Here is a 71,519-nt window from a genome sequence, read left to right as displayed (position 1 = left end):
TTCTTTTTTCTTTTTAATGATCATCGTATCCTGCTGCATCGGTAGCGCCACGTCGGCGAACCAATCCAGATCGACCCGAAACTCCAATTCTTGTTCTCCACGCCGGCGGCCCTTTTTTTTTTTTCTTTTTTCCTTTTCCTTTTTAATTTCTTTTTTCCTTTTCCTTTTTTTATTTTTATTTTTTCCTTTTTAATTTCTTTTTTCCTTTTTCTTTTCTTTTTTCTTTTTTCTTTTTAATGACCATCGTATCCTGCTGCATCGGTAGCGCCACATCGTCGGCGAACCAATCCAGATCGACCCGAAACCCCAATTATTGTTCTCCACGCTGGCAGCCATTTTTATTTTCCATCACTATTCTTCTTCTTCACTTCTGGTTTTGGTCAACTTGGCCATCAAAAACCATCATTTCAACCAGACCCAAAATCCAAATCACCTGATACGCTAAAAGTAAGCGCGCAATTTAACCCTGCATGTAGGTGTTAGTATAGAATAAGTAGGGATCGTTCTAACCGGGGATTGAGGGTACACCTGTAATTGCAAAAACAATTAATTAATTAGTAAAAGTAAAAAGTATTATTTACAAAAAGAATATATACAAATAACGAAATAAAAGGGGGGTTTAAGAATTAGAGTTTTGAAAATTAAAATAAATAAAAGAAAGAAAATATAAAAACACATATACAAGGGTGGAACGCAAGGAACAAAGATCAAAACCAATTCCTTGTAATCAAATTCGATTCAAACCCTATAATGGATCATCTAAGTCATGAGAAAGGAGTTGATCATGTGAAATATTCGAAAGCAAATAATTTCCCATTTTTTACTTTTCAATGCTAATTAACCTAAGTGAAAGAACAAAGATTAATCCTATCAAACATGTAATCAAGCCCTAGAAAGCTAGTCAATCATGACATGTTTAACGCATGAAACACATAGAAAGGCTATCAACTCAAGTGTGCAACTTAGTATGAAAAAGTCCACCTAATTGCAATCCTCTTTAATTAAATTCGGTTTTTGTCCAAAACCTTTACTACTTCGATTCAAGTTACACAAAACAAAAAGTTGATTTCATGTTCTTAAATCTAGCACCATTCATATCAAAACCCTAAGTGTTTCGAACCACATAAGATTAAAATACAAAAGATATCTATAAAGCAAATTTAATTCAACAAACTCACATAAGCAACTCTCGAATTACAATAATAGAATCTGAAAACTTTATTTAAACATAGAAATTGGGCTTAAACTTCGCCCTAAACGTTAGGTTAACTAGTAACAAATTCCTACGAAATCAAACAAGGAAATCAAAATATTACAAAGAAAAAGAACGAATTACACCGTGAGTGGAGATGGAGATGGAGAGTTTGATGGTTGGATCTTGAATCTTGGAAGCAAGCCTTCAAGGTGGATGATGGAGGATATGATCTTCACGGCTCCTTCTTCTTCTTCCTCTCCTTGCTTGAAAACGCAGAACTTTGCAACTAGAGAATGGAGAGAGAGAGAGAGCTTATGACGTTATGGAGGATTTTCTGAATGAAAGTGTTTGTTAAACGTCTAGCATAGGGGGGTTTATATAGGGGAAGGCAAGGCTTCATGAATTTAATTTCCAAGGAATTTTCTGGTTGCACCACACAGCTCCAACCAATGAATTAATGCCACGTCAGCTCTGCTATGTCATTCAACCAATCAGGAAGCTCCAAAATCAATCCCTAATCTTTCCAAATATATTATTGCTGATTTTCCCAAGATTTTATCTGATTTTTCTCTTAATTTTCAGCCAAATATCTAGGCATGAACCTAGACAATGTATCCGGACTCATTTTGGACCTTTTCTCCCTTAAATCTCTCCATGGCTTTATCCTTAACATCCTCCCCTTGATTTTCTCCTGATTTTCACATTAAAATTGCAGATTTTATTCTCTAATTTCAGCCAACATATCTTGAGGGAATTAAGGAACGAATCTGGACTTGTTTTGAGCCTTTTCTTGTTGCACAATCCCTTGAAACTCTCCCTTGATTTTCTCAACGTAATCTCCTTGATTTCCACATTATCTCCATCATTTCCCATGCAAAAATCAGATTTAATCTCCCATAATATCTTCAAGCCATGTAGTCTCCTAATGCCTTCAGGTTTCCTAGCCTCATCAGGATTCCTGCGTTGACTAGGATTCCTAGTTGGACCAGGAAAACTCCATTTCTTCATTTCAGCTCATTTCCTTGTCATTTATTCCAATGTACCTAGAAAATAGAAACTTTTATTAAAATTACTAAAAATAGAAACTTTCCTAATCAAGAAGGATTTATTTAAGGAAATAACTAAGTAAATATGAGGTAATAACAGTTAAAACGTCGCATTAAAATGCTCCTATCATCACCATTTTGAGCAAGACCCAAAAACCTTAGGGTCTGAAAAAATGGTAGTTTTTAGTGAAAAGTTTCCAAATTGAGGCTTGATGTGGAGAGAGAAAGTGAGATTTGAGTGGGAGAGAGAGAAGTAGGCTGTGAAAACAAGAAGGAAGTGGTTTAGCGGCGAATTGCCGAGCTGATTGGGATTTTTTTGTGTTTGGGAGATGGCGTCGGCGACGATGGAGGCGAGGGCGGATCCCAACAGAGGGAGATGGCTTCAGAGAAGGTGAAGAAGTGATCAATCAGCTCCTAGCCTCTTGCTTTTGCTCGATGTCCATCTCTGCACCGCCAAGCTAGGTCTTTGCTGGGTTTGGTTTTAATTTGGGGAGAGAAACAGATGGGTTGTGGAGTTTGATCGGAATGGGATTGGTGGGTTGAGGAAGGAGAAAGTAGGCAAAACGAAAAGAAAAAAAAAGAAAAAAAAAATTAAAAAGGAACAAAAAAAAAGAAGAAAAAGCAAAAAAGAAATTAAAAAGGAAAAAAAATTAAAAAGGAACAAGAAAAAAAGAAGAAAAAGCAAAAAAGAAATTAAAAAGAAAAAAGAAAAAAAGAAATTAAAAAGGAAAAAGAAAAAAAAAGGAGAAAAAGAAATTAAAAAGGAAAAAGAAATAACATAGGGGTATATTAGACATTTCACCTAAGGCCAACTCCTAATTTGACGCGGGAGGGACCAATCAGACGGAAATTTTGACGTTAGGGACTTTTCAGATTAATTGAGAATGTCAGGGACTGAAACGAAAAAATGGTCATAGTACAGGGACTAAACATAATTTAATCCTATATATATATATATAGCAACTACCTTTGTGTCCCACTAGTCAAACTTGACCATCAATATAACATAACACACATTCATTGCATCAACACATCCATTCATGCACCTTTCTATTCGTAAATAAAAAAATAAACTAAACTATCATCCGTGTTGTTGAGGAGGAAATTTATAGTTGATGAAGCCATATCATGTCGAGCATGCAATATTTTGTCAAGAAACGAAATATGTTGTCGACGAGGAAATATAATGTCAACGAGAAATAATCGGATTCCATCATAGACGCTGTTTTAGCCATATCCGCTGCGCTCGTCCTTCCTTCCTAGATGCTGAAATCAATTATCTGCGACCCTATTTCTTGTTTAGGCCCAATGCACTATCTTGTCGAGGAGGCCATATTCGTCGAAGGAGCCCGTATCTGATTTCGGAAGATATTTCCTCCAGGAGAACCCATCTATTGTCCAATATGCTGAAATGATGAGAGCGTTACATTTCAATAAATATATGATTCATTCCATATTAGCTTAAGTAACAATTTCGCCGGGTACAGTTCATGCTTGTTCAATTCCTCCAGATATTCTTATAGGAATGCATAGTTGGGACGAGTATTTACACCATCACATATCTTTGCTTTAACAGATTTCTTGTTCCATCATCATCCATGTCCATTCTTCAAATACAGCAAAGTTAGATGACAAGTTTGTGGTCAAATGAAACTTCCAATGGATGTAAACTTGTAGGGGCCTGATCAGCACTTGCCTATACCTCACATGGCCTCCACTTGTTTCCTATTAAATTTTATATATGTGTAGCAATTGATCTCATAATCTCACATGGATCTCATATTTTTTTTTTCTCCTAGCTACCCGACGGGTGTGTTTTCAACCATCCAACTATTGGATGTGTTTTCAACCATCTTGATACCAGCAAAAGGCAGTCCAACTTGCTCACCATGGAATGGTTTCTTGTCAACCTCTGTACTTGCACAGATGATAATCTGGAAAACTGGTAGCTTTGATAGGCAACCCCTACTTGGATTCTTTGCTCCTCAATATAAAATTTAAAGTGAGATTCCTTTGTTTGCTTTGTCAATGGCATATGGCCATCTTGATGAGGACAAAACATTGCAGAGCTCCTAAGCTACTAAATCCATTGCAGGCCGAATATTTACTGTTTTGGAGCCACTCTCTTCTCAATTCATTTTGTAAAGGTCTCACGTTAGAGAGCAGTATATTACAAATATTGCCACTGTTCACCCAATCTATTGCCACCTCATCAACTCCATAATTAACCTAACGAGATTACCTTCCCTGTATCTGGATTAAATACCGTTGTTTTTCTTATGCCACCTATCTGCAGCTTTTATCATCCCCATCTCCATTACATATTCCTTGCAAATCCACCAAGCCAAAATGCAAGTCCCTTTCTCCCGTATTTTCTTCTGAAGTTTGTTGTTGCTACTACTGTCGCGTAGCATCACCCCTTATTTACCTGAATCTCAGACTCTTTGAACAACGACTCTATCTGTTTCTATTTATATATGCAATGTGATTGATTTGCCGCTTACATGGCATTGCTCTTCTTCCATATTTCGTATTTTATTTTTGGCCTGCATATTATCGCCCATACTTCTGAATGACAATTATTTCCCATCTTCAGCGTTTTACAATCGTCCATTGGAGTCAATTACAATTTTTCTTTATAAATTTCCTTCATCATTTGCTTTTAGGATGTTCTTTTCATATTTAATGTCGCATCAATTTGCTTAACTGACAAATTTTTTTCCAGTTTACGATGGCCGACCTACGCGCATTTAATGAGTTGCACTTCACTTATGTTGAAGCTTACCTCGAGGTAGGACACTATCAGGTCAACGTTATAGATCAACATGGAAACAAATGGCCAGTCAGTGCGGTTCCTTCAAACACCAATCTGAAGCTCTGTGGTGGGTAGCCAGCGATAATCAACAGTGGGGTTCTGAAGGTAGGAGACCGCGTTCAGATTGTTTATGTGGGTGCGAAGACCTTGAAAATATTCAAACTGAGATCTTGAAAATACAAAGAGTCGAAGTTGAAGATGTTGAAAACCCTTCCTTACTTGTTTTCCGTTGCATTAGTAGTTTATTAAGCTGTGTCCACTTCAAATTTTATTTTGGCTATGGCATTAGTCACGTACTCATGGATTTTCCAATTAGGAGGTTGCGGGATATATGGCAACTGCTGTTATTAACCATGCAATCCTCCTTCCTGGTGTACGTACGACGCATTGGGTTTGAAAATTGTTGTCACTAGAACTAATTCTGTGTTACTGCATGTCGCAAGGCATGTAATGGTATGCTTGTTTAGTGGACATGGCATACAAATAATCCCCAGTTACCATCCCAACTTAAGGAGGACGTAACCATCTACTAGAAAAGAACATCACTATATTAAAAACATATAAATTTCAGCAATAACAAATTGAAGAAATACTCAGTACGAAATGAAAACTAACCGATCTGCATAAGATATCCCTAATATGTTACAAACACATATTACATCTGTATTAAAAGAAGGGATATTCGTAATTTAATAATAAAGCCTAAATAGATAATTGTCATGCATGAGATATATTCATCACTACCCACCATTCCCATCTAGACATAACACAAAAGCCGTTACTTAAGTTAATCAGTGGGGTGGAAAATGAAATGATCTGGCCCGACAAGATACATGAACATTCTCTGATCGGGATCAATGTCAAATACCCTCAAGAACTTCATGTACCATGTTGTCAGATGTAGTGTCTTGCCGACTTTCTTGAAAAATACCTTCATGGCGGTTCCCTCCATGGATTGTAGTATGTACCAGTTCGCCTTTAGTTTTTCTTTAAGGACAAACTGCTGGGGTGATACGCTCAAAGCAAGCATATAATTTAACCCTGAAAATGTCATCGTTAGTATATGGTAAATAGGGATCGTTCTATTCCGGGGATTGAGGGTACACCTGTCATCAAAACCAATTCCATAATCAAATTTGATTCAACCCTACAATTGTTCTTCCAAGTTATGAGAAAGAAGTTGATCATGTGACACATTCGAAGCAAATGATTTCCCATATTTTACTTTCCTTTACTAATTAACCTAAGTGAAAGCACCTAGATCAATCCTATCAAACATGCAATCAAAGTCTAGAAAGCTAGCTAATCAAAACATATTCAACGCAATACACATAAAGAAAGGCTATCAACTCAAGTGAACAACTTAGTATGAAAAAGTTCATCTAATTGCAATCATTTTCAATTAAATTCGGTTCTTGTCCAAAACCTTTACTACTTTTGATTCAAGTTCACAAAACTATTAGGTGAATCATAAACATGAACCTAGCACCAATTATACATAAACCCTAAAAGTTTCGAACCAATTAGAATAAACATATAAAAGATATCAATCAAGCAAATTTAATTGAACAATCTCACATAAGAAACTATGGAATCACAAACATAGGAATCGAAAATATCATTCAATCATAAGAATTCGGATTTAAACTTTGTTCAAATATTATTGTCAACTAGAAACAATTCCAACTAAATCAACAAGGTTACAAAGAAAGAGGGCGAATTACACTGTGAGATGGAGATGGGGATGGAGGTGTTGACGTTGGGTTCTTGAATCTTGAAAGCAAGTCTTCAAGGTGGATGGTGGATGTTGATACTCACGGCTCCTTCTTCTCTTCTTCTTCCTTGCTTGAAACGTTGAAAGTGAACTAGAGGATGGAGAGAGTCTTGACATTATGGAGAGAAATTTCTGAATTATGAGGTAGTGTCAAACGTCAAGCCTAGAGGGGAGTATATATAGGGGACGTTGGCCTTGGTCTCCAAGTCTTCATGAATCTTCTATTATTTTCCAAGGAATTATCAGAAAATGCCACATAACTTCAACCAATCACAAATTGCCATGTAAGCCCTGGTGTGTCATCCAACCAATCATAAGCCTTCAAAATAAGTCCCAAATATATTATTGCCGAATATCCATGAATTAATTATGATTTTCTTCTTTATTTTCGGCCAAAATTCCTTTAGGAATTGTAGGAATGAATCTGGACTTGTTTTTGAACCTTTTTTTTCCTTAAATCTCTCCATGGACTACCTTTAACGCCATCCCCATGATTTTCTCTTGATTTTCATGGAAAAAATCTGATTTATTCTCCGAATAATATCTCCAACGTGATCTTCTTATAATTCTCCCTTGAGAATTAACGGCAAAATGCATAAATCTTCCAAAAATATCTCTTTGTGCGTCACAAACCCTAAATCATATGGGCTTTTATCCATGTTGCCAAAAATCCAACTTAACCTAGAAGGTTCATGGGCCATCTTGCGTCATCTTCAAGCCTTGATGCCTCTAATGTCATTTCCCTTTAATATTTCGATCATGCTTCTTGGTTGACGTAAGAGTCATGCTTAGTCAAGGTTTCCTCTTCCGAACAGGATTTCCTGGTTGAAACAGGAAAGCTTCATTTCTTCATTTCTGCTCAGTTATGCAGCCCTTTGTGTCTTGCCTTCACTCCCTTCAACGTTCTCTAGCTCTTCTTTCCACTTGTGAGCTTATTTCAGCTAATTTATTCCAAGGACCTAAAAATAGAAACTATTACTAAAAATAGAAACTTCCTAAAAATAGTAACTTTCCTAAACAAGAAGGATTTATTTAAGGAAATAACTAAGTAAATATGAGGAAATAACACTTAAAATGTCGCATTAAAATGCTCCTATCATGGGGCATTTTCTGCAAAACCGATAGCGGTCCAATTTTAGTGAGATCTTAAGTCAGTTAACTTTAGCAAAAGAATATGTCCACTTAAACCAATATTCAAGAATATTCATATCACAATATAATGCTGTTTGCGCATGTTTCATGATATTGGTGCACATAACAACACAATGACTAACCCCGAAGCTAGAGTACATCACACATGTGCAATTGGGAAAATCTTGTAGGTTTTGGCTCGAAGGAAGTTCTCCAAGCCCTTGCCAAACTTCGTCATCGTTGACGTCCTCATCAATTGCAGCCTCATTACTACTGCAGGCCATGTCTATTGCACGGTGAACCGTGGCCGGGGGTTGCGACAGAAACGCGTTAGCAGGTCCCGCCTCGTCAAAATCTGGCAACTTCACTGCACCAGTGTATGCATTGAACATCAATACGGACATGGTTTCCCCATCTTGATGTAACTTGAAAAGAATACATTGAGAGCCATCCATTCCGATTACATATGCAAATGGTAGCCACCCGTGCTGGAGCCCGATGGTATTGTCCATCTTGTAACCCACTGTAACATTCCAACACATTGATGGGTGGGTTTCAAGCAACATAGTATATGTGGCCGGTAGGCCATTCGCGACCAATTTTTCCACAAATCTACCAATGGGCAAGTCCTACATAAAATATGATCATCCATGTTGTGTTTAAATATACATAAATCTAGATTACAAACATATTGTAAGACAGTGCAGAAGCATTATTCCTCAACCTACGGTTATGCATGCATACTGTAATGTACCTATTGGGCTATTGTCAAACTTGTTCATGATGAATTTTATTTCACACATGTAGACTCTTTGCTTACCATGTGGTCCTCTATTACAAGTGTGTTAACGCATAACCACTCCTCCTTTAGATGTTCCAAACCCTCGTACATGAACGGAGGTCCCTGGTATAAATATACGTTTGGCGGGGATCGCAGCATATGTCCATTACAATCAAATCGTGTCACCGTGAACCGCATGGGACTACCTTCGTAGTTGAAAACTAGATGGATGTGTCTGTTCCCATCACTAACAGCATCTCACAGAACTTAAAAAAGTGTGTACCGAAGAATAAGTCATTCTCAAAACGAACAACTTGACACTCTCAAGCCCACTGAGGGAACCCATTTAGACTTCGCAAAGCTGTCTTCGACTTGTCATGTAACAAGTTTGCCTTCCTGAACTCTCTTGGAATTCTCTGCCAAATATTTTATAGGAATTAATCGTGGAAGTATCTTAATTAAAATAGGGATATGTAAAATAATATTTATCTTCTATACGTCCATTAACTTACTGGGTGTGCAGTGTGATCATTGTTGTCGATGCTGGCATAGAATATAGGCAACTCGTAACTCCTCGCAGGGTTGTTGTTGTTCAATGTCATCTGCCCTGCATAATGATATCCAATGACATTAACTTACGATATACACTTCCATTGTATTAATTTTAAAGACTAAGTACATTAAGAGGATTTCGATAAGGAGGATGTAAGCCAAAGTTCGAACCTGAAACTGATTCAATATTCCTCCTTCAAACCTCTGTTATTGAAGAGTAGAGACGATTGTTTATGGAATGGAGGCAATGGAAGAGTTTAGCAAATTGTTAATGTAATGTGAGGATATTCATAGGCAATGTTACCTTTTGAAGATTCTAATATTGGGGACTTTAGTGGAAACAATCATTTATATATATTGAACCATTGCACCTACTTTATGGATAGGTCACAATGGAGAATGACTGCAATCAAGGGATTGTGTAGAACACGGGTGGGTGTTGGAGAAAATGTAGGGACTTGTCATTCATTATGTAGATTAAGTGAGTGGTCATTCATTCTTTGTCAGCCATCTCTTGTCCTTATTTTGGTCCACTGTTAGCTAACATGGCTACGTATATCAATGTAGGGACACGTCTATTCATTATGATAGATTTAAGTGTAGAATGCCATAAATTATGATATCTCACATAATAAGGTACCGAAAATTTCCTCATACTCCAAAATCCGACCCTAAAATATTCTCGATGTATTGAAAGGATTGTCCTTTGCTGCAATTGCATGCATCTTTGTTTTTAACTACTGACTAATCTGTTGTCTACATTCAACAACCGGCCTTGCAACCCGACCTATGCATTTACGTTTAAGTTTGAAGACCTCACCATTACAATAAATGCATTATCCCCCATTTACGGGAGATCATATACCCTTCCAAGCTCCATTTCAAAGACGAACACTTGGTGTTCTTATGAGAATATCATACAAAAATTCCTCATATCATACAGTATTGTCCAAACAAGACTAAGTTACGTTTCACTGTTGTAACCCTCTTGTGTGTGAATGTAATTGTACGTAAAAGTATTCCCCAATTTCTGCTCTATTAAGCTACGTATTTTCCATTCAGCCAAACCTTATCTGTTTTTAATGAAAAGGCAACTGCCGAACAGACCACTTGAACTTCTGTATGAAAATACAACTTCCACAAGATCATGTATCCTGAAAAGGCAACTTTCGAACATGCAATTTGCACTGCTGAGACTGTGAACTGGAGCTGATTTTAATAAGCCATCCTATACAAAAATTATATATTTTTGGTTGAGCGGATACCCTCTACGCCTAGCAGTTGAATGCGCCAAATCGAACAAGACAGGACATTTGCAATGGTTTCATGTCTCATTGGTCTTGTGAGCAAGAAGATTGCGACTTCTGGGTTGACATCAAATTAGAAGAGATTGAAATGAATCAGATATCATCCGATGACTCAATAGATGAACTTGGAATGCATCATTCAAAATATTCTTCATACCCAGTTTGATATTTGCAGACCTAATAAAATTCTGTCGTCGTGCTTGCATCACCATTTTGGTATGTACAACATTGTGAAAACATATTGGGTCAGAAAACCCAACATGTACGACTCCTTAAAAAAAAACATAAATTTCCACTCATCTGAAAAAAGATCTGTCAAATCTAGAAAATCATGATTCCGATTAAGAATTGCCGAAATAGGGTTGACGAAAAATAAAAACAACAAGAAAAACACCCATATTTTGATATTGCTGTTTACACAGTCAGTAGAAAGTCAAAATATAGCGCTGTGGACATCGATAGTGTCCCAAAGTGGACTTGGCAAATTGCGCTTTGCATAGGCTCTAAACATTTCAAACCCATTGATTACACCCTCATTGTACTTCTGTTGCAACATTTCTTCATGAGGCGGGCAACAATCACCTGAGACGGTCACATGCCTTTTACCCCTTCCAACTGCTGCCTCAAATGGCTTCCGGTGTTTATAACCTCCGGTTGAATTTCGGCGTGAGGGATATGTAACCTTGACTGCGGAGATGGGAACACTGTTGCAATCTTTCGAACGCCGATCTATAGTTGCGGCAACTTTGGCAGATTGTTGTTTGAGTGACCCATTCCCTTTCCAATTGCAGAAGTGCTTGTTTGATTCATCCGTGAAGTCATCGTCATAGTTCGGACACTCCTTCAACATATGAAGATGAGAAGTATTCCCTACACCCCTGACTTTAGTATGTTTAACTAGCTTCAAAGACATAAGTGTTTGCGAAGGGGGTGTTGTTAGAAGCGGACGATCTGCACAAACAACGACAATCCTATTTATGTACGTAGAGGGACTACACGTATGTACGTGTAGGAGGGGATCGACAAATGAAGATGAGATTCCTCTAACTAGCCGTGTAATGTACAGTGCATCCATTATTGAAGATAACTGAGGCTACATAGTCCGTGTATATACAGTGCTGCCATATTTAAATGAGGCATATAAATGATTGTGGTATAGGACAAGTGGATGTACATGAATGCTAGCTTTACTATATTTCTTTTTCCAGTTTTGGCAGGGATGATGACCACGGGCCAAACAGTTTGGGTTAGTGAATATCCATCACAGTGGATGAAGAAGAGTAATGAGAGACACTTGTATGTACGCGTCAGCCTGCCACATTAATAAATGTAGTATATAAGCATCTATACACAACCATGAGACCTGAACAACATTGCATACTACAAGCACATAAAGAATGAGTGGTAAGGAAATTACTCGGACCGGAGGTGACGAGAGTGTCAATGAACCTCCAATGGAGATTGCAGAAGATAAGTCGAAGATAAAAGAAGTTGTTATGAGACTAGTTGCGGAAACTGGAGGAGGGAGTTTGCCTATTTATCCCCATTCCTCCAACCCGCTCATGGACATGGTAGTCCCCGAAAGTGACTCCGACTGTAATGGATCCCCACATAAGCCTATCATTCGCAAAACTCCGCGTCGGGGTCAGAGATCGACAAACAAGGAGGGCGTTTGATAAATGTTTGTAATAAGAAATTGTTAGATAACACCTTCATATATAGTTCGAGTAGGTAAGCATAGTGTGGTTGATACCTAAATGAATGTGATCGTTGTTGTTGTCCGGAATATGCGTTTACGCTATAAAATGTTACGGCGAAGGTAAAATTTAGTATACTTTGAACTTTCGAAGAAAGACCGAAGTTGAAGATGGCCCTCCCATCTGAAATTAATTATAATGAACACGTTTAAGTACATTATTCCTAGCTATGAACTTCACTTCCCCAACAGTATAATTTCGCTGATCGGCTATTTGATATTTCTTCCCCGAGTGGATGTGGCCTATAGAACCTGTATCTATTTCATCCCTCATATACGAAATTACGAGTAAAGGATAAGTCAATATTTCCTGCTTCACAATATATTCCCTCCTTCACAATATATTCTCGATCTCCTGAACAGGAAACCGCATCGTCAAGCTCATATGTCTTCCTCGCCAATATATGACAACCTTGTTCTCCAAGGTAATCTATGGCGTACTTGAATTGATATTTCCTCCTCCGAAGGATACCGCTTTCTAAACGACTATTTCCTCCGTCACAAGATATGGCCTCCTGAACAACAAATTTCCTCATCCAAAGGATACCGCATTCTCAATGTCATATTTCCTCCTTCACAAAATAGGGTGTCCTTGATTTCATATTTCCTCCTCCAAAGGATACCGCTCTGTAAATGACTATGTCATGTCCTTCTGAAGATATGGCTAACTGGACAATATATTTCTTCATCGACAATATATGGCAACCTGAACGTCATATTTCCTCCTCCTCAAGATATGGCTTCCTTGACAAAATAGTAGTTGTTCTCCTAGAATCCTATTCTCAATGTCATATTTCCTCCTTCACAGTCTATGGCGTACTTGAATTGATATTTCCGCCTCCAAACGATACCGCTTTCTAAACGATTATTTCCTCCATCACAAGATATGGCCTCCTTAATTAAAAATTATCTCAACCAAAGGATACCGCATTCTCAATGTCAGATTTCCTCCTTCACAAAATATGGCGTCCTTGACTACATATTTCCTCCTCCAAAGGATACCGCCTTCTAAACGACTATCTGATGTCCTTCACAAGATATCGCCTATTCAGTAACAATATCATAAGATATAGTTATGGCCAAAGTGGGCCATCAAAGCATATGGGCCAATTGTATTTCACAAGTTCAACACCAACGTGGGCTGAATAAACCTATTTCTGTTTTCATATTTTATTAATGCTACTAGGGAAGTGATAATAATAGAAGGGCTAGTTGTCACTCACATACATTGAACGGAAGGGATATAATAATAGAAGGGCTAGTTGTCACCCACATACATTGAACGGAATGGATAAGGAACCGATCAAAGCAGCTTTCTCTTTCATCTTTCATTCACTCACAGCCTATCAATATTCACCCACCTGGTCATCGAGTTGAAAGTTCAGTCACGGGCTCGGCTCGTATGGTGTGAAGAAGATAAGGAAGGCACCGCATCTATTGTAGGCCAAGCCTTGTCGGTAATGGTGGGTTCAATACCTGTATTGTCAGCATCTAAGAAGGTGAGGGTTTGTCTTCAATGACCTTTTTGTGGGTATCTTTTATTCGTTTATTGGCATGCTCAACCATAAAACTCCTTATCAATATTGAATTCTTCTATATTAAAATCTAGTTGTTGATATATATTAAAGACATGGATAAGTTCAGTTGGAATAATATGGGAGTTAAGCAGACAGGAGTTAAGATGAGAGGAGTTAAGAAGAAGTTGACTGTTTTTGGTGTTATCCTATTTATGGCATGCGGTGGTTGTTAACTTTTCCCGCTGTTTTTGGTGTTATCATATTTATGACCTGCGTGTACGTTACATATTAGTTTGCAAGGTCGGCAAGTCTTTTTCCACATAACTGCAAAAGCTGTGCCTTCTTCGTGTGTGCATCCATGTCATACTCAAGTGGTTTGCCACTAACAAGAATTCCAGTTATTGCACTGAAATCTTTGGGCGTCATGGTCATTTCCCCTATGTTGTCAAAATGGAAGGTGTGAGTCGTATCCCACCATCTCTCCGCCAACGCAATCAGCAATTTCCGATCACGTCTTCCGGTTGGTACTAGGCATTTGACAAATTCTCCAAAACTAGCCGCCACAATCTTATCCTTCACATTTTGAGGCAACCTAGCATACCAATGCGCACAAATCCTGTTACTTCCACATCCCTTGACCTCACCAGAAAACTCCTATATCACAATGGACATGTGTTAGGCTAGTGAATACTAACATGCGAAGACAGTTAATAAGTTTAATATATAACAGTTTAAACTATGAATTAGTTGACCAAAAATGATACAAAATGGGAAGCATCGTTAATGACAATAGTAGCCGTATGTGTCAGGACCATCTTAATGACCTTCACCACAGTCACAAAATGAAAGTGAGATAAATTATTTGACTGCGTTGAATAATACAAATTGAACAAACATATTGAACTACATCACCATTCAACCTACAAGGTTTAGTTGCATGTTACACCGTCATGGAATTTCTATGTTCGAGTGAGTTTAAAAAAATGGAGTCGGTACCTTCGATGACAAATGGATATCAGGATCAATGTGCACAATCGGTGCTGAAGGATTCTTGTGCTCTGGCTTTTGAGCTTTGACACCATGACTAAGTGAATCCGCCGGGCGGGTTATTGGTTGTATGATAGGTATGCTTTGGTCTCTTCCAACACGGCTTCCACCTCGGGTGTTTTGACCGGTCGCACCTGACGTGGAACTGCGAATACGATGAGCTGTTTGCTTACATCTCGGCATGACGAAACAGCTTCACTTTGAATACTGAAAAAAAAGGGTGAGCGAGTAGTTAACCAGGATGTACATAACTAATTGATGCATTGAAAACAGGACAAAAAAATGAAATGAATAACTTGATTAACTTCCTATGGCAGCAATCAGGGTGTTTGAGGTTAGTGCAAAGTACTGAAACTATCCTTACTTTACTGTCTCAAAAAACTGAACCTGGAAACAATGTTTCTCCTAAAGCAACTCTAACAATTCAATCATGGAAGCAAAACTAACAAGTGGAACCAAAAGAAAGAAAATAAACAACTTAACCAACATGTGTAAATAATAAATCATAAGTAAAATTTTCACATACAAAGTCACTAACCATTCACAATTGAATGACACCTGCATTTCAAGGTTAACAAGGTAGACATCAACAAAAGAAAATCATAAACAAAACATGTTGAAAGAAAGAACAGACATTCACCTCAAATCGTAAACGATACTAAAACCCAAGAGAGTTCATCAAAACCAAAGTCAAACCTCTACCAAAAACGTGCAATATTCTTTACAAATCCAAACTCTGAAATTTTGAATGGTGAAACACAAGACCATGAGATCAGCAATCAACCATCAAATCCTCATTCAAAAACACAGTTTGGAATTAAAATATCCAGCATACAAATGCAACCAACCGTAACCAAACTTTGGAGATTGAACTTAAAAACAAAACATGGTACCAAAGAGGAAAACAAGTTTATTCACAAAACAAACAGGCAACTAAGCAGAGGAATAAGAACCAGACTATTGGTTCTCAAAAGTGACCAATATACATCAAACTGTCAGACCTTTAAAATTGATGTGCAATTAGAGCAGAATACCCAAATTCTGAACAATAGGTGGTGTAAGAAAACAAGGAATATATGAAACCACTCAAATCCAAAAATGAAAATCAGATTCGAAAACCAATGCATCACAAGTCTGAACGTAATGAAAAGCTGCAACTCCATAAAGAAAGCATAATATCAAGAAACCCCAATTTCAGGAATCGAAGTCACTCACCGTAAGGCAAACCAATCAAACACGGTAGGGAACCCAAAAGAAAGCCCTTTAGTTGTGAAAATTTAATCGAAACACTCTAGGTTGACTCCCATCGGAACGGGAAGAACACAAGTCTTAGACTTTTGACAAAAACCCCAAACTCTCCAACTATCTATCTCTCTCCCTCTATCTCAAAAACGCGAGACAACAACAACAACCAAAACGATTACTTGTGAATGGAAAAATCGAGGTTGCATTAGATTCTTACCCTGTTGTTATAAGGAATTGTATCTGTATCCTATTATTTATGGAACTTGATATACTTGTGAATCAAGTAATATATTGATACAAGATAGAGGATATTACTTGAAGTATTAGGATTCGTTAATGGGAAGAATTTTGATATCTTGTCTCTATATATATAAGGTTTGGTCCCTGCGTTCTCTACACACGAGCTTTTAAGGAACTTAGTCCCATTAAGAGTAAACTCGGACATAGAGCAACTACAGAAGACCAACCTTGCTTCAATGGCTTTCGACTCCTTTACGGCTGTCCCCTATTTTGGTTAATACATATATAGTTAACATGCCTTCAGTCTTGTGTTTATATACATGTGAATGTGCCATATTAGTGATTATTCAGGTTTGATTCACAAATTTCTCAAAATTGCATTAACCTTGTTACAAAATAATCGATTTAAAAACTTTCACACCTTTGTCGGTCCTTAAACATTAGTATGTTAAATTAGACATGTAAAGCATGCTTTGAAACTTAATCTTTAGTCCAGGAAGCTTACTTATCCTTATTGAAGAGTGACAGCAAACTGTTTTACTTTCAATCTATGTATTCAATCCATTTGATAAGTGCTTTCTTCTTGAATTAAACCCACACATGGTGAAGCTCTAGCTACTGCTCAATTAACAAATGTGTGAAATAGTCTTAAGAGAGAAATATTGTTAGGACTAATGATGGTTTACAATTTTTCATAATAGGATCAAGAACTCAAGTGGCTTGAAGACTGGTTAAGTGGTACTTGCAGAGAGTTTACATCAGAGATTTCAGGTAGGGGGTCTTCAGTGGTTAGAGATTTTCTTGAAAAATATCTTTATATTTTAAGCATATCAATTGCATAGTTTTAAGTGATGATCTAATAGTAAAGGGAGCTGAATGACCACTACAACAAATCTGGGCATTAGTGGCCATGACAGTAATCACTAAAACTAGGAAATTTGGTCACTAAATGTGGTTAGTGACCAAATTTGGGTGGTCACTGTAAGTCCCTCACTGATTCTATTCAGTGACCAACATTGTAAGTTGGTCACTAATTTAAAATGTCTTTAGTGACCAAGATTTTATGGTCATTAAATCAAGAATTAAATTCAGTTTAGTCCCTCAGACTTTAGGCCAAACATCAGTTTGGTCCCTCATCTTTTTTTTTAATCAAACTCATCCCTGATCTCTCAAATTGCATCAACCTCGTCCAAAATTTGAATCCGGCCCCAAATGTGACATCATCTGCTGAGCTGGAGCAGACAAGGAGGTCCCACAGGAAGGGCATAATGGACATTTCGTATTTAATCTAATTTTTTTTTCTCTTATTTTCTCTCTCTTCTCTCTCTCACTCACATCTGAAACAGATCGAGAGAGGAACTCTCTCTCTCTCTCTCTCACTCACACATATTCCCAGCCACCGTGAACACCGGCTGACCACCATGAGAAGCATCCCTTCCCAGCGGCGCCACCACCGCAGTCACCACCATCCCCGCCGATTTTTCTTTGATTATGTCAGCGGGGTTAAGATGTTCAAGTCCAATTTCGGGGAGTTCTTCGATCATCACAACCCACCAATCCAATACCTAACCAAAATGCAATGCAGACACTACAACCCAAAATTGAAGAAACCCACAACACAGAACCAAGCAATCAACAGCTTCCATTCAACAACCAACAAATTACATCAAAAAAAAAAAAAAGACAGAAATGAACCGAGCTTCGAGTTTAGCAGACACCTCCCTCGATCTTGCGGGCCTCTCTCCTTGGCTCCTCCCACCCCGATTCCTGTAGATTCAGATTCGAATCCGTCATTTGGATCTCTCTCCAGTTCGGATCCCGGATCGATCCGTTTCGCCTTGTCTGGATGCTTTCTCGTTGATCTGAGAGCATCACGGTTTCCGCATACCGAATCGCTGCCGGGTCAAGTAGCTCTGGGCTGCCTCGACAAGTCCAAGTCAGTCACCGGAGAAGAAGACAAGGAGGACGCCTATCAAGAGGCAGAGGTGGAGGCGAAGAGAGAGGCTTCGACGGTGGATTTGATCGAGGCCTCTTGTTGCTCCGGTTTTGAGAGGGTGTGGAGGTGGTCGAGGGTGTGAGCAGAGGATTCATGGTGGCCGGCCGGTGTTCATGGTGGCTGGGAATATGTGTGAGTGAGAGAGAGAGAGAGAGAGAGAGAGAGAGAGAGCTCCTCTCTCTGTTTCAGATGTGAGTGAGAGAGAGAAGAGAGAGAAGAGAGAGAAAATAAGAGAAAAAAAAATATAAATTAGATTAAATACGAAATGTCCATTATGCCCTTCCTGTGGGACCTCCTTGTCTGCTCCAACTCAGCAGATGACGTCACATTTGGGGCCGGATTCAAATTTTGGACGAGGTTGATGCAATTTGAGAGATCAGGGATGAGTTTGATTAAAAAAAAAGATGAGGGACCAAACTGATGTTTGGCCTAAAGTCTGAGGGACTAAACTGAATTTAATCCTTAAATCAACATGTCTTTAGTGACCACGATGTTATGGTCACAAATAATAATGGCTTTAGTGACCTACATATTCATCACTAAATTCTATTACCAATAGTCACTAAATTACAAAATCTGCTCATTTAAAGCCATGCCCTCGCATGGTTCTAGTGACCATATTTCTAGGTCACTGGTAATTTGGTAACATTATTCTTGGCTGTTCTATTGGCATTATTAACTATAACAAATCTGGTCATTCAATGTCACTACAAATCAAATATGTGAACAATGGTCAATTCTTTATGCAATAAACGGCTCAATAGTAGCCTTCAATATTCCAAAACCACCATATGAAAATGTACTGTAAAACTGCTGCTTAACAAGGGTTGATTATATCAATCCAATAATAAACATCAACCTCCATCTTGAAATACTAACTTTCTAAATCCAAAATATACAAATGTCAGTATCCTTCCTTGATAGCCATTTCAAAATAAAAGGAAGTACATACAAGTCTTCCTAGAAGTTCAAAAGCCTTCAATGATATGTATGTTGCTTGATGCCCTTTTCATCTGCCAATTTTTTCAATGCTGCACCTGTACATATTGTGTATATCTAGATTAATTAACAAGAGCACATGGGCAAAACACAATCTGAAGGTAGGAATGGCAAAATATCCATCAGTCATATCCAGATACAAATCTTCTATGTAACAACTTCGCTAAAACCTATCAATCTTGATTTTGCAACAACATGTAGACAATGGAACTGAGATATTGATGGAAGCTTAAACAAGATAATATCATAATAGAGACAATTTAAAAGAAATGCCCAGTATTTAGTATATTACAGTAAAATTATGTTTCTATGATATTATGCAATTGCAATAACACAAGTGAATATGTATGCATACCTTCATTTTTGGGAGGACAACTGCGCCATCAATTTGAGTAAAAGTGTATCAGTCTGATTTTGTCTTGCCTTTAGTGCCTCCTGTTTGCGCCCAAAAGTACCAACTCTTCATTTTGTTGAGCGGCTCTAACCTTCACTGCCTCTAACTCTTCATTTTGTTGAGCTACACCAGCTTTGACCATCTCTACCTCCTCATTTTGCTGAGCTGCAGTAGACTTTACAACCATCAATTCATCTGCAAGCTGCATTGCTCTTCTTTCCGCTTCATCTGCCCTTTGATTCGCCTCCCTCACTTTCCAAATCCTAATACAAATGAAAAAGAAGAAAGTTAAGAGCTTTACAACAACTTTGTGGTCTGCATTAAAATCACAGAAAACAAGGGAAAGTGAGGGGTAGAGAGGCAAGAAGAGTGAAAAAATGGACCTTTGCATATAATGTCTCGTCTAAATGTCTTTAGAATTCAAAACCAATCAGCCTTTACAAAATGAGGTTAAATAAACAAATTGGATCACATCACTTTAATACACTAGCAAGTCTATCCCCTCTAAACTCCCCAGATTGCAAAACCAAATGAAGAACACAACAAAGTTTGGCCAGCGATATCAGAACTTCACCTCCAGCTTTCCAACGCCTGGGGAACCCAATAGAACTATTTCTCTTTTAAATTTGTAAGCTATAAATCTATTTATGCCATCTGACAGTTAAGGACAAGTAACTAGAATACCCAGGAACTTCTGAAAACTTGATAACCCAAAGGAACATCTTGAAATACACCTCAGTTGGCTCAAACATTTAGGATGCCTAGCTAGTGTTTCACAAAGTAAGTTAGCTATGCCCTATAAACACTATTGAAATACACCTTTAACTTCATTGATAGTCAAATAGCTCAATCATGAAGTGAAATCAGTTCAACAAGCCTCTCAATGATTGAAAGAGATACTTACAATCAAGTAATTCATTGGAGGAGAAGATCAACGGAGTCGGAGTTGGGGGAAGAACACGATGACCGACGAAGTTCACTACATCCACAGGGTTCAACAAAACAAGATAAGGAAATAGTGATAATACTTTAACTATGAGATACACTTTTGGCTAACTTACAGATCTCTGCTTCATTGCAAGAAGTTCATAAATCCAGAACTCATATGATCATTTTAGTCTACTATTATGAGTTAGTTTCGTGTTTGGAATGCAGATGATAAATGTCACAATCTACCGCCCTTAAAAAAATTTCGTCCTCGAAATTTATCAGAAAAACTCAAAAGGTATGTACCTCTACATAAGATCTCTCAATAATGTTTCACAGAACACTTAAAGCATGAAGGCATTGATCTATGGCATAATAATTATTAAAGCTTTGAAATCATGATCTAAGATTTTCTAACACTATATTCTTCTTATTACTAATATTCTAACCAACCCAGATCATAGCAGAATTTTACTGATTGCATATGCTTACAAACACAGAACACTGAATACATCCATGTTCTTCTTGAAAACACATCAAAAATCCCATTACCCACTGCCAAACAGAGGCAATGACACTAGACTAGCCTCTCAGAGATTCACCAAGAACCCAATTCAACAGCAATAATTATAATGAGTCCAACAAGTACGATCAATGCCAACAAAGTAAATCTCAACATATTCACAATATAAACTGATATAAAGAAAACAACAGATATAGGAGGCTTAAAGGGAGTTTAGTTTTCCATAACAAGTAAATGGAAGGAACACACCAACAAAATAAATCAATATCCATACATGAGAACTAGAAACAAACTATAAGGTCACTTGGAGCACTAAAAATAGAACCACACTGGAATGACAGAAATCAATATACTTAACTTCTGATTATTTAAAGCTTTAACACATCCAGGATAAAATCTTTGATACCACTGAAGTGTGAAACCATTTCATTATCAACCATTGTTCCAAAAATTCCTTCCTTCCCACAGGTTATTATTCCTGGGAATCTACTTCCCGCTCTGATACCATTTTGTCACAAAAAAACTAATCGAAATGCAGCCAGAAAGATAAAAATTCCATAATCACCACACGAAAAAGTGTTCTTTAATTTATGCAGATGCAAGTTTGAAACTACAAAGAAAAACCAAACAACAGCTACAAAAATGGAATCCCTGTACATTTTGTGGAATAGTTATAAGTTATAACCAATTCTGCCAAAGAGGAATTACACTTTTGGCTCATCTCTACGGAAAACAAAATCTTCAAGTTCATTGAGAGCAAAATAAACAACCAGCGGTTCAAATTTCAAGTTCGTTTAATTCTGTATCGTTTTCTGAGCAACCGAACATGCACAAGAAAGCTTCGGATTACAATTTTACATGGAATCGTACCTAAATCGCAATCAAAATTCAGTGCCAAAGCTTCGAATCCATTGCTAGTGACCAAAGCTCTCAGATTATCAAAATCTGCAACCGCTGATTGTGATTCTCCGGTTCTCGAATTGTCCTCAGATTCGTACACTAAGCTTCCTGAAATTCCAGAAATTAAAAAGAGAATGAAAACTCATAGATCTTAGGATGAAGAAATTAGCGATGAGCGAAACAAACGACAGACTAAAACCTTGCGAAGATTCAATCTGACGGAGTCGGAGTCGGAGTCGTTGCCGAGGGAAGAACGCGATGGAGTCCAGCTTTCGATTCGTTCACCTCGAGGTATGCGAGTTATATATCAAACCTACTCTAAAAGTTTGCCGCTTGAAAATTCATTGGAAAAAAAAAAAGGATAAAATAATTGGTCACTAACCCTAAAACGACAGCGTATTTGTTCAAATGTAATCAAACATGTAGTGGCCAGACCTAGCTTGGTCACTATTAATTATACATTTGGTCAATAATAGTTAAATGATTAGGCGGGAATCTGAAAATTTTTGCGCCAACTGTTTTAGTGACCAGTGACTAATGTTGATCACTAATTCTATTATATTAATGACCAATTACAAGTTGGTCACTAGGATTTGGTCACTAATGCCCAAATTTGTTGTAGTGGACTACTTTGGGTTTCGATCCCCTAAACCTCTGGAGAGCTATACGGACTAGAGGATGTCTAACATCCTTTGAGGTGTGGCGTCAAGGGCCACTCTCACTGCTTCTTGCTGCCTATTTGTATATTTACTTGAGCAAGTAAGTGGTTGGCATTAGGATCAGTCATTGATTTTAGAAAAATGGGTAGCCTTTCTGATTACACGCATTTTTATGCATGTAATCGTATCTAAAACACTAGAAATAAGTTAATCATCAAGTCAATTATTATCTAATTAATCCATTCTTATTTATTATGTAGGAAATAAGCGGAGTTGCGAAAATAAGATAAAAATGCGCGAAATTGGAGAAAATGAGAGTTTCCGATAAAAGGACAAAAATTCAACGCCAAGTCAACCGTGATCAATGGCATCAAAGAAGCGGAATCGGATTACCTCCGATAATATACGCGAAAGGAAACCGACATGAGAAAAAGAAAAAAAAAAGAACGAAATAAGAAGAAGCACCGCTTGATTAATTAAGTAATTAATCAAGTTAATTACCTTAATTAAGTAAGCAAAAGGGAACAGCTGCACACCCCCCACGTGCATGTGATGTGCGTCCAATTAAGAAAAGAAAAAGAAAAACATTTTTTGTTTCTTTTTGTCATCCAATCAGATGCTAGCATTCCCTATCCCTCCTCACCAACTAGCACGTGCAGACTATCAACCCTCTCATATCCATCCCTTCTACAGCGCCGCACATACCAAAACAGGGGGCAGCCTTTGGGCTGCTCTCAGTCTCTTCTCCACCTTCTTCCTCCATTTTCCATTTTGTTTTAGTTTTAGTTTAGGGAATTAAAGGATTACCCACCTAAAGCTTCAAGAATTTATCAAAGACTTCTACCTCTACAAGATTAAAGACTTGGGTAATTGTGAGAGTTGTAATTCAAGACTAGTCATGCTAAGTTTTTAGCTATTTGTGATTATTCTTGTTTTCTCTTACACTTCTATACTCTTTTCCCTTTGAATTTTGTATCTTTGATGTTCATAATTATGGGTTGTGAGTAATTTTCTTGTTGGGGGTTAGGGTTGTGTGCCCTAGCCCAAATTTTGTGTAAAAGATGGTTAATTTAATGTAATGATGCAATTTTCATATGATAGATGCTTATATATATTTTTGTTGGGTTAAAATGCATGTCTAGGAGCCTAGTCAACTCTAGGGTGTGTATTTTGAGCATGTCTAGGACGGAGTTAGAGGCTTGACCCCCTCTAATTCATAAGCTAGAAACCTTCAATTTCGTATTCGAGGGGTTATAAGCATGGTGATTTACACTCATTGCGTGATTGCGTGGGCGGGTCGCTTAGTAGTCTAATTCCTCGATCTCTAGGCCTCTTGATGTGAATTAGGAACCCTTGAACCGGCTCTAATTTATGTCAAGTGAGTTCCTAACACCCTTGAACCGGAGTAGGAATACTATGAAAGAGAATTTCGGTCCTTGAGCCTTGAACCGCCTTGGATACGACTACCGCCAAAGTAGGAGATTTGCATCTACATTATATTAGCTTCCGACACATAGAATTTGGGTGAAGGAACCTCCCTAACACCCGACATTCCCTTTTATTTGGTTACACTTTTATTGCTTTACATTTCATTACATTTTGTTAATCTAAAATTCTCTCTCAAAATATTGAACTCCAATTCATTGTAAATAATCATCACCAAGCTCTTAGTTTTTATTAGGCTTTGGTGAGAACCAAAGCCGAGCATTGCTAAGGTTTGGTGCCTTAGAGTAAAAATTTTGTTTATTTTGTTCTTCTTTTGCATGCTAAGTGTCTTTAGTTCTGACTACCCAAGGATTGTGGGTTAGCCACTAATCCTCATGGTACGATAATTTTGGGCTTAATACTTCGCTGTCTTGACACGATTCGTACGCTTGCGAGAGTATATGCATCAAGTCAATGGCGCCGTTGCCGGGGATTAGGGTTTAATAGCCTTAATCCCTTGGTGAATCGGTTCTTTATGTCACTTTAGCATATTTTTGTTTCTCTATTTCAACAAAAAAAAAAAAATTTGGTTGTTTATTTTGTTTGCTTATTCTCCAATTTTATATTTTCAAATTTCTTGGGTTACTAATCTTACTTTTGGGAACTCATGGGTGCTTATTTCTTATCATATTGAGTTATGGATCAATGGAGCTATGGATGGAAAGATCCGAGGGGATATGAGCAAGAAAGTTTCTATGGTGGAGGTCATCAAGAGTGAAATTCTCATGCGGTGGGTTCTATGTTCTCTTGCAATGAAACTTGTGCTTTGTGTAATTCTCCGTGGCATTCACTTTTTGAGTGCTCTTTGAGATTTGAGTGCCCGGATTTTATGCAAGAGTGTGAGTACAAGATGGGCATGTATCAAGAGACATTTGTACCCGATGCATATTCACGAGATGAAGCTTATGAGCCTAGGAAGGAATTCGTTGAAGGACTACTAGCTCAATTGCAAGCCTCCCGAGATCTTTTACATGCCTCTCAAGCTAGTATCTCACAAGAGACCATGGCTCCCGAAGCATATCCTCATGAGCATGTGTATGAGTCTAGGAAGCCCTCTCTTGAAGAATTGCTAGCTCAATTGCAAGCGTCCCAAGCTCGATTGCAAGCTTCTCAAGAAATGCTTATACATTCCAATGAGCAACTTGAGGCAAGCTTTGCACAAGAGCCACCCTTCACAATTTTTCATGAGCAAGAGTCTTTCTTTGACCAAGTGGAGCCTATTTCAAGAGAAGAAGTACATATCGAGCATCTTGAGCAAAAGTCCTTTATACAAGTTGAAAATGATGATAGTGATGTTGATGTACAAGAAATTGAGCTTGGTTATGAAAGTTCCAATGCAAGTGGGGTGAGAGACTACACTTCGGAGGAATGTGTGCAATATTGGAAATCTAAGCTTCTTAATGGAGGAGAGATACTTGAAGATGATTCCGAAGAGGAGGATGACTTGTCTAGTGAGGAGGATGCGGAGTTTGAAGTCTATCTAGTGAGGAGGATGCGGAGTTTGAAGTCATACACCATAATCCCTTGTTCATTGAGGAGGATGCTGAGCTTGAAGTCATACACCATAATCCCTTATTTGTTGAGACCGATATTCCCATGGAGGAAGATAGTCCTTCAATACTTTGTGATGATGAAGAAATTAAAGAGCTAAGGACTTTCTTGCCTCCTACATCCAATGAGATCCATCATGAGCTTCCCAAGGTGGAGAGTAGGACATTGAGCACTTATGTTCTTCATGAGAAGGTTGAGATTAAGGTACTTTTACCACTCAATCTACCATTAAGTGGCCAATGTTCCTACAATGGGGTGATGGATTGGAAAGGAAGTGGAGCACTTGCACTCAATATTTCCCATCACTCTCAAGAGCTTCTACCACCTATTGTTTCTATGAGCTTCATTTCTACACCACTTGAGAAGGAGAAGGCAATGATAGCTCCTAAAAGAAAAATTGAGAAGAAGGGGAAGATTAAGAAGCTTCATTTTCGGGAACCAATTGGAACATTCATGGATAGCTCTTGGTCTTATCTCTATGATACATCAAAGAGTCCCTTAGCCCCAAACAATAGGGTAGTCGCACTTGAGAAGTATCCACCTTGACAAAGATTACAATCTATGGACCGACAATGAAGTCCTTAAACAAAGCGTTTGCTAGGGAGGCAACCCTAGCACATCATCGGTATTATTTTTTCTCTAGTAGTTTCTTTTAATTTGTAATCAATAAGGCTATTTAGCCATATTTTTGGGAGGATGGGAGGTGTCCGGCGTTGGAAATGTGAAGGAGAATGAGTGTGGCAGTGAGCAGTTCTGTCCAAAAAATTTAGTTGACTTTGGGTGACTATAGCTTCCATTATACATGCTATTTTGAGCTGAAATTTTCTGGAGCTATTCTTCTATATGTCTACTGTCTTGTGCCGAAATTTAAGCCACTTTCAGTCACTGGAACTCAAGTTATTTAGTGGTCAATGGAAGAAGGTAAGAACAGAGACAGCTACTGTAGAGTGACTTTGAGAAGCTACACCCTCTACATATCAAACAGTTAGGAGCTGAAATTTTTCAAAGGTGTATCTCCACATGTCTTCTATATGATTATACAACAGTTTTAAATTTGAACCTTCCTAGCTTCCGATTTTGTGTTCCAAGTGACAGGGGTCAGAAATAGGGCACAACAAAAACTGTAGAACAGATCAGTGAGTTTGGAGGCCAACGATTTTTGACTCAGAATTGATTTTCCAGTGAAATTTTAATAGAAGGTATCTCGATGAGTCTACTTTCATTTTCAGTTAGTCTCACTCTCTTTGCACCTCTAGAGTCGGACTTATTGCAGTTTTGGTGACTGAGGGTCAGCAGCAGATTTCATTACAAGCTGGCAACTTTGACCATATTTATTTTTCATCTCAGTTGGATATAGGTGGCTCACTTTATATGGATAGAAAGCTCTCCAAGTCTACTTTCCATTCCAAGTAGTCTCACTTATCTATCACTTTCTGTGTCTGAGATATGAGCATTTGAAGACAGAAAGGTCATTGCTATAAACATCTAGATTAGTCTTGTCTAATGAACTACTTCCAATAACTTATTTGGGTTATGTATATATTAAAACCATGTTCCTGACACCCAATTTTTGAAGCAAAATTGTGTCCCTTTTATTTTCTAATTCTGAGTTGTTATTTAGTCATGTTGAGTTTATTCCTCCTGTCGAACTGATCATACTTGTTACTTGCCATTTACTTGGAAACGGATCCGGCTCCTCTAAAGTGAGGAGGTTGTGAATTTATGTCAATTTCATAAAATCTTGACTCTCTATCTAATCTAAGGGTCCTAACAATTGACACAGTACTATTCCACCAATTTTTTATTTTTTATCTAAATCCTAGTTAACTTGCCGTTAACTCTCTAAAAAAAAAAAAAAAGAGGAATTTATGGTCAGCGTTCTTCTCTGCGTCAAGTTCTTCTTTGTGCTTCCTTTTCTATTTCTCTTTTGCTACCATGGTTGTGCATTAACCATGGAATGACTGTTCTTGCACTTCTGTTAATTAATAAATTCATAAAGAAATAATCCTATGCTATTTATTCTGTTTTCATAATCACAAATCTGATGTTGTACACTGTACAGAGGATTAGGACTTTTGAAAATGTTGATTTGAAGTGGAATTCCATTAATACAGACATCTGAAGATACCTAAACCATGATCGAAGACCAAAATACACACTGAACTTGCTTTTGTTGTTTTTTTTTTTTTTTTTTTGTGTTGGAAGAGAAGGGAATTTTTTTTTTTTCCAATGGAGTTAATATATCTTAATTTAGTATTGCATCTTGATGAATTTTAAGAACTCTTGAACTCAATTCCATGATTAAGTTTTTGAACTCATCACATAGCAGATTCTCAATTGCGATGCTGAAGATGAGTTCATTAATATTGATGATGCATGATCAAGCTAATAAACAATTTTCTAATTCTCAGGTCCATCAAAGATGAGCATAGGATTATGAAAATTGAATCTGGTCATCCGAGTTCTCTAGTACCCAAACCATAAACAATTTGATAATTTGATTCGTAATTATGAAAATAGAATGAATAACATAGAATTGATTCTAGCTTGATGAATATATTAATTAACACAAGTGCAAGAAGTCATTCTATGGTTAGTACGCAGCCATGGAAGTAAAGAGAAATAGGAAAGGAAGAACGAAGAAGGAACTTAATTGACGAGAAATTCCCAATTTTTTTTTTTTTTTTGGAGTTAACTTTTAAGATGAAAAACCAAAAATTAGTGGAATAGTGATGTGTCAATTGTCAGGACCCTTAGATTGGACAGATGGTCAAGATTTTATGAAATTGACGTAAATTTATAACCTCCTCACTTTAGAGGAGCCGGATCCCTTGGAAACTATCCTCAAAGTGTACTGTTAGAATTCTCAGATTTTAGATTCTTCTTGAAACCATTAGTTGTTAATTATTTTGATTTTGTTAGAATTCTCAGATTTTAGACTCTTCTTGAAACCATTAGTTGTTAATTATTTTGATTTTGCTGAAGTTATTTTTAAGCTCAATTACTATCCTTTGAATTTTGTTAGCTTCTTTCACCAAAAGTTTTGAGATATCTTTATTCTAACTATTAAGTTGTGTTAATAGGATTTTAGAGTTTTGCGTAAAACAAATACTCAATTTCAATCTTTGGGCTTTTTAGCTTGGTTTTTTTTTTTTTTTTTTACAATGCAGAGATTAATAATCAAGTATTGTCTCTAGAGTTAACTAGCAACAGCACCCGCGCTTTGCCGCGGAATTTGTTGTTGTTAACAAATCACAACCATGAAAAGCGTAATTGAAAATCTGAAAGTGACCTCATTTTTGATGGAAGTGAGAAATAAAGAAAGACAAAGCTCGCTATTCTCAAAAAATCACTGAAGGTTACTAATATATAATGCAGGCTTGGTTCAAAGCACTGTCGAAATTGAACTGAAAACAAAAGGAAAGAATGGTATTGAGGCTGTTGAAAACTAATTACAACCTCTTAGATGAGTTTATAATTCTGTTCTTTTTGTCAGCATTCACCTTGGCTGCTGCAGCTTCTTTATCTTTAGCTACGGCTTTTCTCTTTATTTTCATAGACTCCGCTCCATGGCTCTCATCAATGGATCAACTTTTTTCATCAGCATCTGGAAAAGTCATAATATGTATTAGTACATTTAGAGAGACAGACAAATAGTGTATTAAGAGAGTAGCAACATACCTTTGTTTCTGCATGACTGAAAGATGCTTCAACACCAAATCACAGCATCGCTCAATCCAGCTTAGGAACTGATAGTATTAAGCCAACTATAATTAATATTAACACAATCTATAGATATTCTGTACTTCCAATTTCCAAGTACTAATTAAAATGCTAATTGAACATTGCTCACCATTTGTAAGGTGCCAAATTGATTCAAAATTAGTAAAACCCCAAAATCAGCATAATTTCTTATACACCAGTTGGTGACTTCAGGTATTAATTTTTAAGTTTGTAAAATACATAATCAAAGGAAATACAAAGATCTGTCGACGTCAACTCAAAATAATCACAACTTAGTTCCCAATTAATTGCACAAACAAATAGAGGTAATTTAAACTCACACATTTCCTCTAAAATGCTAGAAAACTTGAAATTAAAGTAAACAATTTGAGAACACATCAGCAACTTCAGCTCCACTTCATAGTTATCATCTTCTTCCTCCTACCACAATATCCATTCATGAACGTAAATTACAAACAGTGTACAGTAGTACAAATTACAGTAAACAAAACTTTGAAAAAAGAAAGAGAAGAGAAAAAATAACAAAAAACAAAAATATTACCTCTTTAAGAGCTTCTTGATTCCAGAACATCTCATCCTCTTCAATTTCTTCATCTAGTACTTTGTCCTCCTGAAATTATCAAAAAAGTTACATTCTTGAACTTACTCTTGACATTTCGATGCTTGAACCAAAGAGAACTCATAATCTCAGAGAATAATTATCAATTACCTCTTGCCGCTGGTGGTGCAATTTTATCTTTGCTGAAATACACCTAATCTCTCCGTTACGCCTATAAACTTAATATCTGCTGAAATAGAAATTTCCTGAAAAAGTAAGAATTTCAATTTCTTAGTTATTTCTTTTGCTGCATACGAAAAAAATTGTGTCTAAAAACTGTTATGTACTTAAGTTCAAGGTTTTATCCCTAACTCATGGTAGCACATATCAAAATGGCCTAAGATTTCAGTATATGGGACAGCCAAAAGACATCAAGCATAACAGAAAAGTGCTGCCTGAAGACACTATCACTTATGATAACCAACATCTAACCTTGAAAAGTAAAGCACGATGTCGAGAACATTGGCAGATGGGTCTGAAGTAGCTTTCAAAAGTTCTAGAACTTGTCTGCTGCCAGGGATCTAATGTATCAATTGAATATGATCAACTTGTTGATGCTTCTTATTGAGCTCTTCAGCCTTCAATATAGTGGTTTCCTTTTCCATAATGCATGTGTTGCTGCTGCTATCGTTGCTCTTTTTCCTTATATTTCCTGCAAATACTGGTTCTGTAAGTATGTTAAAAACTTCAATATGTTCTGTTCTTGCAACGGTCACATGCTCTTCTGTTGTGCTTTATGCTAGTTGATTCAACATTTTGTAGCGAAAGGATGCCATTGATCTAAAATCCGAAATCATCAATTGAATGTCATAATTGAAGCATGCAGATACAGAAAATTAGAAGTGGCTGAGTGAGTGAAGAAGACCCGAGTACTTTTTAATGGCTCGTTGGAATATGACACTATGACAGGGAAGGTGAGGCAGCGCTGGGACCGCATGCAGAGTTTAGACTACCCTTTTCCATTTGAAACCTAAAAAACCTAGAAAGCAGAAGGTAACCCCAAAGTTCTAAACAATCCCAAAGTTCTAAAATTTCCTACCCATTCCGGCCATTTCAATTCAAAATCTAAAAACCCCATAAAACCCAGAAACCATACACTTAAAAGATCCAAACTTTAATATCGAGACTACCTTTTGAATGCTATAGAACTTCATTGGTTTATAGGCTACATTGCTATCTAAACCAAAAAGTGTATTTGCTTGATCTAACTTTCAGAATCTATTGAACTTCATTCTGAGCTTTTTTGTTCTTTTTTTTTTTTTTCACCTTTTGACATATATATAGGCTTAATATTCCTTCACCATAAGTTGTTCATCAGCAGTGTTCTGATTTGGAAATGCCTTTCAGTAATAATGCTAAACAACCCACAGGTTCTTATTCCATGTAATAAACTAACAATTATGAAACAGAAATAACATGCACTATACAATCTGAAACATCAGAAAGCAATTGTACTACAGGACTGTTTAAGATATTAGAAAGATCAAGTGTGCTTATTATGGCATGCGGAACTGAATAGGAGCATGCTTTCTGAGGACTTACCATCACATAACAAATTCATGACAGCAACATGTGTAGCTACGTTAGCATTGATTTATATGGATTTCTTCTGGGATTTGAGTCACCCATGAGAGATAATCATGACACTCACCAGTCCAACCATGCCTGGCATTGGAGCTGCTCGATCTCCAATGCCTGTTCCAACAGTAATGTTAGACAATCCAAATGTTCCTACTGCTGAGACCTGCATATTAATGAAGCAGACACATTGTGAATATCACCAAAGAAAGCTAACGAATCTGAAGATATGCCAAAATGAAACTTTACCTTCACAACAGCCACAGAAGCAGCTCTGGAAGCATCCACTGTTCTCAGTAACCTAATTCCATCTGAATTTGCTAGAAGTTTAATACCATTGTCATTTGTTGAGACAGCTAACAGTATTTCTTCTTTGTTAAATCTAATAGGAGGAGAAGCCTGCAGAATTTTAAGACCATGATGATTAGTTGGAAAGAATGATTTCATTAAAAAATAAAATAAATAAACATGATGTAATGCCTACCAGCAGTCCACCATCTGCATCTGTACTTGTCAAAAGGTTAACATTGTCCATGTCCCAGAATTTAACCATGAACTCATTGCCAGTAGCCAAGAATCAATTCTTGGCGGTATCAAACTGCACAACCCCAACAGTCCACTTCCCAAGACCATGATAGGTACGCTTTACAGCTCCTTCGCTTTCATTCCATTCCACCAAGTATGAATCCCCTTCTTTATTTGTCCCACATGAAATAGCCTGTGACGTACAGAGATTAGACGTCCATCAGAATTTTATACATAAGAAAACCAAACATGGCATCACTAATGGAAGAAAAGACTTTGTAAAGCAATCAGATACTATGCCTACCTTTTAGCTTAGATATTACCCGAGTATCTACCTTTTAGCTTAGTTTCAACAGAACTAAGTATGGTATGGTAAAAGGATGAGTTCATGATAGAGATCTTAGTTGATAACAATCAAAATGTAGTTCACACAATATAACACCTATATTCATGTATTGACTTTACTGAAAAGTTTTTCATTGACCTATATACCATATAATAAATACTGCAATTTTCGTTTGGCTTGTGGAATCTGAAGCAGATTTGATTCCCATCAGGACAAACCAGGGTACAACAGCAGATCAAATCCACTCCAACCAAATCCTACATAATATGCACAGAAAATCCTAATATTCTAATATCCAACCACATCACAGATACTCACAATCAAAATAAATAAGATAGATACTCTACATTTCTAATATTTGAACTTAAAATTCACTGACAGCAAATCACAACTGTGAATATAAACTCTAACTCTAAAAAGGTCTGTCAGGAACCCTTTAAAATTAGTCTACAAAGAATAATATGAAAATAGTCATTTTTTGTCAAATATGCACTGCTAAATCTTGGTACCATAGCAGTGCTATATACAATATAATAAAGCTGTAAACTTGATGAACAGATCACCTACTTGTTATATTGAAAAAATGCGGCAAGAGAGCAGTACGCACTTTCAGGTTCTATGCATAAAGAAAACTAAGATTATTGGCCCATGATTGAAAAAACATTACAGGCATCTGCTTCAAGAAAGACTTGTGCCGCAAAAACCATATCACAAAAGAAGTCCCTTTAACAGATAATGCACAACATATAAACTGTCTAACAAACAAAGTTTTCAAATCTTTTCGCAACAAAAGCTTAAAAGCTACACAAAAATGCTCATAAAGTCATTCTACAAAATCAAGAACAAACTAATCAAATGCGTACAAAAATCAAAATCATCCAAAAAAAAAAATTGTTGAAAGAAATAGAGCTAACTAATCAAATGCGTACAAAAATTTTGCTGGCTGGTTTGAAATGGATCAGTAGACTTCTCAGACAGTTTGATCAAGTAAGTGAATAATTTTCTCAGTCACTTCTGTGCTTTCATTTTCCCTTCCAACCCTTATATCATTGAGGTACATGTATGCATTTGTAGTTATTCTGCATATCAAAAACTACATGCATGCCAAACTGAATAAAGCAGAAATAGAACAATTGAGACAGGCATAGAAAACAAACTCAGGAGAAAGAGATCATTCAACAAATGAAGTTCAGATTATTACCTTGATTAAATCACTATAAATCGGAGTCAAAAGTGATTATTAAATTACTATAAATCTAAACCTCATTTGTTGAATGATCTCTTTCTCCTGAATAAAGTGATTATTAAATTACTATAAATCTGAACTTCATTTGTTGAATGATCTCTTTCTCCTGAGTTTGTTTTCTATGCCAAGCTAATCAGGAATCAAAATATTGCTGTCTACCTTTTGCAGAAAAAAAAAAAAAACTGAAAGTGGCCCGTCCTCCTTTTTTCTATTTGATTGCTTGGACTTTGATGGAGACTGCAAATCATAGAAGAAGAATTTCAACGAAATCAGTTTGGGTATATGACTAATAGATGAATAATAACGATGATGTTGACATCGATTTGAAAGAACTATAGTCTCACCGAGTTGTCACTGTTCTTGTTCTTGATCTTGATCACCAACTCTGAGGTCAGTTAACAGTGAACCTTGATTTGGATGGAGGCTTCCCGAAGAGTACAGATCAGCTTTGTTGTTAATATATATATTTTGTCTTTCTAAGCCCCACGACGTCTTCAACTCCGCAAAGACACATATGCCCAGCCGACGTCGTGCCAAACACCAAGAACAACCTGAAATTGCAGAAGAAAAGGCAGGACAAAAAGGTCCTTTCGTCCCCTTCCATTGCCGAAAGACAGATATGCCCACCCAACATAGTATGAGACACGAAGACAAACTTCCAATTAGAAGAAAAAATCAAGGGCAGAAGCGCCATTTCTCCTTCCGAGTGAACAATTGAAAACAGTAAACTCAGCTTTAGATATATGTATAATTTCGTTACTTTTCTCATCCTAATTTTGAAAGCCTGGTGCATCCTAAGAAGTTAAAGTATTATTTTGTCAACACTTTTAAGATTCGCAGCGCTGTAACGTCAATGCTTTTGGAGCATTACAACTCGCTCACACCAAACACGGCCCGAATCAAGTAAATTCCCTTATTCAACACAAACTCATTTTGTCGTGGGTAACAAACGGGCCCATATGGATTGTTTTACTAGCCTCTATCAAATCGACGGGGAATAATGACCAATGAAAAAAAACAAAAAGAGAATAAATGAAAAGAAAGGCCATGATTTACACTAGTCGTTCCTTCTCTTGACCTTTTGACTCTGTGGTCTCTCTCTCTCTCACACGCTCTTGAACAAGAATAAATTAAGCGAATAAATTAAGCGATTAAACCCCTTTTTTTTTTTGGCAATTAAAGCTCAAGGCAAAGGAGAAGTTGAAATAAAATTTGATAGAAAGCAAAACGAAGAAGCGGCAGTGGCGATGGCGGCGAGGTTTTGGTTGTTGAGGCTAACCCTAATAAGTGTAAGCGTGGTTGGGTTGGTGTACGGTAACTCGGAATCAGACGCTTTGTACACGCTGAGGAAGAGCTTATCGGATCCCGATAACGTGCTGCAGAGCTGGGATCCCACACTCGTCAACCCCTGCACTTGGTTCCACATCACCTGCAACCAGGACAATCGCGTTACCCGACTGTACCCCTCTCCTTTCCTTTCTCCCTATTTTCATTAGAATACTATTCTGTTTCTGCTTCTGCTTCATTTGCTCTTTCTGTTTGAATATATGATATGATGCCTTTCAAGTTCAGATAGTTGGCAATTTTGGTTCTGCTTAGCTGGTCCTGCCCTACAGGGGTTAATCATGCATGTATAGTTCTTAGCTGCCACACGAGGTTTTTTGTGTAGAATCGTTAAAAGTAGGAATTTTATGAATACAAGGATAGGAAATGGAAAAGGGATAGCATCACACCAATAGGGATCTAGGCATTGCACCTAAGGTTAGTTTCCTTTTTATACATTATTGTGTCATTCTAGCTTGCAACCAACATCAGCTATATTTGAACTTTAAAGTGGAGAATGAAACAGAAAATAATTAGGCATTTTGTAAAATTAATATCGAATTTAGTAGTGCTTTTCTCTTGTGTGCATACATTAGAATGTGTGATTTTCCATTGCAATTGAATGTGTGATTTTGATATTTTGGGCAGGGATTTAGGTAATTCAAACCTCTCTGGACATCTGGTACCTGAACTTGGAAAACTTGAGCATCTTCAATATCTGTATGTCTTATCCTTTCACATTTCCCCTCACTGTATGCTGGGGTTTTTGTAAACTTTGTTGTATATTACTTCCCGTCAATATTTTCATGTTTAACCCTTGTATGTGCTTCTTCGATTATGCAGGGAGCTTTACAGAAATAATATTCATGGAACTATTCCAGCTGAGCTTGGTAACCTGAAGAGCCTCGTTAGCTTGGACTTATATAACAACAACATATCAGGGACAATTCCTCCTTCATTAGGGAAATTGAAATCACTTGTGTTCTTGTAAGTTATGTTTTACCTCTACTATTGGACTGTTCTGGTATTTATCCATCTATCTTCTTGGTCTGGGAATTGGGTGATCGACATTCTAAGAATTTTACTCTTGCTTCAAAATGGTGGGATAACTTATTTGGGCTTGTGGAGCAAAGGTGCAACAGTGAAAAGTGAATGTTGTAGTGTGCTGCACAGTTTGCAATTTTCCCCCCAGTGTTACTCAGATTAGGACTAATAGTTGGCCTCGTATCATTCAATAACCCTCTGGTCATCTGTCTTTCTGTCAACATAATTAGTTTATTAGGACAGTACTGCGTGCTTTTGTCTCATAATTGCTTGGTGTGGCAGACGTCTCAATGACAACAGATTAAGTGGGCCAATCCCCAGGGATCTCGTTGGTCTTGCAAGCCTCAAAGTTGTGTGAGTGCTTGTTGAACTATTCTCTTAGTGTTCCTTTTTATTACTATGTTTGGTATAAGTGCCTGACTGCCGTTAAAATTGTCAATCCTTCTAGGGATGTATCGAGCAATGATTTGTGTGGAACAATTCCTACCAGTGGACCATTTGAGCACATTCCTCTGAGCAAGTACGTTCTTTCTGTTGTTTGCCATGTTGCTCCTTTATCTAAGTTTACCTCACTATTTGATAAATAATGGCTTCTCCCATAACAATAACCAAGGAATCTGTTTTGTTATATTTTTTTTTTCCCAGTATTAGATAATGCTCTCCATTTTGACACCCTAATTATAAGAAAAAGTTGTCTCTGCGTCATTATGAAATATATAAAAGGGAGTTTGGGTTGATTGATATTCCTGTTTCCAAATGGACTTTGCATGTTTTTCATCAGCAATTTTAATTTTAATTTTATGGGTTTCCTTTACAAAGACTTCAAGTTGCCTTATTCACTCACTGAGCATATGACAATTGTATATTTTCAAGTTTTATTTTGTATATGAGAGTACATATTTGATGTTACGTACTTGTGGTATTCTCAAGCATCTTGAATTCACATAGACAGTCTGAAGTACAAACCCGAAGAAATGAGAAGTAGATACAAAATGATTTAGGATAGTGGTACAACTTTGTTCAGCTGATGTCAGATTGGATTATCCAACACAAAACATAAAATCTAGTTGGATTATAATATGGATGTGATTATCAAATAACAAATGGTCAAAATAAATTTTTTGTAAATAATTTATTATTGGCTGGTCTATCAAGTTTGAAAAAGGTACCAGGAAATGGAAAAGCTACAAAATCTTATAATTATTGTTCAAAAAAAAAAATTATAATTGTTATAATGGGAAGTATACTATTGTATGCTTGGTGAATATATAATAATAAGGGGGTATAGGCAAATAGCTTGATAAATATAAGAGTTCGAATTGTCAAGCACAAATATGTATTAGGGATGCAAGCATTGCCAAATTGTCTGGACTATCTTATGAAATAAAGTTCAAAAGGATCAAGTGCTTTATACCTTTTGGGGGTAGGGTTTTTCACTGCAGATGGGACTGAGATGTGTTGTTGTGTAAATTTGTTTCCAGCTATTAGTTATTCTTTCTTGTGGCTTTACATTGAAATCTCAGTTTTGTTTCCAAATATTGTAGCTTTGAGAACAACCATCGACTTGAAGGTCCGGAGTTGTTGGGGCTTGCAAGCTACGACACCAACTGCTCGTGAGAAAGGATGGAATCTTGACTCTGCTTTGAATTAGATACTGTACCTTTTCATGGATTGGTTCAAGTTCAATCCCTCATATAAAAAGTATTTGTAAATTTTATGATACTAATGGCATTGGCATTATGACGGTGCCTATAATTCTCTATCGCTGTGCGTTTGGTATAATATGTCAATACACTATTTAGTAGCAGTTAAAGTTTTAGTTACAGCGCACGTCCTTGATTTGTTTTCTTAGATCATACTTATTGTCATAAGGCTCTGAATTTGAAAAAACCACAGCCCACAGGTTCTATGAATATTGAGCTGTCATCTTTCTATTTTGCTTCCCCTGTGGGATATGGATGTTACTATATAATATTGTAATGGTTCTCCGACTTTTTGAATTTCTGGATAAAATAACCTAATATAGTGGGCGAAGTCCTCAGATGAAACTGTGAAACTCAGTTGTACGGAAATCTACTGACAAAAATGGTTAAGGACTTAAGGCGTTGAAACAAACATTATGTTGTCCAACTTGTAACTCCGTAGTAGTTGTTGCACCAGCCTTTCATTTTTGCTGTGCATTCGGGTGATGGAGCTGAACAGTCGACCTTAAAATGGATGCTCATTGTTCCATATACATCTCTCCCATGAGGTAACATGTACAAGAATACAATCAGTTCCTCCAAATATGAGACTAGTTTAGTTCATGTTTTTTGTTTTTGGTTTTTGGGTACAAAGATTTGTTTAGTTTAGAATAAATGAATATTGGAAATGCCTGGGTCTCCCAAACATAAATCGGAAGAAGCCAAAGAATATAACAGATAAACATCAGTTCTATAGCAACCCATCTTGGTTCTTATTACATGCTTGACCCCCTAAATGCATAAAAATATAGATTCACTTTGTCAAACAAGTTTCATTGCCCGGTAAAGAAAACCGAAATAACAGGGAAAAAGGGGGAAAAAAAAAAAGAGACATCACATTGAAAGATAAAACTGCAAACGGATGGTGTAGTAAATCCATAATAAAATACTGCAACAGAACTTGGCTTCAGTTATGGAACTGCAAATGGTGGCAGATTGACAAGTTCTGGTCAGAATGGAAGTGACGACAAACACCATGGTGCAGTTCCCACTTTGATAGTATCCAGCCTGACATCTCTCCTGCACCATACTTAGAAATGAGTAACTTGCTCAAGCTTACGAGCCAGGAAAAATTTGCAGCGTCCTTTACCATTTGATTCTATTTCTTCAATCTTTCTCTTTGATGTTGTGACACCAAAACTACTTAATTTCAGTTGCCGCTTTCCATTAGAACTGCTAGAACCATCGTCATCCATTGATTCCCATAAGACTTCAGCAATGTCTTTAAAATATGGAGTACATGTGCCCCAGCTAAAACGTACCAATGTTGGGAATCCAAATACCGAGTGTTTGTGATGTTGCAACCAGGCCTTGGTATCGGGATCTCCAGGATATCCAGAACCAAAGTTTTTGTGCAGATCTTCAGCTGTTTCATCAAGCACCCACTCTCGTAAGGCTCTGTCCCTTGTGACTTTTGCAGCTATGCTTGCTCCACTAACAACTGGGTAAAGACTATCAGCCTTCTTTGCAACCACAAAATTAACTCCAGGAAATCTCTCAGACAGTTTAGTTCTATACTTTTCAGTATCTCCCACTGTATCCACGTAGACCTCAGTTAGAAGAACCCCCATGTTAAGCACCTTAGTGACAAGGCCAATTGCAGAGTCATGTGATATCTCATTAAGGTTTATCTTATTCTTCTTTAGCATTTTAGCTGAAAGCTCTCTCGGATCTATGATATCGACAGCCCACCCAATTGATTCATCAGCCTTTAGATTCTCAAATAATTCCTCCCTCTTCTCTTCTTTTAGTGTCTTTGAATCCGCAAAGTTCAAAGAGGAGAGAGTCTTCTCATATGAGCGAGCACAGTATAAGCATCCATACACCATTGGCCCTAGAACAGGGCCTCGGCCGGCTTCATCGATGCCCATGATACAAGGCTCTGACGCCCATTGGGGAAGTGTAGTGTCAGATCCCATTTTATAGCAACTCAACTCTTTCTTTCTCTCTTCTCAGGCCTTCATTTTTCCTGAAAATATATTAACCACGAGCGTTTGTTAGTCTCGATGCCTAAAAAAAACAACTTTTCCGAAATTTTATTAGAAATCAGAACTTAAAACAAATAGTCTGAATCATATAATAATTTTTGTAGAAAAATTCTATAAAACGAATTGACAACAAAACCAACAATTTATACACAAGATAGTTAATTAGTACTGCAATGCAGAAAACCTTTGAAATAGAGTCATGAAAGAAAAAATAATTGCATACGAACAACGGCTGGTTTAAGAGTTAAGAACTCAGGTGGGCATTAACTTACTGATACTTTCCTACATAAATAAAAGCTCCCCCATAAGAACAAGAGAATTCATTATTAACGAGATGGATACTCTCTTTGAAGAGTCCTTCTGGCTTAGGAATGTAATGATGACTGACTCTTATAAACGTCAGGCAGTAAAAGTCAAGCAACTCAGCAGACAAAAACAATTACCCAAACAAGAAGAGTAAGAGAAAATACAGATCAGAATTTCCAAATTTCAAATTTAATCAAACCCGATTACGATCAGCATTTGGCAGTGATAGGTAGGTGGTGTAAGATTTTACTTTCCAAGAGAGCACGGGCATGTAGAGTGAAGTCTGAAGTTACTGAGCACAAGTTAAAACCCCATGTCAATCCCAGACCCAAGAGTTAGAAAACCGAATTCAATGCTACACAAAATCCCTTGTCCATCTCAATCAAAATACATAGAGACCCAGAAATATATACCTGATATTGGTGATGGTAGTCTCTAGGCAACCAAATTATAAAATGGTAAAAACCCACAAGATTATTAAACCCCACAGCAACACTCTCAGATTATTAAACCCTACACTTAACAAAAAAAAATAAAAAATAAAAAGCACAAGCATAAAATGGTAATAGAATCTCAGAAATCAAATTAAAACCAAGCCCCAAGAAAGCATCGATTGATTCTAACTTACCATATATCGAATTTCGAATTAGCAAAAAGAAGTATGGACAGGAATATAGTCGTTACTCACAGAGGAGAGGAGAGGAGGAGCTCTGAAAGCGAAGTAGAGAAACAGACGGAAACTGGGTGGACGCAAAACCTTAGCCTTTTTCTTTTTTTTGCCCTTTCTACATTTTTTGCGCGCTTATATTTTTCAATCCCGCCTATTGCTCGATCAAAGGTCGGTACATATATGCCCTTTGCGTTAAGACCCTACTCAACCACAGTAATACTATGCTTCCGACACTGGTGTTTTGATAAAAAGTTGAAGGAAAAGGTTAGATAACTAGATAAGTTATCTTGTGGTGGATGGACTTGAGCTGCCCCATTTTGGGATTGGATTTCCTATTTTTGGGCTTAGTATTGATAAAGTAATTTGAAATTCACAATCAAAACTAATTGGTAATAGATAAAGTTGATCTAAATTCTTATAAACTCATAAACAAGTCCTCATTTTTCTCATATGAGATTCATATTCTCAACACGTCTCTATGCATGTATAGTGAATTTTCATGCCTCATACGTGGACAACTTATATTGGGTGATGTAGAGCTCGTGTGGCCTCGAGACAGTCATATGTGGGATACCTGGGCTCTAATACCATTAATAAAGTAATTAGTGCTTCGTAACCAAAATCAAATTGACAATGGATGGAGTTGACCCAAACATTATAAATCCATACGCAATGATCTCCAGTTTCTATGTGGGATTCATATTCTCAACCGGCCTTAGATGACTCTTAATTTTTATTTTGAATAAGGCATTTGCGATGTTTTTCTGCCATAATATATCTGACCAAAATATTGGTTATTATAACTATCATAATAAAAAAAAAAAGATAAAGCTTTGGAAGCCAAGGACTTAGGCTATTCCTCTTTTTCTTTCGATAACTCCTTTCAAACACGATCAGGTGAGGAAGGGAGCAATTTTGGAGGAGTTAGGCTCATTGAAAACACTTCTTGCATCCAAACCAATCCAAGACATTGTGTCCTACTAGGATGAGCCTAGCGGAACAAAAGTTTTCACCCAAAGACAATTTTGACTCTAAGAAAACAAAAGGCAACAATTTTTTTTATTTTATTTTTTGACATTTTTTAGATTTCTTTTATCTTTTTTTTTTTTTATCCCACAAAACTAACAACCTAAAAATAAACAGAAATCGTAAATCCCTTCCTCCACCCTTAAATCCTACAATGTCCTCAATGTAAAACAATTTAAAGCATGCAATTGAAAATAAAAACATAAAGAAAGGTAATTTAACGAAAATAAATCCTAAAAAAAACAAAGGAGCAAAGTTGATATTTTAAAGAGATAAAGGAATGAAGGAAGCAAATTTGCGTTGATGACTCCTCCACAGCTTCATCTAAATTGGATTGCTTCCCAAGTAGTGATAGGAGCATAAAATGCGACGTTAATAATGTTTAAACCCTATATTTTGCTAAGTTATTTCCTTTATCTTGATCAATTTAACTTAGTTAGTGTTTTTACAGGTAAAATGGAGTCTCAAAGTCCAAAAATGGCTAAGGAAGGCACAAGTGGCGCAGAAATGGAAAGAAATGAAGAAATGGATGTTCTCCCAATTTGACTAGGAAAAGGAATCCTAGTTGGAGTAGGAATCAGAAGCTGACTTGGATTCAAACTCTTAAGTCGCGGAAATTAGAAGTTCTACTTGGACAAGGAAACCCAATTCTACTCAAATAAGGAAACCTAGTGTGACAAGGAGTCCCTGTTGGATAAGGATTACTCAAGAAGGTTCTGGAAGAGTGTAGAAGCATCTCAGAAAAGGAAGCAGTATTTGACTAGGAAACCTACTTGCATATGGAGTTCTACTCATACTAGGAGAGCCTTGAAATGTTCATGAAGCATCTAGAAGTCTCAAGAAGATCATATGCCGTGCACATGGAAGAGGAGTACACTTTGGATTCGGTTTTGAGAGAAATATGGAGTTGGAATTCGAAGTGGAAAAGGATTGGAATTGCCGTGAGATTCTTGAAGGTTCTAGGAGGTTCTTGACGTTTCATTCTTCAACAAGGCATGGAAGACATGTGAGAGGCATGTGATGGCAAGGAAAACCGAGTTGGACTTAAGTTGTGCTTTAAAAGTCAAATCCATTACAGATTCGGAAAACTGCCTGTGCAGATCAGTCAACTTCAACGGAGTGTCAAAAATCTCTCAGAGCTCAGAAAAGTATGATCTTTATATGGTTGGAAAGCTACCGATGTCTAGTTTCCAGAACTTTTTACAGCTCATCGATATCTATTTTCTAGATGAAGTTATGTCTGTTTTAGTGCACTGAGGTAAAGTCTGCCGGAAATCTGTTTTGTGTCAAAGAAGTCCTAGATCAACACAAACTAAGAGAAGTCAAGTAGAAATGAATTGAGAGTGCTTTGAGACGTTCTCCTATATATACCTAGTGTATTTGACGTCTCAAGGTGACATTCTTTCTCCACAAATTCGATTTCTCACTTGTTCTCTCTAGTTTTCAGGTTTTCGCATCTTGCAAGTTCCTAGCCGTGCCATCCTCCATCTTTGCCGTGATTTTCACTTTGTGCCGCCGCCTTGGATCTGCGTTGGACCTTGGGACGTAACTAAGGATTGTTCATACCATCTTTCATATGTATTCTTCTCAGTTTTATGACTTGTTAGATAGAAATTTCTGTGTTGATTTTCTTTGTGTAAAACCGAAACCATGAGTTAATAAATTGATTTTTGGGATGCGATTTTGATGTTCTTTTTAATGATTGATGTGTTTGTGTGTCTTTGATGCTTGTTGGTTGCCGAAATATGGAATGATAATCTGATTTTATTTTATAGATAACTTTTGCATGTTTTTGTTCTTTGAGTGCACGCTTAGGATGATTGCATGTAATTGGAGCTAGTAATTAGGTTTATGCGTTGTGACCCTAATTCAATATGGTAGTAAAGGCTTTGGACAAAGGTCGAAATCAGATTATGCATGTAATGAAGAGACTTGCGTTGAGTACTTGAATTTGCATGTTTATTGACTAAACTTTCACTTGTTCTTAATGATTCGAATGCATGAGATCATGAGTTGCGTTGATTGTGTGATACTTGTTTTTGAAATAGGTTGGATTAAGTGCGTTGCTTAATTGACTAAGTAAAGGGAAGTAAAATAAGGGACATTGGTTGCGTTGATCTTTGTTTCTTGGTTGATTTCATTCCATGGTAATTAACAAGATTAAGGGATGCATGAATATGTTGATCTTGAAAGGTTCTTGATAAATTGTTTTCCAAAAGTTTTTCTTTTCCCACCTATGCAAATAAAACGTTTTTAATCTTTTATTTGTTTTCTAAAATTTATGTTTTCAATCTTCAAAACCCCCTATCTTTACTTTTTCTTGTTTGTGTAAATAAATAAAATTAACTTAGAATTTTAGGTTGCATATAAATCGTAAATAACATGTTAATAATCTGAAAATATATTTTAATTCCGTGAATAGTGTTTTCGTGAATAGTATTTTAGGATTTGTGTAGTTAGAGTTTAATTAAGATTTGTTGTTTGTGTTTGTGTTGTATTTGTATTTCTAATTCGTGTTAGTTTAGAATTTGTTTTCTAATTGGATTTGGTTTTCTAGTTTGTATATGATTAGTATTCTTTGTTGTATATGGATTTCTAATTTGACTATGACTTGTAAGATGTATTCTAGTAGGAGTATGATTACTAATTTAATTCTAACTTGGATTCTTTGTAATTTTCAAATTGTTGTCTATAATATACTTGTTATTTTCGTTTGTTTTGTAAATTCTTCTCGTTAATTTCGTTTCACATGTAAGTACCCTCAATCCCCGGCTTGAACGATCTCTGCTTATTCTATACTAACAGTTATCTTTTCAGGGTTAAATTGGCGATTGCTTTTGCACGTATCAAGTAGCGTTTGTATTTAACATTTTTCAACCAAACGGAGTTTCTTTTAGTCCATTGATGGCGCATCTTAGAGATCCTCCAAGTTGTGCTCCACAAACATTATCAGATTTGAGCTCACTTAAACCTAGAGATGAATAAACAGAATAAGACATGACATTAATAGATGCACCTAGGTCTAACATAGCACTCTCAAACCTAGCTTACCAATTACACATGGTATAGTGAAGCTGCTCGGATCCTTGCATTTTTAAGGAAGCTTCCTTTGAAGAACAATTGAGACGTTTTTACTCAATTTGGCTACTTCCTTTTCTCGAATTTGCTTCCTTGTTGTACAAAGCTCCATTAAGGAGAGGGATATTCACTTGCACTTTCTTATAAGTTTCCAAAATAGCTTTTTCACTTTCATTTTTCTTGGATTTTTCAAATCTGCGTGGAAAGGCAAGCAAGAGGAAATAGGGTTAGCATTAACCGAATTTGACAAGTTAGACACATTAATTACCTTTTGGTTTTGGTGTATTCACAAGTGGTGGTGGTGTCAAGGCTCCATCCTTGGCTGTTGTAGGGTCTTTTTCTCCTCCATTTTTTTATTGACTTAGCTTTCTCATCTTCCTCTAAGTTCACATGAACCTTGTTTGGGACCTTAGTGGCGTCAACAAGAACTTTACCACTACTTGTTGTCATGGCATTGTCAATTTCGAATCCTCCATTAGGGTTTGAAACCGTGTTGCTTAGAAGCTTTCCACTTTCATGGATCTTGCTCATGAAGTCCACCATTTGGCCTATTTGCTTCTTCATATCCGCCAATTGTTGATGAGAGTAATCTGATTATTGCTATTATTCTGACTTTGTACGAGAGTTTAAGTAGAAGTAGTTACAGTCTTAGTAATATCATCATAATTAGATTGTGGACTTTTTGTGATGTACTACATGGAGAGACTTTCAAAAGATGAGCGGATTCTGATAGGAGCACAAAGTGCGACAATATTATTGAGTATGTGCCCTATTTTAGCCTTGTTTCTCCCTTAGTTTTGTGTTTGGAGTCATTGAGTCGTTTTCAGAGTCTTGTAGAGTGTTTGGCGTGAAATAGATGGAAAAAGCAAAATTGATGAAAAATCCTAGCTGGATCAGGATTCCTCACCGTTGACGTTGTTGCGGTCTTTACATTTTAATTCCCTTTATTTTCTCTAGAAAATTCTGATATTCTCTTGCTTGTTGTAGGAAACCTTGCCTGGTGGAACTCTTGGAAACAGCAATGATGGAATCAGAAAATAAAGCATTTAAGACGTTTGATCAAGCAATGAAGAAGGGAAATAAAGGAGAAAGACGTTTTTCAGTTGAGGAATAAAGGAGAAAGACGTTTTTAAATTGAGGAATAAAGGAGAAAGACGTTTCAGCTGGAAAATAAATAAGAGAAAGACGTTTCAGCTTGGAAATTAAAGGACCCCATTATGAGAGGCATTAAGGCCATAAAGAAGACGTTTCAGTTGGGAAATTAAAGGAATTATGATGCAATCCCATCCGTCCAAATGATGAAGGGTATGATCGACAAAAGCCAACCAATGCTCCCCTATAAATAGGCAATGTCCAGAACAGAATTTGTATCACTTCCTGGCCAAAAAACTGTTCCAAGACTCTGCCCAATTCACTCCTCAAACCTCCAACACCTACAAGACCGTGACCACCATCCATCCATCAATCTACAAAGTTCTAATTAGACGCTGAGTCAAGGACGCTCCACCACCATAGTAGAGACGAGTTCATCACCTTGTTGCCAAGCCGCTGAGGAAAGCTTCAAAGTGTAACTATGACTCTACTTACAATTTTTGTTTCGGTTTTGTGTGTTTGGATTTGCGAGTTGTGTAATTGGAGACATGAAATTTTCAGAATATTTTTATTAATATTTTAGAGATTTTCAGTTTATTATTGAGTTGATTTCGAGAATTCTTTGATGATGCATGTTACAATCTTGTGCCCTTTTACGTGTTTAGGTAATTTTCAGAGTTAGGTTAATAAGTTTGCATGCTAGAATAACGGTGAGAGTTCTTGTGTGTTTGCTTAATTTGCCAAGAGTAATTGTTATTTGTTAAGACGCTGAGTTAAACAAGTAGTAATTAGTTCTAACGGGTGGTAAAAATCATGCTTTAATGATTAAACGATTCTGGAAATTACGTAATGATTAAACGATTCTAGAAATTACGTGTTAAATTCTATGTGTAATGGTTAATTTGCATGTGTGAGTTGATTCGAGGGTTAGATAATACTACTAGTTAAGAGAATTACGCTGAGTGTTTTCAAAAATTAGTAGTATTGGGCTTGGTAAGGACTTTTCCGATCCAAGCCTACATTAGAATGAATTAGATAAATGGATTGATCCGTTGAGACTTTTCATTTGAGCTCTTATCTAGGCATTTAAGATGGGCACGTTTTTGTAGCATATTGAAATGGATTTTCTGTTTTTACACTTAGTAATTTTCGAGTGGTATTGGTCTAGCTTAGGGAAGTTGATCATTGTATATAGGTTTATTTGTTTTGTTTTTATTTTAAGTAGATTAGGAACCAAATTTCAAAGGGGGGTGAAATTTGCACCCCCAAAATTGCAAACCACACCCCATTTTAATTTTTTAATAATATTTCTTATCACCTCTTTTTGCACTTCCTAAAACACCCTTCTTTTTATTTTTGGTCTTTTCTCTCTCTCTCTCTCTCTCTCTCTCTCTCTCTCTCTCTCTCTCTCTCTCTCTCTCTCTCTCTCTCTCTCTCTCTCTCTCTCCCCTCTCTCTTCCAGACCACCACCAAAGTCTTCTCTCTCTCTCTCTCTGTCTCTTCTTCCCGATCTTCCTGAAAAACTTGTGGGCTACACTCGGGCTCTCCGTTGGTGGGAGGCTGCACTCGGGCTGGATTGAGATTGGGGGGAAGAAAAACTTGTGGGCTAGACTGGCCTCTGACGGCAGCGGCCGGAGCTCGCCGAGAACAACAATCACCTCTTCTTTCCTATCAGACTAGCCGTTTCTGGCATTAGACAATCGGACCTCGGAGTCGTCATCGACGAGGTGGTCGAACGATCCGATGGAGTAGGAGCGGCGTGCGCTGGAGTTGGACGTCGTAGTTGTTTGGAGGCGGCTAACATTGCCAATCTCGAGTCAGAAGCTATCGCCGCTGCCGCGGGCGGAGGAGCCTGCATTGTCAACGAGAGTCATGAGCTCGGAGTCGGACGTGGAAATCGGCGACTGGCAGAGCGGGCAGGTCTGCTGGGAGTGGAGCCACGTGTTGATGCACGATACATGGAAGGCGTGACAGCAGAGAGGGAGTAGCCAGAGCTGATCGTCGTGCTCGAACTTCGAGAGGCAGGCGACGACGGCGGTGGAGGAGGCTCTGACTCGAGATAGAGAGAGACTTGGTGAAGATCGGGAAGAAGAGAGAGAGGACCTTGGTGGTGGTCTGGAAGAGGGGGGAGAGAGAAGAAAAAGACTCAAAAAGAAAAAGAAGGGTGTTTTAGGAAGTACAAAAAGAGGTGATAAGAAATCTTATTAAAAGAATAAAATGGGGTGTGGTTTGTAATTCTGGGGGTGCAAATTTCACCCCCCATTTCAAAACCCCCATTTTATTCTTTTATTTGTTAATTGACCTTTTTGTGTAGGTGTACCCTACAATCCCCAGACTGAACGATCCCTGCTTATTTTATACTGACAACTACATTTTGCAAGGTTAAATTGTGAGGCTATTTTAGCCGCATCAGATTGCGAAGAAACTCAACAAGAAGAATATTTTGCGATATAGAGCCCATATAATCAAGACATTTGCAGAACATACACACGATTGGATTTCTGTAAATTTAGAGTTTTAGAAATTTGTTTAAGGCTTAGGATGCAAGTCACTGGCTAATTGTAAACTACAGCTGTAACGTCCCGACCCCAAATTCACCGGTTTACTAGTCATTTGGACAGTAAACGGTAATTTGTTTTACTTTTACTCTTTTTCAGCAACTTTAGTGGCCCTAAAAGTTGAATTTTTGTTCGGGTCAAAATTTGAGAAAATGTTCTTCATGAAAGTTGTAGAGGACGTTAAACCGAGCGCGTGCATATGTGGTACGCTTAAATCGGAGTTCGTATGCAAAAGTTATAGCCAAAATACTAAAGTTACTGTTCATAGTAACTTTCTATATATAGAGAAAGTACTGTGGTAAGTTTCCATATTTTTCCAGAAACTTACCGAACTCTCCCTCTTTCTCCTCTCCACTCCCCGTCGCGTTTTATGGGGTCTTCTTTGTCCGACCATATCTTCCTCCACAGGCCTCCAATCGACTTGATTCCAAAAGCAATTTTTCTCGCCATGACGTCGTCCATAACTTCTCTGAAGACATCAGAGTGAAAAACGAACTGTGGAGGGCGCTGCAAGGCCGAGAAGCCGCACAGCTCGAGCTGGAAATCGCCTCCCTTCACCGGCTGATATCTTTCGATTCCGGCCACCTGCAGTGATAAACCTTAGTCCATTGGAAGCGCCTTGGGACGTAGATGATGCTCCCCGAAGCTTTTGCCGAGATTTGAAGCGTGGAGGAAGAATCGACGGTTTGAAGTTGGAGGTTACTATTCACGATTCGGGTTCAACCTTCCCCTTAATTGTTGAGGTACCGATTGTCGGATTTCCTCCATAATTGTTATATAGTCTGAAATCGACGAGTGGGCAGTGTTGGTGAAGTTTGGTTGGATGTGGAAGAGGATTGAAGAAGTTGAGGTTATGGGTTTTGAGATTTAATTATTGATTATCGTAAAATTATTTTCCGTCCGGTAATTATTTATGTACGAATAATTGTGTACAGGACGAGGTACCGACTCATCATTCGTTGAAGGAACTCATATACGTGATCGTCGGAATAGTACTGTGAGTGGACTTTTGTTTTAAATAATGATGCATGCGCTTATTTTCTTGAGTTAATGCTTTATTTAATTAACATATTACTTTTCGAGCATATGAATGGATTTCGGAATTTGATTTCGGTTTATCTCGTGGTTTTGCTTTCAATAATGATTTTCTGAAGTGATTATAAATTATTCCGGTTGTGATTTTCGGATATTAATTTTGTTATGCTCGGATTTGAAATTTTGATTTATGTTGTTTTTCAATAAAGTATTTTCCAGGGTATTTTCCAAAATGGAATATTAGTTCATTATTGAACTTCCTTGCTTATTCATTATTGACCCGAGAATATTTTGGCGTGTGGGACACGCCGTTGATTTATTGATCTTTCCTATTTATTTATCGACTTTCGATTTTGGCATTGGGAATGCCTTGATGATGATTTTAGAATTTGTTTTGTTTCGGTTTACGGGGGTTACGATTTATTATTATTTCTCGCCTTTTTGCTATTGATTTGGAGATACTTTTGGCGTGTGGGACACGTCGTTGGAAATTCTTTTACGAGAGATGGGGAAGCCTTATGTATTTTGGATTTACTGGATTTTCGGTTATGTTTCCCTGTGCCATACTGAGGGGTGATTTTATCATGCTAGCATTGATTTTCCGCCTTTGTGGCGCGGTGATGGGATCACCGTAGCCCTTCCGCCTTTGTGGCGCAGGTTACTGTCTCTGTGACAGTAATTCTGTAGCCCAGTATCCTATCGCTACACATAGTGGCGTAAGGGTATATTACGGGAGTTATGGGAGTTAATTCTTTAGCCTGGGAGGCTATCACCCAAGCCTGAGTGGCTTATTCGTATGACTATCATCTTCTCCTACTTATACTATTTTTGACTAGCGGGGACTAGTCTGAGTTTTCTTAACCAGCGGGGCTAGACTTATATTTTCGAGTATTGAAATTTCAATCTTTTACTCTGTTGTTGTGACTAGCGGGGCTAGTCGGTTTTCTGGAGTTCAACGTTTTTCGGATTATTTTCTTAAGTGTTTTATAAATGTTGCATGCATCCGGATTTTATATATATCGAAAAATGTGGGAAAGTATGAAGTTTTATTTTGTTTTATTCATATTAAATTATTTATTTTTGTCCACTCACGCTAACGTGTTTTTCAATTACTTTCCCCTGGGCCCTTCGGTTTCAAATGCCCAGTTTGCAGGCGAAATTGGTTGAGGTCGGGCGTACATGGCGTACATGGAGTCGAGGCATAGCCAACAGCATTGCTTCCGCGTACTCATTCTATTTATGTTTTCTTTGTTACCTAGTGGATTAGTATTGCTCTGATAACCTATGGGATTAATATTGCTTTTGGGTTGAGACTGATATTTGTGAAATTGGAGTTGTGATTTGGGGAGCAGATGGCTCCAGAAGATTAAGGATGGATGATTTAGAAGTGTAAATGTTTTCCTACAGGTTTTGGGTAGCCTACTTTTAGGGGAAGTTTTGCCAAATTTTTGGTAGAATTTCTTCTAAAGTGGGCCCCGCAGGGCCACTTCGGATTTCAGGGTGAAATCTGGGGCGGGTCCTGTCAACAGCGTACTAAATCAATTAGCTCTTGGTATCTTTTTATGGTGTCACTGTTATGTTTAGTTTTCCTTAATGAAACATTATTTTTATATATAGATCTTTTACAGCACATTCAAGTTTTAGGCATCTTCTGAATTCACCAAATCACTGTCACTAACCATTTCATATTGCATGTCACTGGCCAAGTCATTGGCCATATCCAATGTTGATCATAAGTCAGTAGACAAGTCAGTGGCTTCAAGGGTAGAATCGGAATAAAAAATGTCATTAAGTGGACTAATTTAACATAAATTCATAAGAGCTTTTCTATTGGAACCTCCAAAATTACTCACTTGACCTCCTCTGCTTTTTATACCTCCTATCAAATTTTCAAATACTAAATTTACTCACTAAACCTCACTGAATTTCCTCAAATAACCTCACTCATATAATTTACAAACAAACTATTATCTTTAAAAAAAAACTTAGTTAATTTAAGGGAAAATTTCGCAAACAGTACACCAAGTAAAGGCCACTAATAATTCTTAAACATAAAGTTCCAAACCAAACATTTCGGCACACGAAATCTGAAACTCGACCCACTATCTGAAACTCGTCCTTGCCCTCCAATTGGTGAGATTTATGGTCCTACAGCTTATATTTGTAACTCAGCCAATATTTAGTCATGTGAAAAGAAAGAAAGAGATAAAAACGAAGGAAGAAAAAAAAATAATAGAAAAAAAATTATTAAAAAAAAAAAAAACAGAACTGAGGGCATAATGGACATTTTGGTGTCAAAAATTGACATCGTGTACTGATAGTGGGTCGAGTTTTAGATTTCGTGTACCGAAATGTTTGGTTTGGAACTTTATGTATAAGAATTATTAGTGGTCTTTACTTGGTGTACTGTTTGCGAAATTTTCCCTTAATTTAATGATTAATTACTCTATAAATCTTATTTACATATCCATTCCTTAATCAGATAACATAAATATTTTTTTCAATAAAAAAAATTAAACACAAGGTATTGAGTTTTAAAAATTAATTTCTAATCAACAAGAAAATAACATGAACTATTTTGTGGTTTTTTTTTTCTGTTTTAGTTCTGCAAAAAAAAAAATGAAGATTAATAATTTTTTCTTAATGTTTATTTTATATATGTACCTCATGATTCATTATTTAAATATTTGTTTATTTTTTAATTGCTAGCTCATTTTTTTTTTTTTTTGCAAATATAATGGATAGACTTAGATTTAGGTCATAATATGATTTGTTTTATTTTCCCTCACCAATATGTATATCATACATTTTTATGTGACATAATCATAATTTTAATTGTTATTAAATATATATGAATGCTTTAATTGTTTTTTTTTTTGAATCAAGCCCACGGGGCGAAATAATATATTCATCATAAGCCAGAATAGGCCGTTACATACCATTCCGCTGTCATTTAAGGACATAGACAGACAAGAAGGTAGTGGTAGTACCCACAGTGGTACATAGAAATAGACCTACTCATTATACATTTCAGATCGTAGAGATAGCGGAGATCCTCCATTGGTATTACGCCGGAGGCGCTAGAGATCGAGATTCCTAATACAAGGAAATTATTGAATTTAGATAAAACTAAAAACATAGAGTTGGGCTAAGAGCCTAAAACCCTAGCCCAAAATGAACTCTACTGGACTAGGGTAAGACCCCAGCCAGAAACTCAAAGCCCAAATAGAGGACAACCACCAAAAGAAGGTCCACCAAGGCCCATCAGACCGGTTCGGTCCAAGTCCACCTGCCCAGTCTCCCTGTCGTACGAACCATCCACGACAAGCCTCTCTCCGTCCGCCGCACGCCGTCGCAACCCGCCCCCCACGATCTGCGCCCCACGATCGCACCATCAGCGACTCAAACCCCACCGCACGGGCCATGCCACCACAATCGCCGCCACTACTCGCACGGCCTCGATCCGCTCCGCCGCGATCAGACCACTGCGACCCAAACTCCATGGGCCAAGCCGCTGCAAACCGTGCCAAGACGAAGAAAAAACCAACCCTGATCCAAGACCACGCGCCACCCACCTCGAGCCAGCCTCATGGTACTGCCATCCGGGTTCGATGCCGGAGCAGTTAGCACGACCACCTCCGTCCATCCTCCCAGCCAAAACAATCCGACAAGCCCAAGAAACAACCCATTCGATGGCCCCCCACGAGCAATAGCAATCCAACACCCGTCCGGCAGCCGACCTCACGACGACGACGAGGCCAGAGGCCCGCCCGCGCGTCCGAGCGCCGCCGGACGAGGGCAATTTTGTAGAGCGGCGGTTGGTCTTTAGGGTTTTTCTGGAGAGAGAACTCTTAGAGAGAACTATATATGAATGCTTTAATGAGTATGTAGTGAAATTGGAAAATGAAAATAGATAAGGAAAATAATAAATGCAAATTGGAAAGTCTGTAGAAAATCAATGTAATATTTTTTGGTATAATTATTGTCCTTAATAGTCATTTTATAGTAGATTATATATGTCATTTAATAATTCATAATAGAGTGAGGTCAAGTGAACAGATTTGGAGGTCCCAATAGCAACACTCATTTATAAACTCATGGACTGTTTTAACATAATGAATAACTTTGACCTTATTTATCATTTGCTAACCTAAGATGAATTTTTTATTTATTCATTTTGTCATATATGAATGAAATTCACACTCCTTAATTTGTAATACACATTCGTCATTACATTTTTTTTGTTGAAATCCTTATACGAAGACAAAAATTAAGTTAATAAAGACAAAATTTAAGTTATTAAAGAAAAAAAAACTTGAAGTGTGGGTTGTAAAATGAGGAGTGAGAATTTTAATTTATTTTACATATGTGTGTGTGTTTATATAATAGAGATATTTTAGGGCAACATAATTGATGCGCTACATGTGACACACGAGTAAAGAAGAAACAAGGATATTTACCTAAGAGAGGTTTTAAATACACACCTCGTTTTTTTTTTTTGAGAAGAAAAGACAATTTTATTTAAGCGAAGAGATTAAGTACATTCTCTAGAAATAATCTCCTCTAGAAAGGGAGGTGTAGAAGTAAAAACAACATTGCACGACCTATTACATAATGCCCAACGAGCAAGAGAATGAGCAGCAGTATTCCCTTCTCGATTCAAGTGTGAGAAAGTACTTCCAGGCAGCTGAGAAAAGAGGGCCAAAATATCCTCATAAACAACTCGGAGCTGAATAAAAGAATCTTGGATAGAATGCATAGCTTGTACTAACAATAAGGAGTCCGATTCTAGACGAACTGGACCCAAACCCTGGTCAAGAACCAGCTTGCAAGCTACTCTACCAGCTAGTGCCTCCACTTGAGCAGGAGAAAAAACCTGATCAAAACTAATGGCCATCCCACAAATAAAAGAACCATTTGAATCACGTACCACAATTCCTGCACCACCAGAATGAGAGTGCATATCAAAAGCTCCATACATGCAAACATTGAACCAACCAACATAAGGCTTCGTCCAGGCATGCTTATTGCGTGGGACCTTGGGGGGTGAAATATTTGCGTGAAGATAATTGGCATGCCAAACTTGAGCACTAAGTAGGAGAGATCGAGGCTCACAATGTCTATTCTCCCACACTTTATCATTCCTTGCTTTCCACAAAAACCACAGTTTCACCAAAAGACGGCAAAACGATGAGTGAGGTAATTTCTCCATACAATAATTCAACCATTCCTTAAGAGAAAGTGAGGGAGAGAAACCCAACATACCAGACAAGTGATGAGTCATCTGCTTTGCAATAGAACAATAACGAAAAATATGAAGAGGGGTTTCTTCCTCATTTTCACATAAAGGGCAAAAAAGCTCCACTTCCACCTTCTTCTTAATTAGATTAGATCTAGTAAGGAGAAAATCTTGACAAGCTTTCCATAAACAAAGTTTCACTTTACCCGGCACCTTGCACTTCCAAAACTTCTTCCAAAAAGTATCAATAAGCTGATGAGGAGAGGAGCTAGAAGTAGCCATGACTGGGAGGATCAAACTGTCTCTAGCCATAACATAAGCACTATTCACTGAAAAAACTCCCTTACTATCATAATGCCAAATCAGTTTATCCTCAGGACATCTAGAACTCAAAGGGATTGAGCTAATAACCTCCACATCCTCACTAGGGAATAAACTCTCCAATAAAGGGACATTCCAACAGCCATTAGCCATATCAATAAGCTGATGAACATACCTCAAAGTAGTAGGGTTCCTAAGTGGTAGCAAGGGCCGAAACCCAAGAGGCCTATGCATCCACCTGTCCTCCCAAATAGCAATTGTAGCACCATTTCCAACTTGCCATCTTGAGCCTAGTTCAACCACTTGCCGTGCAGCTAAAATGCTTCTCCAAGAATAAGAAGGAGCTCCCCCCAAAGAAGCCTCCCAATAAGTTTTGGAATGAAAATACCGTGCCTTGTAGAGCCTCCCCAAAAGTGAGTTTGGATTTTCTATAATTCTCCAAGCTTGTTTGGCCAACATGGCTAGATTAAAAGCATAAAGATTACGAAAACCCAACCCTCCTCGGTCCTTTAGGGCACACATATTATTCCAAGAGCTCCAATGAATTTTTCTCCCATTCGTTGAGTCACCCCACCAAAAATTGGCACACATTTGCTGCAGCTCATTGCAAAAAGTTTGAGGTAATAAAAAGAAACTCATAGCATAGTTTGGAAGAGATTGGGCCACCACTTTCAGCAATAACTCCTTTCCCGCACCACTTAAAAATTTTCCTTTCCACCCCGCTAGCCTCTTCCTCAATCTATCCTTCAAATATGAGAAAGTATCCTTCTTGGAGCGCCCCACAAGAGTAGGCAACCCAAGATATTTTTCATGGTACGACACCAAATCAACACCCAATAAATCCGCTAAATCCTGCTGCCCTTCTAGTGATAAATTACGACTAAAACAAACACTACTCTTCCCAAAATTAATCAACTGACCTGAAGCAGTAGCATACACTTCAAGAACTCCCTTGATCTAAATACAACTGGCAGGAGTAGCCTCGGCAAAGAGAAAACTATCATTTGCATATAAGAGATGATGAAGAACCGGGGCCCTTCTACATATCTTAATCCCCACTAGAGAGCCATTATTGTGCATCCTTTGAATGAGTGAGGAAAACCCTTCAGTACATAAAAGGAACAAATAGGGAGAAAGAGGGTCTCCTTGCCTGAGACCTCTTGTAGGAGTTATGTAGCCTCTCGGATTACCATTGATAAGAAAAGAATACCGAACAGAAGTCACACACTCCATCACAACCTGAACCCACTGACATGGAAAGCCCAACCGTAATAACATAGCTCTCAAGTGAGACCATTCCATCATGTCATAGGCCTTACTTATGTCAAGCTTAAGAGCAAGGTGACCTCCACCTCCATCTGTCTTATTCCATAGGTAGTGAGCCACTTCATTAGCAACCAAAGTGTTATCTGTTACCAACCTACCGGGAACAAAAGCACTCTGATATGGGGAAATAATCTGATCAAGAATAGGCTTCAAACGATTTGCAAGCACCTTTGCACAAATCTTGTAAACCACATTGCAAAGGGCGATTGGACGAAGATGGGACATTTCAGTAGGATTTTTCACTTTTGGAATCAAACAAACATGAGTGAAATTAACCTCTTTCAACAAATTACCAGTAGATAAAAATTCACGCACAGCAGTCACAATATCATCACCTACAATATGCCAATATTTTTGATAAAATAGAGGAGGCATACCATCTGGACCTGGAGACTTTGTAGGATACATCTGAAACAGTGCTGCTTTAATCTCTTCCGCAGAGCATTCAAGTAATAAGGAGGCACCCAAGTCTGGCGTTATTACCGGTACCACAGAAGAAAGAACTGACTCCATTTGCACATCAGAAACATTTGTAGATCGAAACAGTGAATTATAATAATCCAAAACAACTGTTTCGATACCTCCTGGAGTGTCTTGCCAAACTCCAGATGAATCGAACAAACCCTTTAAGTAATTTCGCTGCTTTCTGTTGGATGCTTTTTGATGAAAGAAATGCGTGTTCCTATCACCATCCTTCAACCAAGTAGCTTTCGACCTTTGCTTCCAAAAAGTGTCCTCCAGCTCCAGCAAAGTATGAAATCTCTCTTGTAGCACTTGTCTTTCGGGAAGGTCAGACACTGCAAATGGAAGGGACAAAAATTGTTCCAGCTGCTTACTAATATAGGCCATCTCCTCATGCCGGGCACCAAAAACCTGCCTCTTCCAGTTAAGTAAACCCAACCTTGTGCTATAAAGTTTTCCCTGCAAACGAAACTGCTCGAAACCTTCCCTATCTGTCTGCCACTTCTCCCGGATCACTTCTTCACAAGAATCATCCTTCGTCCACATCTCTTCAAACCGCAACCTGGTTCTGCGTGATGGAAACTGAATTGGATCCTGAATACGTGCTTCAACAAGAATCGGGACATGATCAGAACAAGAGGGCGGAAGGTGGAGCACCCTATTCAGTCCATACACTTGACACCAACCCTGCGTGGCAACTGCACGGTCTAATCTACATTGAGTGTGAGCCCCCGAAAATTTTTGAAGGTAATTTTTCGCCAGGTGATTTAAGTGAAGAAATTGACCTTGGAGATCGATTCGGTGTCGAGACTTCGATTTGGGCCTTATATTTTAACTTTGGGCCAGAGTCCTTCGTTTTGGGCCTAGAAGGCTACTAAAGTTCATTGAAGCAAAAGATCGTCGAAGCAAATTTGAAAGGAAGGCGAATTGAGTTGTAGTGAAGATTTGAATTTTTAGTTTTAACGAAATCGAGTTTTGACTCTAGGCGAAGTCGAGAAATTACTAAGGAAGAGAGAAAGGAAAGTTACGAGCCCAAAACCCGAAAGAAATCAGCTAGGAGAGTTCCGTAATTCATCGCAAGGGCAAAATTGGTATTTCACGTACACAAGTATAAATAGGAAATTGGAAACCCTAAAACCAAAACTTTCCCTTTTTCTCCCTTGCAGCCGCGTCCTTCTCTCTCTCTCTCTCCCCCGACCTCTGGTTCCTTTTCTCTTCTTCCCTCTGCAACCACCGGAAAACACCGGTTCCGGCCACCACCTCTTGACACTGCCTCCACCCTTCGAACCAGAACCCAATTCCGACCCAAACCTCACCAAAATCAAGGCCATGCACCAACGTCCTCCTTCGCATGCGACAACCCAAGACTGCGCGTCACTGTTCCTCGACCCTCATCGATTTTCCAGCGATTTCCACGCCCTTCCGCCACCGTCGTTCTACTCAACAAGCAAAGCGTAGCAAAACCCAGAAATCCCTCTGCCCACCGATGCCTGATGACGCCGTACAAGCATCGCAGAGGTCCCAGTTCTGCATGCCTTCATTCTCCGATCTCCAGCCCGAATCGAGCTTCAACACTCCCATAAACGAAGTCGGAGCCCCACTATCCTTCGAAACCCAAACTGCCGACCTCCGACTCCGACCAGAGCCGCCACACACGCTTTACCCGCCGCCACTGGTGCGTGGAAGAAGCTAGCTCCGCCGCTCACGGTCACTGGATCGTCTCTGTTAGGTAATTTATGTCATCCTAGTCTGGGTTGAAGCCTCCGTTCGATTTAGATTGAAAACTCTAATTTGTGTTGTTCGATTTGCAATGTGAGGTTTTGTGGAGTCTGCAAATTTTGGGAATTTTTGGAGAAGAGAAGTTGTTGGGTCAATTCAATTGATATCGAGAAAAGGGTAAGGACCTCGAACTCAGTTTTGGTTGAAAATTGGTTAAGTGTTGAATATTGAACGTATCGTTTTTCTGCTAAAGGTTCGAATGGTTGATGGTGGTAAAGTGCAGCTTCCACGATTTGGCTTCTAATTTGGAAAAGAAGAATGGTAAGGGAACTGTGCATTCTGGAATCTATATGGTCGTGTGCAGTTTGTATTAATAGAAGTTATGGTATTACTGAGCAAACAGAATGAGATATGGTTATGCTGCTTGTGTATTGAGAAGCTTGGCTTTATTAATTAAAGTGGTGAATTTGTTATCGGGAAATATCATATTGCAAGGTGGACAAAGGACGATTAATTTGGTTTAGTTATGTAGAAAAGTTGATAATTGAAATAAGTCAAAATCTCGATTAACGTACTCTAAAGCTATCATATCCCGAAATGAAATTAAGAAACGAAATTGTTCGGGAATGATAGATAACCACTATTTGTCTGCTTAAGTTTTAAAGACTAAGTAAGAATGCCAACTTGGTTGACCCGAATTACATTAAGGAAAGAAGTACGATCACCATATCCCGAATGAGCTTATTATGTTTAGTGGAATGTTCGGGAATGGAAATTGTCATTTGTTTTCTTAAAGTAAAAAGGGTAAAGGAATAAAGGCCAAAGCGCTAAGCATGATCACCATATCCCAAATGGTTCAAATGCAATATCATTTGGATTATTTGGGAATGGATAGTATATTTTTATGTTAAAGGATAATTTGATGGACTTTAAGGGAATTAAGTGAATGCCTTAGCCCTTAGGTGCTCGATTGATTAAGTTAATGATGTCAAGTTACTTATTGGTTTAATTTTATTATAAAGGACTCGAGCGTGTGCACATGAAATTGGAAGAAGTATCGAAAGGCAGAAACGAAGCTAAGTTTGGGCGAGCACTCCATATCCAGGTAGGGTGAGCTGTCCCTTCCTTGTTAGAGGCTTTTCTATATGTGGAATGCTCTAGTATAATAATATGTTGCCTGCAAGTACGTTTTTGGTTGTTCATTAGTCGATGCCTCGTGATATCCGTGTTTCCATAACTGATAATTGCTTATTGTGAAAACCGAGGCTAGACTTGCATGTTGAGATACTGTACCCATTATATGTTTGTACTTGTGACCTGAAAGTGAATGAGACCTAGACGCGTAGATTCCTAGGGATCCCACGGTGTCGATAACCGTGAACCTCCGGAGGGGGCCGTGCTCCTATGTTTGTCGAGGAAGAGTGAGTACAGACAGTGAACCAGTCATAGGAGACTCAGGGCTAGGAAATGGACACTTTCGCTACTTGTAGTTACAAGGACTACAGAGTGGTTGGCCGGTTCTCGAAGAATAACAAACCAGGTCGGTCACCGATTTGTTTTAGTTAGCCGGCAGGTAAGTATCTCGGAGCTCCAAATTGTGTGAAGCATACTGCATATGCTTTATAAAAGAAATAAATGTTTGTGGTTGCCTCTTTTTAAAGTATTTTCGATAAACGTGCACAATATTTTGTAGTAAATATTTTCGATTATTATTATTATTTTTCAAACCTAGCATGGTTGGGTTGGCCCCTACTGGGCATGCGAGGACAAAAGCTCACCCCTACAACAGTGTGCAGGTTTCGAGCATGTGGTCGGGGAGTGTACAGAGGAGGCACATGGCCCGGCTTGGCGCATTCTTCTTTAATTTTATCAAAAGAAGGTTTTGACCATTTATCTGATTTTGAAGTAGCTTGTTTATGTACTTTTTATTTATTTCCTACTCGTTTACCAAAACTTCGGGAGGCCCGTAACCTTGGGGCGCGTCTCTCGCACTTGTAGTTACTTAGTGATTGGTTTTTCCAAATTGGGCTCCGATTGTAAGCCCAAAACTCATAGCCCGTTTCAAATTCCGCTTTTGAAAATATGTTGTTCGGTTGCTAGAATGATTTGTCCAAGAAAGTGTTTTGTAAACCAACAATCTAAACCGAAAAGGCCTTGCGATTTCAGGTTGATGAGTTATCAGGATGTTATTCGTGACATGTCGGTTTCTCATTGGCTCGGGGTCGCGGCGCTGTGGGACCCCCCTCTCGGGTCACCACATTGAGTCTCTAAACTATGCCATGTGAATAGGCTGCCCTCAAACCCTAAATCTATAAGAGTACAGTCATCCAATATTGTTTAAATACACACATCTAATTACTTAATACACACTCCTTACTCAATACACCTACCATTTAATTTCTCATTCTAATATTTCACTAAATACACTGTCATGCCCCTGATATACACTGTCATCAATACAAAATACCTGGAAACTTTTTCCCTTCAAACTACAAACATATTGATGCCCTGAACCCACAATGTCAATATTGACCCGCCCACAAAGTCATATATATATTACATGAGCTTACGAATTAAATTGTCAACAACAAAATAAAACGTAAATGCTCCTCAGAGTTTACTACAACGGAAGTCCATATCAACGGTAAAGTCACAAAAATGGCTTCCTACCGTTAAGCTGCAAGGGCGCTGCCTCAGCTTCAGCCTCGATTATCCAAACCTGCAGGATTAACCCCTACACCGTTTGAATAGTGTACCGGGTTGCTATACAACAAACCCTGTAAGCTTTTGCAAGCCCGTATGAGTAACTCAAAACAGTCAACATAACTCACACCAGAAATAAGGAAAACAACTCACGCTTTGATTCCTTAAAACACGAAATAAAGGAGAATAACTCACACTTTAATTCCCATTCAAATCGAAATAAAAGAAAGCAACTTACACCTTGGTTTCTTTTAAAACGACACATAGAAAGCAACACACTCCTTGGTTTCTATCAAATATAACATAGAAAACAACTCACACTTGAATTCTATCAAAATAACATAGAAAGCAACTCACACCTTGATTTCTATCAATTGTACCAAAATCGTACCATAGAAAACAACCCACACCTTGATTTCTATCAAATATAACTTAGAAAACAACTCACACCTTGAATTCTATCAATTGTACCATAATCGTACCATAGAAAGCAACTCACACCTTGATTTCTATCAAATCGTTAATAAGGAAAACAACTTGCACCTTGTCCCCTTAAAAACAGTTAATAAGGAAGCAACTCACACCTTGTTCCCTAAAAGCACGTAATGTCATGAGTTATCAATAACCAATTCCCGTTACCCCATGAATTACCTATATGGCAGACAGATTAGAGCTCTAACTGAAATGTAACCACTCGTCCGGCCAAAGACGTGATTACCTGATATTCTGCCCAAGGTCATAGACCTTCGTTCCTCGGGCCGCACAGTCCCTTGGAGCAAAACATTAAAGCAGTCGCACAGGACTCAAGGTCATAGACCTTCGATCCTTGGACCTCACAGTCCCTTGAAGCAAAACATTAAAGCAGTCGCACAGGACTCAAAATGTTACACAAATCGCAGCGCTTTTCAAAACAATCGAAATCAACATTTCCATGATCCTTGTTTTCCGAAAAGCCATAACACAAAACAATAAAAAGCATCATTCCATGCATATTGTTTTCATACACAAATCTCAATGCTTTTCCCAAATCTCAACGCTTTTCAAAACAAATCGAAATCAACATTTCCACAATCATTGTTTTCCGAAAAGCCATAACACAAAACAATAAAAAGCATCATTCCATGCATATTGTTTTCATAAATCCACAAAACCCACAAATACATATATATTTCACGTAAATATATATATACGTAGTCATCCGCTCAGGAATGCCTACTAATACCAACTATAGTTTGCAGTTACTAAATAACTCTCAAAAATAAAGGTATTCCGTTCATTAATGAACCTTGTGAGATTACTCACCTCGTAACTCCTGCTGCGTCTTCAATACAAAACAAAGCAGCCAAATCACAAATAGCCGTCCAAAGAATACTTCGTCACGTACCTAAGGAATTACAGCTCTGATTCAGTTAACGAATCACAATTTAATAAAGTTCGAATCCCCAAATCGAACCAAAATCTCAAGGTAATGCCAAATTGAGGCGAAACCACTTCCGAGACCTCCCAAAGTCTCCGGAACACTTCCACGATCGATGTGTCCAAGCCACAAGTCGATCCGATGCTTAAATCCTCACGGATTGAATAAATCCACCGGTATGAAACGGTAAAAATCATAACAAATCCATACGAACTCCAAAATTTGCATATTATATATCGAAACGCTCGTATCAACGAGTAGAACATATGTAATACCAGAAACAGTTCCTAATATGGCCGGAACGCCGCCAGAACGCCGCCACAGGAGGTGGTGCACCGCCGCCGGCCAAAACTCATCATTTCCCAAAACTCCCAACACCAAAAAGTTTCATCTAAGCATGCTTGTGAATTTTCATACCTAGCTCGAAGTCAGAAAACAAACATAAATGATCGAAAACTACCTCACAAGCTTTGAATTTTTGCTCAATCCGAGTTGAACCGATTTCCACGTAAATCGATCCAAACAAACACCAAGGATCGATCAAGGAGACTGCCACGAACCCAAAGATGGAAGCTTGAAGCCGTGCCGTCGCCGGAGCTAGGATTTCCGGTCGGGTCCGAAATCCTCAAACTTTGCCTCCTTTCAGCATAGCTGTGAAGGAGAATCGCTGCTAGAGGACACCATAGGGAGAAGCAGACGGCCGAGACGAGCTGATATGGAAGATTTCACCACCGGAGACCGTCGGAAAAGTCGGGTCGGGTCGGCCAGGTCAGTCGAATATTTTCGTTTCTGAAGGTGTCGACCGAGAGAGAAGAGAGAGAGAAAATGACTTTCAGGAAATGGAAAGTGGAATTATGATTTCATTTTCTGATTTTCCATATTTATACTAAAACGGAAACTTCTTCCGATAGCCATAACTTTCTCATACGAACTCCGATAGACGCACACCGCATGTCCACGAACTCGTATCGACGCGCTCTACAACTTTCGTGAAGGAAGTTTTTGGAGAATCTCAACGAATAAAAAGTCAACCTTGAACCCCCCTAAATTCACATTTTTCGAATATTTATTCGTCCGAAACACTTCCACTCCATCCACGAGCCACGAAACAGTCAAATAACCACAAATTAGATTCCGGAAAATCCTTGGAAAGTAATTACAAATTTCCGGGGCATCACATACACAACCCAAATTTTCTAAAATATCCTTAACCTAACAAACCATGAAATACACTATTTGTAAAAGTAAAATGGAATTGGAATTGGTCTACTCATTTCATTTCATCGTCCCTTTATATAGGGATAGAATTACAAAGGAAATATCAATTACAATGATGACATTAAATGCTGATTGATTTGTAATCGATGCTGATTGATGGTAATCACTGATTCCTTGATTCTCTCTTCATCAGTCACTTTGACGAAGGCACAAAATGTGCTTTTCCTTTAACACTCCCCCTTGTGCCAAGTCAAAGATGAAATGGTGCATGAGTTGTTGCCTCACTAAAAACCTTGCCAAGTAACAATTAAAACCCTGTGGGACAAAAAATACACCTCGATCGAAGGAAAAGAGCACAACGCACCATTACATTTGAGGATGACATGTGTGTGTTAGACTCCCCCTGATGTCTACACCTTCCCCTGATCCTCACATTAATCAAGGGAGCTTGGAAAGTCTTCGCATTCCTATGCTTTTCACATGTTTCTCAAATATGGCCTTAGGCAATGATTTGGTGAACAAATCTGCCACATTCTCCTAAGACCTTACTTGATTCACTTGAATCTTGAGGAGGGCCTGTTGTTGCTGATTGTAGAAAAACTTTGGCGATATGTGTTTTGTATTATCACCCTTGATATATCCTAGCTTCATCTGTTCGATGCAAGATGCATTATCTTCATAAATGCAAGTAGGCTCTTCAGTGGTCGAACTCAAACCACTAGTCCCTCGAATATGTGTAATGATAGCTCTTAACCATACACACTCACGAACCGCCTCATGTAGAGCAATGATCTCTAAGTAGTTCGAGGAGGTAGCCACAAGGGTTTGCTTGGTTGATCTCTAAGATATCACCGTGTTCCCAATGGTAAATACATAACCAGTTTGGGAACGAACTTTATGAAGGAATTATGTCCTAAAACAATCATTTTGATGTAATTATTATTGTAATTATTATTAATCAAAAGGGCAAGTTTATTGTTCATTGCTTATATTTAATATTTGATTGAACAATGTCCAAGGAATATGAGTTAAAGAGAAAGTAATCTAAAGAGTTAGATGTGTGAGACCTTTACTCTTTCACACTCTTATCCTAAAAGGTTCCTAGTCATAGGATTATCACTTGGACATTGATAATCCGGAAAGACTAGCACATACTATGTATGCTCAATATGGAGGATGATATGTCTCTTGTCATTTGTGTAGAGACACTAATACAAGTATGTGGGTGCTCTTAACTTAAAGAGTACACTGAACGCGATCATTAGAGTTCTTGTATGGAGTCTTACTTACATGTCAAACTTGAACTCTAAATTGCAATAATACAAATTAGTCATTTGACCTGAGACACCATAGTTGTCTTATGAGTGAATGGATTATCTCTTGATGATGCAATAACATTGTGTCCCTTAATGGATATAATAGATGCATTCATTGGTATAATCAATTCGGTCATGGAGACATGTGAGTGTACAATAAGGAATCTCTATCCTTAAGTAAATAAGGTGTATGTTCAAAGATGTGATTCAATGAGTCTTTGGCCAAAGCATTGAATGAGATTAAAAAGGAGTTTTTAATCACATTCTAAGAATCACATAAGAATGAAAATCACATTAGGGGATTGACATATCAATTCCATACCCCGATGATGTGATTTAGAACATAGTGTTAGAGAAGGACCGTATTGTATTGTAATTCCAATTGAATAGGTTCTTTGTCATTCTACATTAACTAGTGTAGTCATGATATGTTGCAAGACGTCACTCATGACTTGTGAAGTCCCCGAGGATTAATAAACATTTATAATCCTAATAACAAGGGAGAATCAAAAATGGAGTTTTTGATTCGTAAACAAAATAGAATGGTTTCTATAAACTTCACTGCCTTGTTAATTAGAACCTAAGAGATCGCACACCATATAAGTGGATCCTTGAGATTGTATATGAAGAAGATTAAACAAGAGTTGGTTATGACCAAATAATTAATTAGATTTATTATTTAGACATAATTAGGTTTTTCGGGTAAAACCGAACCTATTGGGCCTAAACGATTGTCGGGCTTTTCGTGTGGACTTGGGCTTCACTAAATGAGATTTAAATGAAAGCCCAAGACACATTTTTAGTGCCCAATAACAAGTATGGACCAGCCAAAATATTGGCTTTATGAAAGTCAATATTTTCTTTTAGTAATTGGAGTTATTTCCTATTATATAAAAGTGAAAGCATGGACAAAGAGAATAAGTGTGTCTCCACACTATTATTTTCAGATTTGAGATAGAGAGAGAGAAAGAGTTCTTTCTTGGTCCATTACAAAATTAAAGGAAAGAAGAACACTTGCATAATTTCTTCTTTTCTTTCATCTTTCTTCATCTCTTGATTCACTTGGTGAAGATCCTTAGAGGCCATATCCTTTTGTGGCTTTACTTGTTACATCAAAGAGAAGATTACAAGCACAAGAAGGAGTACAAGAAGGAGTTCTTAATCCAAGGTGCTTCAAGGTGGAGGAAACACACACAAGGAGAGATCAAGGAGAGGAACTTTGGTGGTTCACTTGGATCGGATTAAAATCACGCTCCAAGGGTGAGTAGAACATAAACTCCCTCTTTGTTCTTCCTTACTATGCATGCTATGTTTATATACATATCACAATAAGCCAAGATCATGGGTTAAAGGAATGGATTTTATGTTTAGTTAGTAGTTTAATGGTTAAACTAATTCCGCACTAATTAAAAAGTTTTGAAATCCATCCGTTCCTTCAATTGGTATCAGAGCCATTGGCTTAATTTTGATATGTTATAAACATGGCTAAGTATGTTGGTTGATGTGATTTTCTTAAGCTTAGAGTAATATGTAATTTAGATCATAAAATTTGCTTTATCATAAAAGTTATGAAGCATGTGATGTAAGGTAGATTTTATGATAGCTAGAAAAAGTTTTCTGGAAATTACATGTAAGAAGTGGTTTAAGTTTTATGAAACTTTGATGCATATGAGATATGTATTAAGGGATTCTATATGTTTCTTAATTAAGGTGTTAATCTTAGAAACATGTTAGATTATATATGCTTTAGGGTATGCATGATTTTTGGCTTCAAAGATGAAGTAAACAAGTGTTCAATGGAAGAACACAAAGCTGAAATTTTATTTCCAGCTTTGGAACATGTCTAATCTAGTTATGAACTAGCTAATTTTTCATGGTGTTTGTTTTTCACTTTTGATCCATAAATTCAATGAATTCAAATTTACCTAATAGTTAATGATGACATAAAATCATTTCCATGTTTCCCTCACCAAAAGGTTGGTAAAGTTAGTCATCTTTACTATTAGTTTCTCTAAATTACTCACCAAAAGTTGGAATGAGATAAAAGACATGTCTCCCTAAATTATGAGATAAAAGACATGTCTCCCTAAATCACTCACCAAAGGTTGGTGAATCATGATGTAAAACATCATCCCCTAAATCACTCACCAAAAGTTGGTGATGCATGATGTAAAACATCATTCCCTAAATCACTCATCAAAAGTGATGTGAGACATCATCTCCTAAATTACTCACCAAAAGTTAGTGTTGCATGATGTAAGACATCATCCCCTAAATCACTCAATTAATTTACTTGCATTAAATTAAAGTAATTTAGTGGTTAATTTATTTTGAATAAGTTAATTATGCTTGTTTAATTAACCTTATTAATCTTGGTTAATTAAAGGATGATTATGGACTATGGCCTAATATAATTGAGCATGAGATTGGCCGACTATTCATTTTGAATGAATGTGGTTATGTAATTAAAGTAGTTAATTCATTTGGGCTATGTAATTAAAGTAGTTAATTCATTTGGTTGTGTAACTAAGTAGCTTATTTAATTTATTCAAGTTTAATTAAATTAAATGGGAGCTTGTATGCCCCTCATCCACTCTTGTAATCGAAGATGGAGGCACATGAGGATGATCCAAAGAAGAAGTTTGAAGTCATCAAGCCTTGAAAGGAGTTCAAGTGCAAAGTGTAATAGCTTAGCTTAGTTATTTAATTCTCGTAATCGTTACGCGTAATTAAAATCAACCACCCAAACATAACCTTGATCCAACATATTGGCTCATGTTGGATCAAACAACAAGTCCATAATCATCCTATGTGACCTATTATAATTGCATGTTCATTGCACTTGATCAAGTAATTTTATATTTCCCATGATTCCATTTGAAAAATGTTTTTGATGAAATCAAATTGTTTTCTGAAAACAATTAGTGGGAGTATTTTATTATAGATCAAGTATAATGAATGTGTGATTGCATTAGGATCAAAGCAAATGCAATGTGATTGTTATTAATGAGATTATTAAAGATGAGACCTTAAAATTCCCTCAAAGTGATATTAAGTTGAAAAACGAAGAAGTCATTATGAATGCTTCTTTGTGGCCTTCCAACATTGTAATCTCCTAGTAGATGTTCTTGCATGTGAATATCATTCCGAACGGAGGTATTTCTTGCTAGGAGCATTGAAGAGAGGTTATTCAACATTTGATGTTGTAAGGTAGGGACAAATCTTGGTCAATATTCTATTATGATGAGATTTAATTTTTGATCTCTATACTTACATGAGATGTTGGGTATAGCTTAACTAGAGTAATTTATCAATATCCTATTATGGTGAGACTTAATTACTTTAGAGGCCAAAGTTATGGATATTCACATTTGATGTGATTGGATAAGAGTATCCTCTCATGGAAATTAAGTTGACTTATAGTTCTATTATGATGCGGTTGGCTTAATGAAAATGAGTCTTCCATACTCACTAAGAGTTTTAATTTATACTCTCGAATTCCTTTGAGGAATTTGGAATTTGTTAAAATAGTGAGAGGGTGCCATTTGATTCTTAAGACCCGAGTCACTTGGTTTTAAAATCAATCTCACTTCTTTTATTTTATGTTATGTAGACTGCAATATGTCAGGACATCCTATCACCAAAATTCTCAATGAAAATCGTCTTGAGGGCCCAAACTTCAATGACTGGCTCCGCAATTTGAAAATTGTATTGACATTCGATAAGATCGCTTATGTCTTACAAAATGCACCTCCTCACACTCCATTGGCTCAAGATGCAACCGATGAGCAACGTGTTGCTTATCAAAAGCATAAGGATGATGACACGCAAGCTAAATGTGTTATGCTTGCATCCATGAACTCACAACTTCAGAAGCAACATGAGAATATGGATAGCGCCAGTTCTATATTACTTCATCTCACTGAATTGTTTGGTGAGAGAAATAGAAATGTGCGCTTCACAGTAGTCAATGAGCTTGTTAAGACAAAGCATGTGAGGGGTGCACTTGTTCATCAACATGGTCTAAAAATGATAGGCCTTATTGAGCAAATTCAAGACCTTGGATTTGCACTTGATGCGGAGCTAGCTCAAGATCTTCTTCTTTCCTCCCTAGATGATTCATTTTCTCAGTTCATAATGAACTATAATATGCAACAAATGGATCATACTCTTTCTGATCTTCTCAATATGCTGGTAACAGCTGAGAAGCAAATTAAGAAAGAGAGTGGGAGTGCGGCTATTATCGCTTCTTCTTCATCCAGTAAGTCCAAATGTAAAGGCAAAGGGAAGAAGAAACAAGTGATAAAGCCTAAGGGAGTAGTCCAAAAGAAGAAGAAGAAGGAACAAAAGGAACCAAAAGGTATTTGTTTCTTTTGCAACAAAGATGGGCACTGGAAGAGGAATTGCAAAGCTTATCTTGCATCCTTGAAGAACAAGTCTTCAACAGAAGGTATGATCAATGTGATTGAATCAATATTTACAGTTAATAATACTTCCACTTGGATAATTGATTCAGGTGCATCCCACCATGTTTGCACTTCGTTGCAGGACCTAGTGGGAGCAAGGAAGCTTAAAGCTGGAGAAATTTCCCTACGTGTAGGAAATGGCACAAGAGTTGATGCCAAAGCTGTGGGGACTTATATTTTGAAGTTACCATCAGGAGATACATTGGAGTTAAATAATTGTCTTTATCTTCCTATATGTATAAAGAACCTTATCTCCATCTCCATGCTTTTGAAGGATGGTTATAGAGTAGTTTTTGATAAACTAAGTGGTTTTGTATCTATTAATGAACGCATTATATGTCATGCTAATATTATTGATGGTCTCTTTCATCTAGCTTTAGATGGTAGTATTAACTGTATGAAGGAAAATGCTTTGGGATCTAAGAGAACTCGAGAAACGGTTAACCCCATTAAGATGTGGCACCTTAAACTTGGTCATATTAGCCAAGATAGAATTCACAAATTATCCAAAAATGGATACTTAGAGTCATTAGGATCTGATCCTATGCCTACTTGTGAGTCTTGTCTAAAAGGAAAAATGACCAAGTCACATTATGGTGGACAAAGAACAAGAGTTAAAGAACTCTTAGGCCTAATACATACTGATGTATGTGGCCCCATGTCCACTATTAGTAAAGGTGGATTCTCATACTTCATAACCTTTACCGATGACTACTCTCGGTTTGGTTATATATACCTTATGAAGCACAAATCTGAAGCCTTTGAAAAGTTCAAAGAATTTAAGAATGAAGTTGAGAAACAAACCGACAAAAGTATTAAGGCTCTAAGATCTGATCGAGGAGGCGAATACTTAAGCAATGAGTTTATTGATTATCTCAAACAAGAAGGCATTGTTTCTTCATTAGCTCCTCCTGGAACACCACAACTCAATGGTGTCTCTGAAAGGAGAAATCGAACTTTGTTAGACATGGTTCGTTCCATGATGAGCTATACTGATCTACCTATATCCTTTTGGGGATATGCACTTCAAACAGCAATTTATTTGTTAAATAGAGTGCCTTCCAAGTCCGTCCCTCTTACACCATATGAGATGTGGCATGGGAAGAAACCAAGTCTCAATCATATTAAGATTTGGGGTTGTCCAGCTTATGTCAAAAGACTAGAAGCAGGCAAGCTTGAAGCTAGATCAAGCAAGTGTTTATTTGTGGGATATCCTAAAGATAGTTTAGGATATTATTTCTATCAACCTGAAGAACAAAAGGTGTTTGTTAGCAGGAATGCCACTTTCCTTGAAAGGGACTATGTCCTTGATGGAAATGTTGAGCAAATGGTAGAACTCAAGGAAGTGTCCAACAAGCCACAAACTAACACTTCATTTCCCGTTGAACAACTTCCTGAACCAACTATAACACAAACTCCAAGAATATCTAGTAGGATCCGGATACCTCCCAAGAGGTATGGTTTGTGTCATGAAAGCCTTGGGGAGTTAAATCTCCTTGGTGACAATGAAAACCTGCATGATCCTTCTAGTTATAATGAAGCAATGTCAAACGTTGACTCAAAGAAATGGCAAGAAGCCATGGAATCCGAGAT

General features: G+C 37.7%; 5 protein-coding genes and 1 long non-coding RNA gene across 21 annotated transcripts; 2 read left to right on the top strand and 4 right to left on the bottom strand.

Moving 5' to 3' along the window:
* Positions 1–5,675: 5,675 nt before the first annotated feature.
* On the bottom strand, positions 5,676–6,957 carry LOC133729228 (uncharacterized). The gene is made up of 2 exons (XM_062156718.1): positions 6,781–6,957; positions 5,676–6,162 (listed from the first exon to the last, which is right to left on the bottom strand). Exons 1-2 carry the CDS (start codon positions 6,945–6,947, stop codon positions 5,844–5,846), a joined length of 486 nt encoding a protein of 161 aa, XP_062012702.1. The 5' UTR covers positions 6,948–6,957; the 3' UTR covers positions 5,676–5,843.
* Positions 6,958–29,113: 22,156 nt separating this feature from the next.
* LOC133728367 (protein TPR3-like) lies at positions 29,114–34,622 on the bottom strand. 15 transcript variants are annotated; one of them, XR_009855816.1, is made up of 12 exons: positions 34,222–34,622; positions 34,037–34,114; positions 33,561–33,724; positions 32,245–32,478; positions 32,010–32,159; positions 31,725–31,926; positions 30,615–30,834; positions 30,294–30,369; positions 30,126–30,194; positions 29,905–30,004; positions 29,522–29,589; positions 29,114–29,447 (listed from the first exon to the last, which is right to left on the bottom strand). XR_009855816.1 is itself a non-coding variant. In XM_062155782.1 (6 exons), exons 3-6 carry the CDS (start codon positions 32,311–32,313, stop codon positions 31,153–31,155), a joined length of 321 nt encoding a protein of 106 aa, XP_062011766.1. In that variant the 5' UTR covers positions 32,314–32,478; positions 34,037–34,114; positions 34,222–34,622; the 3' UTR covers positions 30,886–31,152. The 15 variants fall into 15 exon arrangements, 2 of the variants coding, with proteins under 2 accessions (XP_062011766.1, XP_062011765.1); XR_009855817.1 differs by having other exon boundaries at positions 33,561–33,671; XR_009855808.1 differs by lacking the exon at positions 33,561–33,724 and having other exon boundaries at positions 29,114–29,299; positions 29,344–29,447.
* Positions 34,623–35,007: 385 nt separating this feature from the next.
* Positions 35,008–38,074, top strand: LOC133733235 (leucine-rich repeat protein 1-like). The gene is made up of 6 exons (XM_062160884.1): positions 35,008–35,336; positions 35,849–35,920; positions 36,044–36,187; positions 36,527–36,598; positions 36,693–36,764; positions 37,789–38,074. Exons 1-6 carry the CDS (start codon positions 35,125–35,127, stop codon positions 37,859–37,861), a joined length of 645 nt encoding a protein of 214 aa, XP_062016868.1. The 5' UTR covers positions 35,008–35,124; the 3' UTR covers positions 37,862–38,074.
* A 579-nt stretch (positions 38,075–38,653) lies between these two features.
* On the bottom strand, positions 38,654–41,123 carry LOC133733217 (ribonuclease H2 subunit A). 2 transcript variants are annotated; one of them, XM_062160846.1, is made up of 2 exons: positions 40,909–41,123; positions 38,654–39,955 (listed from the first exon to the last, which is right to left on the bottom strand). In XM_062160846.1, exon 2 carries the CDS (start codon positions 39,903–39,905, stop codon positions 39,018–39,020), a length of 888 nt encoding a protein of 295 aa, XP_062016830.1. In that variant the 5' UTR covers positions 39,906–39,955; positions 40,909–41,123; the 3' UTR covers positions 38,654–39,017. The 2 variants fall into 2 exon arrangements, with proteins under 2 accessions (XP_062016830.1, XP_062016829.1); XM_062160845.1 differs by having other exon boundaries at positions 40,969–41,123.
* A 7,997-nt stretch (positions 41,124–49,120) lies between these two features.
* LOC133731552 (uncharacterized) lies at positions 49,121–51,152 on the top strand. Its single transcript, XR_009856713.1, has 3 exons — positions 49,121–49,447; positions 49,640–49,701; positions 50,886–51,152. It is a non-coding gene; the product is annotated as an uncharacterized LOC133731552 (long non-coding RNA).
* A 3,121-nt stretch (positions 51,153–54,273) lies between these two features.
* On the bottom strand, positions 54,274–57,633 carry LOC133730636 (uncharacterized). The gene is made up of 2 exons (XM_062158187.1): positions 56,265–57,633; positions 54,274–56,219 (listed from the first exon to the last, which is right to left on the bottom strand). The coding sequence occupies exons 1-2, from the start codon at positions 57,631–57,633 to the stop codon at positions 54,274–54,276; spliced, it is 3,315 nt and encodes a 1,104-aa protein (XP_062014171.1).
* Positions 57,634–71,519: the final 13,886 nt, after the last annotated feature.

The sequence above is a fragment of the Rosa rugosa genome, chromosome 2 (assembly GCF_958449725.1).
Source record: "Rosa rugosa chromosome 2, drRosRugo1.1, whole genome shotgun sequence".
Lineage (NCBI taxonomy): Eukaryota > Viridiplantae > Streptophyta > Magnoliopsida > Rosales > Rosaceae > Rosa > Rosa rugosa.
Note: the sequence above shows the minus strand (reverse complement) of the source record. Positions and strands in the feature narration are given on the sequence as shown.

Excerpts from the sequence above, each read along its gene's own strand:
- LOC133730636 (XM_062158187.1), bottom strand. The coding sequence starts at position 57,633 with ATGTGGACGAAGGATGATTCTTGTGAAGAAGTGATCCGGGAGAAGTGG. Across the intron at positions 56,220-56,264 it reads CGAGGCTACTCCTGCCAGTT|GTCAGTTGATTAATTTTGGG; the intron begins GTATTTAGATCA and ends CTACTGCTTCAG.
- LOC133733235 (XM_062160884.1), top strand. The coding sequence starts at position 35,125 with ATGGCGGCGAGGTTTTGGTTGTTGAGGCTAACCCTAATAAGTGTAAGC. Across the intron at positions 35,921-36,043 it reads CTTGAGCATCTTCAATATCT|GGAGCTTTACAGAAATAATA; the intron begins GTATGTCTTATC and ends TCGATTATGCAG. Across the intron at positions 36,188-36,526 it reads TTGAAATCACTTGTGTTCTT|ACGTCTCAATGACAACAGAT; the intron begins GTAAGTTATGTT and ends TTGGTGTGGCAG.
- LOC133728367 (XM_062155781.1), bottom strand. The coding sequence starts at position 32,313 with ATGGTTAAATTCTGGGACATGGACAATGTTAACCTTTTGACAAGTACA. Across the intron at positions 32,160-32,244 it reads ATGCAGATGGTGGACTGCTG|GCTTCTCCTCCTATTAGATT; the intron begins GTAGGCATTACA and ends AAAATTCTGCAG. Across the intron at positions 31,927-32,009 it reads CTTCTGTGGCTGTTGTGAAG|GTCTCAGCAGTAGGAACATT; the intron begins GTAAAGTTTCAT and ends ATTAATATGCAG.
- LOC133733217 (XM_062160846.1), bottom strand. The coding sequence starts at position 39,905 with ATGGGATCTGACACTACACTTCCCCAATGGGCGTCAGAGCCTTGTATC.
- LOC133729228 (XM_062156718.1), bottom strand. The coding sequence starts at position 6,947 with ATGTCAAGACTCTCTCCATCCTCTAGTTCACTTTCAACGTTTCAAGCA. Across the intron at positions 6,163-6,780 it reads CCCCATCTCCATCTCACAGT|GTGTACCCTCAATCCCCGGA; the intron begins GTAATTCGCCCT and ends TTTTGATGACAG.